Source organism: Staurois parvus, unplaced genomic scaffold, assembly GCF_062004578.1.
Source record: "Staurois parvus isolate SC_StPar_1 unplaced genomic scaffold, SC_StPar_1.0 ptg003403l, whole genome shotgun sequence".
In the NCBI taxonomy this organism is placed as follows: Eukaryota; Metazoa; Chordata; class Amphibia; order Anura; family Ranidae; genus Staurois; species Staurois parvus.
In genome coordinates, this window is record NW_028321199.1 from 24274 (window position 1) to 85512 (window position 61239).

The following is a 61239-nucleotide window of genomic DNA, read 5'->3' on the forward strand; positions in this document are numbered from 1 at the left end:
CCTCTCTTTCTCATTCTTGCTAACTCGATCTCACTTTCTCTCTCTCCCTCTCCCCCCCCCCCCCCCTCTCTCTCTCTCCTTTTCTTTTTTTCTTTTTTTTCTCATGGTTTCTATTTCTCTCTGTGCACTTCAGTTCAATTCAAATAAATTTTTCTTGCAGGACCAAATACATGTTAGCTTTGCCAAGGCAATTGATGGTTATTATGGGTTGGAGGGTGTAGAAATAATAACTCCTCAGACATTATTGGGGGTAAAGGATAATATAAAGGGGATAAGAGAGGAGTCTAGGAATGTCATCACAGTAAGGGGTGGTATAGACTGACTCACTCTTTCCCTCTCCCCCCCCCTCTCTTTTTCTCTCTCTCCTCTTTCTCTCGCTTTTCTTTCTCCCCCCTCTCCTCTCTTTCTCCTCTCTTTCTCCTCACTTGCTCCATCTCTTTCCCTCCCCTACCCCCCCCCCCCTCTCTCCACTATCCCCCCCCTCTCTCCCTCTCCTTCCCCTCTCTCTTTGTGTCACTTTCCCCTCTTTTCTCTCTCTCTCTCTTCTCTATCTCTCTGTTCCTCTTTTTTGTCCCTCTCCCTGCCTTTCTCTACCCTGTCTCCTGCTCTCTCTTGTTCTCTCTCTCGTTCTCTCTCTCTCTCTCTCTCTCTCTCTCTCTCTCTCTCTCTCTCTGCCTCTCTCTCTCTCTGCCTCTCTCTACCCCGCCTCCTGCTCTCTCTTGTTCTCTCTCTCGTTCTCTCTCTCTCGTTCTCTCTCTCTCTGCCTCTCTCTACCCCGTCTCCTGCTCTCTCTCTCTCTGCCTCTCTCTCTACCCTGTCTCCTACTCTCTCTTGTTCTCTCTCTCGTTCTCTCTCTCGTTCTCTCTCTCTCTCTCTCTACCCTGTCTCCCTCTCTCTCCCTCTCTCTCCCTCTCTCTCTCTCTCTCTCTCTCTCTCTGCCTCTCTCTACCCTGTCTCCTGCTCTCTCTCTGCCTCTCTCTACCCCGTCTCCTGCTCTCTCTTGTTCTCTCTCTCGTTCTCTCTCTCTCTCTCTCTGCCTCTCTCTACCCCGTCTCCCACTCTCTCTTGTTCTCTCTCTTGTTCTCTCTCTCTCGTTCTCTCTCTCTCTGCCTCTCTCTACCCCGTCTCCTGCTCTCTCTCTCTCTGCCTCTCTCTACCCCGTCTCCTGCTGTCTCTCTCTGCCTCTCCCCCCGTCTCCTGCTGTCTCTCTCTCCCCGTCTCCTGCTGTCTCTCTCTCCCCCCTGTCTCCTGCTGTCTCTCCCCCCCCTCTCCTGCTGCCCACCCCCTGTCTCCTGCTGCCCCCCCCCTGTCTCCTGCTGTCTCTCTCTCCCCGTCTCCTGCTATCTTTCTCTCCCCCCTGTCTCCTGCTATCTTTCTCTCCCTGTCTCCTGCTGTCTCTCTCTCTCCCCTGTCTCCTGCTATCTCTCTCTCCCCCGTCTCCTGCTGTCTCTCTCCCCCTGCCCCCTGCTGTCCCCCCCTGTCTCCTGCTGTCTCTCTCTCTCTCCCGTCTCCTGCTGTCTCTCTCTCTCCCGTCTCCTGCTGTCTCTCTCTCCCCCCGTCTCCTGCTGTCTCTCTCTCCCCCCTGTCTCCTGCTGTCTCTCTCTCCCCCCTGTCTCCTGCTGTCTCTCTCTCCCCCGTCTCCTGCTGTCTCTCTCTCCACCCTGTCTCCTGCTGTCTCTCTCTCCCCCCTGTCTCCTGCTGTCTCTCTCTCCCCCTGCCCCCTGCTGTCCCCCCCTGTCTCCTGCTGTCTCTCTCTCTCTCCCATCTCCTGCTGTCTCTCTCTCCCCCGTCTCCTGCTGTCTCTCTCTCCCCCCTGTCTCCTGCTGTCTCTCTCTCCCCCCTGTCTCCTGCTGTCTCTCTCCTCCCTGTCTCCTGCTGTCTCTCTCTCCCCCCTGTCTCCTGCTGTCTCTCTCTCCCCCGTCTCCTGCTGTCTCTCTCTCCCCCCTGTCTCCTGCTGTCTCTCTCTCCCCCCTGTCTCCTGCTGTCTCTCTCTCCCCCGTCTCCTGCTGTCTCTCTCTCCCCCCTGTCTCCTGCTGTCTCTCTCTCCCCCCTGTCTCCTGCTGTCTCTCTCCTCCCTGTCTCCTGCTGTCTCTCTCTCCCCCCTGTCTCCTGCTGTCTCTCTCTCCCCCCTGTCTCCTGCTGTCTCTCTCTCCCCCTGTCTCCTGCTGTCTCTCTCCCCCCCGTCTCCTGCTGTCTCTCTCTCCCCCCTGTCTCCTGCTGTCTCTCTCTCCCCCTGTCTCCTGCTCTGTCTTGCCTTATTAGGCTCTGGTTGTACCTCTGCCTTTGTTTATCTCTCCCTTTACATATCTGTCCTTCCCTTGGTGTCTCCTGAATTCTTTTCCTCCTGCAGGATGCGGATTTTGCGCTGAGCCCCTCTCTCTCCCCCTGAGCTGAGTAGTAGCATGCCTGGGTCACATGCTGTGCAGCACACACTGGATCTGGCCTGAGAACAATGACAGATTATATCCTCTAACACCAAAAAATGAAACCGAGAAATATCCGACCGTGAAGGAGAAGGAAATAATTCCAGTCTGTTCCATCAGACCATCAGGAGGCCTGCAGACATGAAATGGTGTTGGCCAGACCTGGGATAGATTTGCACATGGTTGATCTTACCAATTTGATTGGAAAGATAATCTGTTTGTAAGATCTATGGTGCATGTACAAGGAGCAGAGGAAAAAATACCTCGAAAATTCCAACTGTGCGGATTAGAGTCTCTGCTGATTTCCTCTAAAACGATCTGCTGTATGAGCAATTGGCTCACAAAGAGGTCTTAAAATGACCATTCATGATGCAATTTGTTACAATGTGATTGTACAATCTGTGCGCAGTGTCCTGTAGATTTACCCGCAACTTGGTATGATGAGGGCCTCACTATTACCGATTGTGGATTTTAGTACATTGTAGTCTGTGCTGTGAGATGATCCTTCCCTGTCCTCCATGGGAAAGGAAATGATGAACACGAAGGCTGGGAAACCGTTCTTCCGATTTTATGTCTTGCGTTGCTTTTAATGATCTAAAGGGTGACAATCGGCTTTTCGGGCAATTTTCCAGCCTGCTGCTAAATTTTCCTGTAAGAAGAAAGGGTCCTCCCATCACATTAGTGGTTTCCTCGTGACAGGAGTTTTCCCGTGACCTCAGAGGTTCCCCAACATGTCAAAGGTCTCCCCCCATCACATCAGTGGTTTCCTCGTGACATCAGGGGTTACCCCATGATCTCAGAGGCTCCCCAACATGTCAAAGGTTCCCCCATCATATCAGTGGTTTCCTCGTGACAGGGGTTACCCCATGATCTCAGAGGCTCCCCAACATGTCAAAGGTCCCCCCCCATCACATCAGTGGTTTCCTCGTGACATCAGGGGTTACCCCATGATCTCAGAGGCTCCCCAACATGTCAAAGGTTCCCCCATCATATCAGTGGTTTCCTCGTGACAGGGGTTACCCCATGATCTCAGAGGCTCCCCAACATGTCAAAGGTTCCCCCATCATATCAGTGGTTTCCTCGTGACATCAGGGGTTCCTCCATGATCTTGGAGGCTCCCCAACATGTCAAAGATCCCCCCCTATCACACCAGTGGTTTCCTCATGACATCAGGGTTTCCCCCATGACCTTGGAGGTTCCCCAACATGTCAAAGGTCTCCCCCCCCATCACATCAGTGGTTTCCTCATGACATCAGGGGTTACCCCATGATCTCAGAGGCTCTCCAACATGTCAAAGGTCCCCCCATCACATCAGTGGTTTCCTCGTGACATCAGGGGTTCCCCCATGACATCAGAAGTCCCCTAATATGTCAAAGGCCCCTCCATCACATCAGAGGTTTCCTTGTGACAGGGGTTCCCCCATGACCTCAGAGGTTCCCCAACATGTCAAAGGTTCCCCCCATCACATCAGTGGTTTCCTCGTGACATCAGGAGTTCCCCCGTGACCTTGGAGGTTCCCCATGTCAAAGGTCCCCCCATCACATCAATGGTTTTCTCGTGACGGGTTCCCCCATGACCTCAGAGGTTCCCCAACATGTCAAAGGTCCCCCCATCACATCAGTGGTTTCCTCGTGACATCAGAGGTTACCCCATGATCTCGGAGGCTCCCCAACATGTCAAAGGTCCCCCCATCACATCAATGGTTTCCTCGTAACGGGTTACCCCATGATCTCACAGGTTCCCCAACATGTCAAAGGTCCCCCCATCACATCAGTGGTTTCCTCGTGACATCAGGGGTTACCCCATGATCTCGGAGTCTCCCTAACATGTCAAAGGTCCCCCCCATCACATCAGTGGTTTCCTCGTGACATCAGGGGTTCCCTCATGATCTCAGAGGCTCCCCAACATGTCAAAGGTCCCCCCTCATCACAGTGGTTTCCTCGTGACACCATAGGTCCCTCAATAAGTCAAAGGTCCCCCCCCTCATCACATCAGTGGTTTCCTCATGACATCAGGGGTTCCCCCATGACCTCAGAGGTCCCCCAATATGTCAAAGGCCCCCCATCACATCAGGGGTTCCCCCATGACCCCAGAGGTCCCCTTATATGTCAAAGGCCCCTCCATCACATCAGATGTTTCCTTGTGACAGGGTTTCCCCCATGACCTCAGAGGTTCCCCAACATTTCAAAGGTCCCCCCCATCACATCTGTGGTTTCCTCGTGACATCAGGGGTTACTCCATGATCTTGGAGGCTCCCCAACATGTCAAAGGTCCCCACATCACATCGTTTTCTTCGTGACGTCAGGGGTTCCCCCATGATCTCAGAGGCTCCCCAACATGTTAAAGGTCCCCCCCATCACATCAGTGGTTTCCTCGTGACATCAGGGGTTACCCCATGACCTCAGAGGTCCCCCAATATGTCAAAGGCCCCTCCATCACATCAGAGGTTTCCTTGTGACAGGGGTTCCCCCATGACCTCAGAGGTTCCCCAACATGTCAAAGGTCCCCCCCTCATCACATCAGTGGTTTCCTCGTGACATCAGGGGTTCCCCCATGACAGAGGTCCCCCAATATGTCAAAGGTCCCCTCCATCACATCGGTGGTTTCCTCGTGACATCAGCGGTTCCCCTATGACATCAGAGGTCTTACAACCAGGTCCCCCCTCATCACACCAGTCACCCCTTCATGTCAATCATTCATGTCTGACGTCCCCCATCACATCAGAGGCTCCCCTATACATGAGAGCTCTCTATCCCAGAGTCACCTCCTATACATCAGTTGGCCCCCCTCACATCAGAGTACACCATCACACCGTCCTCCCTATCATCACTGAGCACCCCGAAATTGCACAGCCCCCTCCATCACTGAGCCTCCACTTGAACAGTCCCCTCTTCACATAAGAGCCCCACCTTTTGGCTCCAGCAGTATGGCAGAGGGCAGAAGGTAGACCTCCATCTTCTCCTGAATGCTGAAGGCACTGCGTGGATCAGAGTCATACTGCGCCATGAAGTAGGCCAAATGCTGATTTAGAGGGTGTATTTTTTTGCGGGGTGGGGGCAGTTAAGAGTAGTTTTACTTTATTTCACACGGTGTTTTTTGTATTTGTACTTATTTTTGATCTAAGGTTTTTTGTTAATTTTTGTCTGTAGAAAAAACAAAATTCATAAAATAATGCACAAGAACAAGGCCAAAATAGCTGATCTTAATAAATGTCACTTTCCCCATCAACTCCAATGCGTTTTGTCAAAGGGCATACTATACTGAATAATAATTTTTTTAATTGAAACAGTTTAGATTTTTTAAAAATTATAATTATATTTTCATTATAACTTATATAAAAAAAAATATAGAATATTATATATCTAATTATAGCAATTAAGTCCAAGGTAGTTGACCACATTCATTTTGCCTTCCCCATCCACTCCAATGCGTTTTGCCAAAAGGCATAATATTCTCAAATATTAGTTTTTAAAGGCATAATCATTTTAAACATTTTAAAAATTATAATTCTTTATGAATTCATTATAAATTATATTTAATTTTTTTTTTTTTTATTTAACTAAAGCAATTATATAAGTCCAAGGTAGTTGATCATCTTGCCTTTCCCATCAACTTCAGTGCATTTTGCCAAAGGCATAATTTTACCAAATAATTCTTAAGGACTTACGCATCCTAAATATTTTAAATTATATTTATATCATATAATTATAAACTTTGATATATTATTATATATTTTTTGTTGCAAACCTTTTTGTGATGGTGCCACAAGGTGGAATTATTTGTTCGGTCCTGATCACGCTCTCCTGATGTGATAAAGTAATCACTTTTAAAGGGATAATCTTTTTGAACATTTTAAGTTATATTAAAATATAATTATTACAAATAAATTATTAAAAATATAGAGTTTAATATATTAAATTATAGTAACTTATATTAGTTTTAAAGGCATAATCATTTTAAACATGTTAAAATATTTCAAAAATATAATTTATTCATTATGAATTATTATTAAAAATATAGAATTTTATAAATTTAATTACAGCAACTATGTAAGTCAGTTTTTAGTTGACCATATTCGTTTCTCCTTTCCCATCAACTCCAAAGTATTTTGCCGAAAGGTATAATTTTATTAGATTATTCTGATTTATTTTGTTATAATCATAATCCTTTCCATTTAAATTATTTTTAAATTAGAATAATTTAATTATACATTTTTGTTAAAAATATAGAATTTATAGAATTTTATATATTAAATTATAGTAACTATGTAAGTCCAATTTATATTGCGGCAACAGTTTGCGCAGCGCTTTACAAAAGGAAGGCAGACATTACAGTGACAATACAATTTGGTACAAGAGGAAACAGAGGGCCTTGCTTGTTAGAGCTTACAATCTAGGTGGCATAATTTTACTGAATAATATTTTTTGGCAACTTATTTATCCTAAATATTTTAAATGATATTTATATCATATTAAATAATTATAAACTTTTATATATTATTATTATTATTATTGACTCATTTTGAATTATTATTAAAAATATAGAATTTTATATAGTTAATCATAGCAATGATATAAGTCCCATTTAGTTGACAATATTTGTTTCCCCTTTCCCATCAACTCCAATGAATTTTGCAGAAAGGGCATAATTTTACCGAATAATAATTTTTGCCGACTTTTTCTTCTTGAATATTTTATAGCATATTATAACCCCAACGCTCTTATATTGAACTGTATTGTTGCTGTATTATCTCCCATTATATTGTAAAGCGCTGAGCAAACTGTTGGCGCCATAAATCCTGTATAATAATATTAAATAATTATAAACTTTGATATATTATTATAATTAAGTTTTAATCATAATCATTTCAATCTGTTTAATTTTTTTTAAATTAGAATTAATTATACATTTTTATTAAATCAATAGGGTTTAATACATTCAATTATAGTAACTAATAATACTTTTTAAAGGCATACGCATTTTTAAACCTTTTTAAGTTATTTAAAAAATATAATTATTGACTCATTATGAATTATTATTAAAAATATAGAATTTGATATAGTTAATCATAGCAATGATGTAAGTCCCATTTAGTTGGCCATATTTGTTTCCCCTTTCCCATCAACTCCAATGAGTTTTGCAAAAAGGGCATCATTTTACCAAATAATCTTTGCCGACTTATTTTTCTTAAATATTTTAGATATATATTTATATCATATTATAACCCCAACCCTCTTGTATTGAACTGTATTGTTGCTGTATTGTCTCCCTTTATATTGTAAAGTGCTGAGCAAACCGTTGGCGCCATAAATCCTGTATAATAATAATAATAATAATATATAAATCCTGTATAATAATAATAATATATAAATCCTGTATAATAATAATAATAATAATAATATATAAATCCTGTATAATAATAATAATAAATAATTATAAACATTGATATATTATTATAATTAAGTTTTTATCATTTCAATCTGTTTAATTTTTTTTTTTAATTATAATTATTTAATTACAAATTTGTATTAAATCATTAGGGTTTAATACATTAAATTATAGTAACTAATAATACTTTTTAAAGGCATACTCATTTTTAAACCTTTTTAAATTATTTAAAATATATAATTATTGACTCATCATGAATTATTATTAGAAATATAGAATTTTATATAGTTCATCATAGCAATGATGTAAGCCCCATTTAGTTGACCACATTCGTTTCCCCTTTCCCATCAACTCCAATGAGTTTTGCAGAAAGGGCATCATTTTACCGAATTATAATTTTTGCCGACTTATTCTTCTTAAATATAATATATTTATATCCTATTAAATAATTATAAACTTTGAAATGATTATGATGAAAACTTAATTACAATAATATATCAATCAGTTTTAATTTTTTTTTTTTTAATTATAATTATTTAATTATATGTTTTTTATTAAATCTATTGGGTTTAATACATTAAATTATAGTAACTAATAATACTTTTAAAAGGCATACTCCTTTTTTAAACCTTTTTAAATGATTTAAAAATTATAATTATTGACTCATTATGAATTATTAAAAATATATGTTATTAAATCATTATAAATTTTTTTATTGTATATTAATTTTGTAATTTTAAGTTCTATTTTAAAAATTATTTTGAAAGGCATCATTTTCCTGGGGGGGGGGGGGGGGGGGGGTAATGAAAACTCTAACTTTCGCTCAACCCTAACTATACAGAGCGTCTTGGCATGGCGTTTTCTAGTATTTATATGGCCTTCTACACTCAGAAATTCCACCATCCCCGGCCAGCAAGTGTTAACACCACTCCCTCCCGCGCCGCGGACGAACACATAAGTGATTGTGAGTGATTCTCAGCTGCAGAAGGCAGATTAAACACAATGGATTTCTGGCACTCGGATGAAGTCTTAATGTGTTTTGCAGCCGCTGCCGAGAGATTCCTAAATGATCCGTTTGTTCCCGGAGAATTCGATTTTTTTTCCCCTCTCACCCAGTAATCGCCCCAATGATTCCCAGTCGGAGAAACTTTTGTGTTGATGTGTTTTTCGGGAGGTCGCCACTAGGTATAATTGCAGAATTATTTCTTTACTATGGATACTAAAGGTCCTAGTCTGGGGAAGGGGGTTCTTCATGTGCTTAGATTTTGTGTCTGGGGTACCCCCTCTCTCCAGCCTCCTCGGGATGTCGTAACTGGATGGAGGTCAGTCATGGAAAGCTGGCAAAGCTCATCTCCCATGGGGCGGTGGAACGTTCTCCTTTGTGGGGGTCACCTGAGGTCTCACAGTTATTACTGTTTCAGTTGAGTTCTCCTGCTGTCTCCCAGCTCCTGAGATCGCACAACAAGGTCAATGAACAGTCCTGTAGTTGTTCATGTTCCTGTGGGTGTGTCTGCTCCTGGATGTGTCCGGGGTTATTGATGATGCCACATGCCGATTTTACAATGTTACACGTTTTCAGAAAACAGTGTATGATGGGGCGACCAGGCTCAGGTGTTATGTCAGGACTGGGATTTGAACCCACGACCTCTGTTGCGCCCAGCAGTGGTTCTTCAGCTGAGCCACCTGAGATGCTGGACAGCTTGGATTCCTTGGATAATCTTTCCTTGTGCCTTGTTTCCACTGAACCTTGATCTCCTTGCTCCTCCCATTAACTTCCTATTTAGTCCATGGCTTTGCACTTCCTGTTTGCCAGATTAATGGATATCTCCAGCTGATACCCGGCCTGGGCGGGTGCAGGGTAACCCATTGTAGGACGTTTTTCTGTGATGAGCCACCTGAGATGCTGGACAGCTTGGATTCTTTGGATAATCTTGCCTTGCACCTTGTTTCTGGTAAACCTTGATCTCCTTGCTCCTCCCATGAACTTCCATGTCTTTGCACTTCCTGATAAAGTTTCCTTGTTTCTGGTGAACCTTGATCTCCTTGCTCCTCCCATAAACTTCCTATTTAGGCCATGGCTTTGCACTTCCTGATAAAGTTGCCTTGTTTCCGGTGAACCTTGATCTCCTTGCTCCTCCCATGAACTTCCTATTTAGGCCATGGCTTTGCACTTCCAGTTTGCCAGATTAATGGATATCTTCAGCCGATACTCGGCCTGGGAGAGTGCAAGGTAACACATTTTAGGACATTTTATGATGTTTACACATTCTCAGGAAATGGTGTATGATAGGGTGACCACATGCCCCCCATGTCCCTGATTTTCAGGGGTTCCCCCCCAATGTTTTCCCTGGTTCAAAGAATGTGTCTGATTTTCTCTTCAGCTTTAAAAATGGCGTCCCTGGCCTGGGCGGGTGCAAGGTAACCCATTTTAGGACATTTTTCTGTGATGAGACACCTGAGATGCTGGACAGCTTGGATTCCTTGCATAATGTTGCCTTGTGCCTTGTTTCTGCTGAACCTTGATCTCCTTGCTCCTCCCATGAACTTCCTATTTAGGCCATGGCTTTGTACTTTCTGTTCGCCAGATTAATGGATATCTCCAGCCGATACCCGGTCTGGGCGGGTGCAGGGTAACCCATTTTAGGACATTTTTCTGTGATTGGCCAAGAGCAGGAGGAGGGAGGGGATGGGTGTGTCTGCTCCCGGATGTGTCCGGAGTTATTGATGATGTCACATGCCGATTTTATGATGTTACACATTTTCAGGAAACAGTGTATGATGGGGTGACCAGATACCCCAGGTTTCAGGGGCAGTCCCTGATTTTAGGGGGCTATCCCCATAATAAAGAGTCCCCAATTTTATCCCCGGTTAAAAGAATGTGTGCCCCGATTTCCTTCCTTCAAGACTTCCTTCTCAGGAAACCAGATGCTCAGTTTCAGGGGACAGTCCCTGATTTTAGGGGGCTGTCCCCATGAAAATAAAGACCTCAGTTTATAGGTTACAAGAATGTGTCCCCCGATTTTCCTTCCAGATAGCATACATAGATCCATAGCCTACGACCTCTGCTGCGTCCGGCAGTGGTTCTTCAGGCTGAGCCACCTGAGATGCTGGACAGCTCCTCTGATTCCTTGGACAATCTTGCGCAACGCCTTGTTTCCAGTGAACCTTGACCTCCTTGCTCCTCCCATGAACTTCCTATTTAGGCCATGGCTTTGCACTTCCTGTTTGCCAGATTATTGTGCTCTCTCCAGCCGTTATCATGCTCAGCTACGCTTCTCCTTGATCCCGACCAGAAACCACTTGTTCCTGATCTTTGGCTTCATTACTGACTACACTTCTGCTTGATCCCTACCTGCTATATCTACTACTGGACCCTGGCTTGCCCACCTCCTGGTGGGGCGATCTTGAGGACCATGACCTGGTAAGAACACAGCAAAACCCATCCCCACCATCAGGAGCTTGTGTTAGTGCTTAGACTCTAAACCTCAGGTGAGCCCACGTCATCCGGCAGGGTGACCTTCCTGTGTACTTCTCCAGTTGGCTGGTGGGAGCCTCTCTACTGCTATAGCTACCGGTCTCCGAGCCTGACCACTGATCGTGACACTATCCCTTTAAGCCCCTCCCACTGTTAGCATAATTTGGCCAGGCCTAATATTTGGTGTAGTGCACTTTGCATTCTGCTATTATCCCCATCCCCTGTCACCAAACGATTAGATTTTTTTTTTCTGGGTGGGAGGCTTCAGCCGTGGGCACCTAGAGGAAAATCATTAGTCTGCATGCTGCTCCACATTGTGGGTGTGGTGGAACTGTGGGAGGGCCTTAAAATCTGAACCCGCTGACTATGTACACAGTAATATATGGAACAGTCCTTGTGCCCAAGTAGTCCAACAGGGGTCAGGAGTCTGTAATGTGCAGGGGTCAGGAGTCTGTAATGTGCAGGGGTCAGGAGTCTGTAATGTGCAGGGGTCAGGAGTCTGTAATGTGCAGGGGTCAGGAGTCTGTAATGTGCAGAGTTTAGCGGTCAGGAGTCTGTAATGTGCAGGGGTCAGGAGTCTGTAATGTGCAGAGTTTAGCGGTCAGGAGTCTGTAATGTGCAGGGGTCAGGAGTCTGTAATGTGCAGAGTTTAGCGGTCAGGAGTCTGTAATGTGCAGGGGTCAGTCAGGAGTCTGTAATGTGCAGGGGTCAGGAGTCTGTAATGTGCAGGGGTCAGGAGTCTGTAATGTGCAGGGGTCAGGAGTCTGTAATGTGCAGGGGTCAGGAGTCTGTAATGTGCAGGGGTCAGGAGTCTGTAATGCGCAGAGTTTAGCGGTCAGGAGTTTGTAATGTGCAGAGTGCAGGGGTCAGGAGTCTGTAATGCGCAGGGGCCAGGAGTCTGTAACGTGCAGGGGTCAGGAGTCTGTAACGTGCAGAGTGCAGGAGTCTGTAACACGCAGGGGCCAGGAGTCTGTAACACGCAGGGGCCAGGAGTCTGTAACACGCAGGGGCCAGGAGTCTGTAACGCCCAGGGGCCAGGAGTCTGTAACGCCCAGGGGCCAGGAGTCTGTAACGCCCAGGGGCCAGGAGTCTGTAACGCCCAGGGGCCAGGAGTCTGTAACGCACAGGGGTCAGGAGTCTGTTACAGAGTGCAGGGGGCAGGAGTCTGTAATGCACAGAGGAGGCATAATGCATAGGTTAGTATACATAATACAGTAAAGTAAAAAAAAAAATACCTTGCTCTCAAATCCAAAATCCCCCCCCCCCCATGGAAACCCATGCAAACTCCATGCAGACGGTGTCCTGGTTGGGATTTGAACAGAGGACCCCAATGCTAACCACTAAGCCACTTATCCTACAAGAGACAAAGAAGGGTCAATGTAAACAGCAGTCATTTATTGTATCAGCACATCTTTGGAGTGTAGAAGGAAACTCAAGCTCCTGAAGGAAACCCATCCAAACTCCATGCAGATGGTGTCCTGATTGGGATTTGAATTGAGGGCCCCAGAGCTGCAAAGTGGCAGTGCTAACCACTAAGCCACTTATCCTACAACATGGCAGTCTGTCTAAGAAGTGCTCCTTGCAGGGTCCCCATTTCATTTATTCAGCTGTTCTGACGACACCGAAATCCGATGACGACAAAATTCGACCCAAAAAACGAATCGGATTTTCGCGTTTTGCGATACGTTGCGCGCCGCTGAAACCTCCGTTTACAAAAACACGTTTTTTGTAAACTTCACAGCCGACTTGTTAACAGTAAAAGCAGTAGATAGAAATCCTCTGGGCGCTGCTCGCGGCGGTCGGCTGCGTTCTGATGTCGCTGTGAAGAATGCGGCGCGGCGCTGAGGTGACACGGAGTCGTGTGAGGTCTCGCTGCATCTGCCTCGCTGCAGGATGGAGGCCTGGTGACACCTCCGTCTTCTGTCAAACACGGCCAATATTTGCTGGAGGGCGACCTTGGACTCTCCTGCTGACCCGACGCTTTAGTTCAGCTGCTGAATGTTGGCTCCGTGCCACCCCCACCCCCCCTCCAAGCTACCAGACCCGGCACCGCCATTTAACTCCATCATGGGCAGGCTGGGGCCTGGGCAAGTGTCTAGGGGGGGGGGGGTTCTTTTATTGTTGTAAAATGAATAGGGGGGGCGGGGACAGTTCATTATGTTGCTTTAACATTGAATTACCCACATGGCCCCCAGGGGCCCCAAGAATGTGGAGGAGATCGGTCCTGGCTAGCACCATGCTGCACTGTTGGCAGGAGAGCCCCGTGTTCTTTGGCTCTCTCCCGGTAGTGAAGGTCAATCAGGTGTCAGCATGGGAAGAGTCCATGGGAACACCGGAAAAGATGACATGTGGCCTGTATGTCGGGGGAGGGGGGGGGGCTGGACTGAAGGACTCACCTTGTTACATTCTCTGCGGCTGGTGATGTCCTATCAACCAATGCTGGGGGTGGGGGGGACCAAAACGGCTCACAGAGGTCAGGAAGAGTTCTAAGATAGATACGAGAGATGGATGGATGGAGAGATGGATACATTGGCAGAACTACCAGGGTCGCAAAGGCCGCACTTGCAACTGGGCCCTGGTTTTCCTCCACCTTTGGGGGGTGGGGAGGTTTAAGATGGCAGGAAGGGGGCCTGATGCAGAATGTGAAAAGGCCCCGCGACAGGAATAAAGGGCCCCAGGATCAGTGGGAAGGACCTCAGGCATGGTGGGAAGGGCCCCAAGACCAGGGGAAAGGGCCCTATGAACGATTGAAAGGGCCTTAGGCATGATGGAAAGGGGGTTCTTCATGGTTTTTTGCCATGAAGGTTCTAGTTACGCAGATAGATAGATAGATAGATAGATAGATAGATAGATAGATAATAGATAGATAGATAGATAATAGATAGATAATAGATAGATAGATAGATAGATAGATAGATAGATAGATAGATAGATAGATAGATAGATAGATAGATAGATAATAGATAGATAGATAGATAGATAGATAGATAGATAGATAGATAGATAATAGATAGATAGATAGATAGATAGATAGATAGATAGATAGATAGATAGATAGATAGATAATAGATAGATAATAGATAGATAGATAGATAGATAGATAGATAGATAGATAGATAGATAGATAGATAGATGATAGATAGATAGATAGATAGATAATAGATAGATAATAGATAGATAGATAGATAATAGATAGATAGATAGATAGATAGATAGATAGATAGATAGATAGATAATAGATAGATAATAGATAATAGATAGATAGATAATAGATAGATAGATAATAGATAGATAATAGATAGATAGATAGATAGATAATAGATAGATAGATAATAGATAGATAATAGATAATAGATAGATAGATAATAGATAGATAATAGATAGATAGATAATAGATAGATAGATAGATAATAGATAGATAATAGATAGATAGATAGATAGATAGATAGATAGATAGATAGATAGATAGATAGATAATAGATAGATAATAGATAGATAGATAGATAGATAGATAGATAGATAGATAGATAATAGATAATAGATAGATAGATAGATAGATAGATAGATAATAGATAGATAGATAATAGATAGATAATAGATAATAGATAGATAGATAATAGATAGATAATAGATAGATAGATAATAGATAGATAGATAGATAATAGATAGATAATAGATAGATAGATAGATAGATAGATAGATAGATAGATAGATAATAGATAGATAGATAATAGATAGATAGATAGATAGATAATAGATAGATAATAGATAGATAGATAGATAGATAGATAATAGATAGATAAATAGATAGATAATAGATAGATAGATAGATAGATAATAGATAGATAAATAGATAGATAATAGATAGATAGATAGATAGATAGATAGATAGATAATAGATAGATAATAGATAGATAGATAGATAGATAATAGATAGATAGATAGATAATAGATAATAGATAGATAATAGATAGATAGATAGATAGATAGATAGATAGATAGATAGATAATAGATAGATAATAGATAGATAATAGATAGATAGATAGATAATAGATAGATAATAGATAGATAATAGATAGATAGATAGATAATAGATAGATAGATAATAGATAGATAATAGATAGATAGATAGATAGATAGATAGATAGATAATAGATAGATAATAGATAGATAGATAGATAATAGATAGATAGATAATAGATAGATAATAGATAGATAGATAGATAGATAGATAGATAGATAATAGATAGATAGATAGATAGATAATAGATAGATAATAGATAGATAGATAGATAATAGATAGATAGATAGATAGATAGATAATAGATAGATAGATAGATAGATAATAGATAATAGATAGATAGATAGATAGATAGATAGATAATAGATAGATAGATAGATAATAGATAGATAGATAGATAGATAATAGATAATAGATAGATAGATAGATAATAGATAGATAGATAGATAATAGATAGATAGATAATAGATAGATAGATAGATAGATAATAGATAATAGATAATAGATAATAGATAGATAGATAGGCAGAACTACAAGGGTTGAAAAGGTCGCACTTGCGACTGGCCCTGGTGTTCCTCTACTGGGGGGAGCAAGATGGCAGGAAAGGGGCCTGTTGAAGAACATGGGAAAGGATCCAGCAACTGGAGTGAAGGGCCCCGGGCTCAATGGGAAGGGCCTCAGGCATGATGGAAAGGGCCCTGGGGCTGATGGAGAGGGGGTTCCTCATGGTTTCTTGCCATGAAGGTTCTAGATAGGTGTATAGAGGTGGAGTAGAGAGATGAATCCGGTGGATATCCAGAGAACACAGACAGAGGGACGGAGATTTCTGGTATTTCCTCCTTTGGCCGGAGTCCTCCCCGCCCCCCATGTAGAAGTTCAGCGATGTCTCTGACTCTATATATAGATGACGGGCCGTGTCAGGTGTCGGCGCTCTCTGCCCCGGATAGACGGACAATACGGTGTCACCCTCCATGCTCCGCGTCACCCTCCATGCTCCGCGTCACCCTCCATGCTCCGCGTCCCCCTCCATGTTCCCCGTCACCCTCCATGCTCCGCGTCACCCTCCATGCTCCGCGTCCCCCTCCATGCTCCGCGTCCCCCTCCATGTTCCGCGTCCCCCTCCATGTTCCCCGTCACCCTCCATGCTCCGCGTCACCCTCCATGCTCCGCGTCACCCTCCATGCTCCGCGTCACCCTCCATGCTCCGCGTCCCCCTCCATGCTCCGCGTCCCCCTCCATGCTCCGCGTCCCCCTCCATGTTCCCCGTCACCCTCCATGCTCCGCGTCCCCCTCCATGTTCCCCGTCACCCTCCATGCTCCGCGTCCCCCTCCATGTTCCCCGTCACCCTCCATGCTCCGCGTCACCCTCCATGCTCCCCGTCACCCTCCATGTTCCCCGTCACCCTCCATGCTCCGCGTCACCCTCCATGCTCCTCGTCACCCTCCATGCTCCGCGTCCCCCTCCATGTTCCCCGTCACCCTCCATGCTCCGCGTCACCCTCCATGCTCCGCGTCACCCTCCATGCTCCGCGTCACCCTCCATGCTCCGCGTCACCCTCCATGTTCCGCGTCGCCCTCCATGCTCCGCGTCGCCCTCCATGCTCCGCGTCGCCCTCCATACTCCGCGTCACCCTCCATGCTCCCCGTCACCCTCCATGCTCCGCGTCACCCTCCAGGCTCCATCCTGAAGGAAAGCAAAGGAGGATATTCTCTCATTTCTGTTGCTGGTGATTGTTTCATAAATTCTCTCATTTCTCCTGATGTCGCCTGGTTTCCTCCCGGAGGAGTCCGGTTTTCTACTACAGAGAGGTGACCCCTCTGCCGGGTGTGCAGGGAGTGAGTCCCGGCCTGTCCTCTGTATGTTCTCATGTTCTGTACATACGTGCCAAGTCATGTGTCCGTGTAATCTTCCAGATATTTATTCCCTCGCACAGATCACAGGACCCCCCCACCCCCGACAATGCCTTCATCTGCTTTTCTCTCCAGAAGGACGGCTCCATCTTTATTCCTGGACTGAGATGCCGGCCCAGAGATGACACAAATGTGTATTTACTGGTGCCTGTGCAGTTCTTGGCTGTGTACACAAATGTCTGACACAGATCCGCCACTGCTTCAGCCTCTCCCTTTGCTACAAAGTTACAATGTACAGTCTGATCACTGGGGGGAGGGGAGACTGCGGAAAGGAGACAAAATTACAATGTACAGTCAATGTAAAGCCGGAATTGAGGGGCATTGTCTTCCTTTTGAGGGGTCCTGTCTTCCACCGAGGGGCCCTGTCTTCCACCGAGGGGCCCTGTCTTCCACCGAGGGGCCCTGTCTTCCACCGAGGGGCCCTGTCTTCCACCGAGGGGCCCTGTCTTCCACCGAGGGGCGCTGTCTTCCACCGAGGGGCGCTGTCTTCCTTTAAGGGGCGCAGTCTTCTTTTGAGGGGCGCAGTCTTCCTTTGAGGGGCGCAGTCTTCTTTTGAGGGGCGCTGTCTTCCTTTAAGGGGCACTGTCTTCTTTTGAGGGGCGCAGTCTTCCTTTTGAGGGCTGCAGTCTTCCTTTGAGGGGCACAGTTTTCCTTTGAGGGGCGCTGTCTTCCTTTGAGGGGCGCTGTCTTCCTTTGAGGGGCGCTGTCTTCTTTTGAGGGGTGCAGTCTTCCTTTCAGGGGCGCTGTCTTCCTTTGAGGGGCGCAGTCTTCCTTTGAGGGGCGCAGTCTTCCTTTGAGGGGTGCTGTCTTCCTTTGAGGGCTGCAGTCTTCCTTTCAGGGGCGCTGTCTTCCTTTGAGGGGCGCAGTCTTCCTTTTCAGGGGTGCAGTCTTCCACCGAGGGGCACTGTCTTCCTTTTCAGGGCTGCAGTCTTCCTTTGAGGGGCGCTGACTTCCACCGAGGGGCACTGTCTTCCTTTTCAGGGGCGCAGTCTTCCTTTTCAGGGCTGCAGTCTTTGAGGGGCGCTGTCTTCCTTTGAGGGGCGCAGTCTTCCTTTTGAGGGGCGCAGTCTTCCTTTTGAGGGGAGCTGTCTTCCTTTTGAGGGGCTGCAGTCTTCCTTTAAGGGGCGCTGTCTTCCTTTTCAGGGGCGCAGTCTTCCACCGAGGGGCACAGTTTTTCTTTGAGGGGCACGGTCTTCCTTTGAGGGGCACGGTCTTCCTTTGAGGGGTGCAGTCTTCCACCGAGGGGCGCAGATTTCCACCGAGGGGTGCAGTCTTCCACTGAGGGGCGCTGTCCTCCATGACCGTTTATGGAAGGGGTGCAAGCAACCAGCTGCGCAGACTGCGACAATAGTGAGAACGGGTTCGATCCACGGCGCAGCCACGCGCCCTCCACCCATCGCGGGACCAAGTCCTCGCCGCGGCAGCCAGCTACAGGTGATTGGCTGGTCGGGCCGCAGACGTGCGGCTGACGGTGGAGCGCACGGAACGCGTAGACTACATCTCCCCGACGTGCCGCACCGACCGCGTCTGTTACATTGTGCCAAACGTACATCAAGGTCTATCGGAGGACTTTTTTTTTTTTTTTTGAATAATACTCGCTGTTGCCGTGGAAACTGTATCACAGGGGAGCCGTCAGATGGGATTTTTGACAGAACGCCGACCGCGGGAAAAGAGGAAAAAAAATCTGAATCTCTGGGCAGGTTTCATGTTCTGGTTCAGGTCAGGTGACGGGGAAAGTTTTAAGAGAGACAAAAAATGTCATTTATTTCTGTCTTATTCAAGTGGACCTGTCAGTCATTTGTGCGTGAATCCCGGACCATGCCCCAAGACTCAGGGGGAGGAGCCTCGGCCAGAAATTGTCACAAAGTCGTCCTTGATCTCTGATCAGCGACTTTTCCTAGGCCAGGGTGATGTCATCAGTCTGCTGCAGGCAGGAGGAAGAATTTCCTCAGTCTCCCCCCAGTGATCAAACTGTGCATTGTAACTTTGTAGCAAAGGGAGAGGTTGCAGCAGGGGCTGGTCTGTGTCAGACATTTGTGAACACAGCCAAGAACTGCACAGGCACCACATAATGGGCATAAAATGTGTACAGACCCGGGAACTCAGCACAGGGATGGTGGGTACCCCTCATAATGGGCACAGCGGGGGTACAGATCCGGGAACGCAGCACAGGGATGGTGGGAACCCCTCATAATGGGCACAGCGGGTGTACAGACCCGGGAACTCAGCACAGGGATGGTGGGTACCCCTCATAATGGGCACAGCGGGGTACAGACCCGGGAACGCAGCACAGGGATGGTGGGAACCCCTCATAATGGGCACAGCGAGTGTACAGACCCGGGAACTCAGCACAGGGATGGTGGGAACCCCTCATAATGGGCACAGCGGGTGTACAGACCCGGGAACTCAGCACAGGGATGGTGGGAACCCCTCATAATGGGCACAGCGGGTGTACAGACCCAGGAACTCAGCACAGGGATGGTGGGAACCCCTCATAATGGGCACAGCAGGGATACAGACTAGGAACTCAGCACAGGGATGGTGGGAACCCCTCATAATGAGCACAGCAGGGATACAGACCCGGGAACTCAGCACAGGGATGGTGGGAACCCCTCATAATGGGCACAGCAGGGATACAGACCCGGGAACTCAGCACAGGGATGGTGGGAACCCCTCATAATGGGCACTAGCAGGGATACAGACCCGGAAACTCAGCACAGGGATGGTGGGAACCCCTCATAATGGGCACAGCAGGGATACAGACCCGGCAACTCAGCACAGGGATGGTGGGAACCCCTCATAAGGGGCACTAGCAGGGATACAGATCCGGGAACTCAGCACAGGGATGGTGGGAACCCCTCATAATGGGCACAGTGGGTGGACTGACAACTCATGGGGCTCCAGGGCAATAGGGGATAATGGGGCCCCTATGTCCTCGTCCACACCCAAAAAAGCCTATGAAAAAGCCATTGAAAGGTACCAGGGGCATCTCATGGGGCCCCCTACTGACCCCAGGCCCTCGGGCAGTGCCCAAGTGCTCGAATGGTCAGTCTGCCCCTGGTGGGAACCCCTAATAATGGGCACAGCGGGTGTACAGACCCAGGAACTCAGCACAGGGATGGTGGGAACCCCTTATAATGGGCACAGTGGGTGTACAGACCCAGGAACTCAGCACAGGGATGGTGGGAACCCCTTATAATGGGCACAGCTGTATTGTGTGGATCCTCCTTGATAAAAACCTTCTTGTTGGACCCCCCAGAGGCTGCAATTCTCCAGTTTGTTCCATGCACTGATCGGAGTGCCCTCTTCTGGCGGTTGGCGGTATGGCGGGACATCCTTGGCCACTCTCCGGGAATCATTTCGGCTTTCAAACATTAAAATGAATTCCTGGAAATGATCACCCAATCGGCGTTCTCTGCGTCACATTCAGCGCAGGTGGGAGGACAATGTGTCCACAAGAGCCGTCCAGTTATTGGTCAGCAGCAATTTCTCCAACAATTTCCACCGAATATCTGCTGCTGGGACAGGTGCAGTCAGTGGAGTGCGTGTCCGGAGCCAATCAGCGCAAAGTAATGGGACTAGAACACAGGGCCTGCGGGCCGAATCTGGCCCCACAGGCCATGTCATGTGGCCCTCACACATCTACTGCAGATGCGACACCCCCAGGGGCTGACTGACCATTCGAGCACTCGGGCACTGCCCAAGGGCCCGGGGTCAGTAGGGGGCCCCATGAAATGCCCCGGTACCTTTTTTATAGGCTTATTGGGTGTGCTTTGAGTGTGGGCAAGGAGACAGGGGCCCCATGATCCCCTATTGCCCGGGGGCCCCATGAGTTGTCAGTCCGCCCCTGGACACCCCCCTCATCTCTGCCCTCACCTTATCTCAGCAGTCAGCAGCAGAGAAGAGGACAGAGCTTCTCCTCCAAATCCTGCGCTTCTCTGTACTGCCATGGAGAGGCTCATCTCTTCCCCTCCTCATCTCAGTAGTCAGCAGCAGAGAGGAGGACAGAACTCCTCCTACAGATCCTGCACCTCTCCTCACAGTCATGGAGAGGCTCATCTCTTTCCCTTTCCTCATCTCAGCAGTCAGCAGCAGAGAGGACAGAACTCCTCCTACAGATTCTGCACCTCTCTATGCAGCTGCAGCACCCCTCATCTCCACCCCCACCTTGTCTCAGTAGTAGCAAAGAGGAGGACAGAACTCATCCTACAGATCCTGCACCTCTCTATGCATCTGCAGCATCCCTCATCTCTGCCATCACCTTGTCTCAGCAGTCAGCAGCAGAGAAGAGGGCAGAGCTCCTCCTTCAGATCCTGCACTTCTCTGTACAGTCATGGAAAGGCTCATCTCTGCCCCTCCCCCCTCTAAGCAGTCGGCAGTAGAGAGGAGGACAGGACTCCTCCTACAGATCCTGCACCTCTCTTTGCAGCTACAGCACCCCTCATCTCCGCCTTCCCTGGTCTCAGCATTCAGCTGGCTCCTGCTCTCCTCAGATCCTCCTCCAGACCCTGCACTTTCTTCTTCCCAGCTCTGCCCTCCAGCTTAGTCCAAGGTAAGGATGAGGGGGGGTGCACTGTGATGTAAGGGAGGGTGGGGGACTCGTTGTTTCTGATGGTGGGGGGCTCTTTATTTCTGATGGTGGGGGGCTCTTGGCACCTGATGGGGGGGGGGGTTCTCGGGACATCTAGTCTTACAGATACAACCGGGCTTTTGAAAGCAACAACAATGCTGATGTGACCTGCGATGGAATGTGACTGACACCCCGCGGGCTCAATCATCTTCAGTGGGACAACCCCCTGAAGGGTGAGCAGGACAGCGAGCGTGAAAGCCGAACTTCTCCCTCTGTCAGCGAGGACCATTGTTAGTCCTGGAGCTGCCACCATTACTACCTACATAGGAAAGTCTATTATATCTGCTTGTGTTACACCTCATTCATGGGAGGAGCCTTCATGGGAGGAGCCTTCATGGGAGGAGGGGCTTTATAATTACTATTATTATATAGGATTTATGAGAATTATTATACAAGACTTCTTTCTTTCTCTTCTTTTCTTTCTCTTCTTTCTTTCTTTTCCTTTTTCTTTCTTTCTTTCTCTTCTTTCTTTCTTTTCCTTTTTCTTTCTTTCTTTCTCTTCTTTCTTTCTTTCTTTCTTTCTTTCTTTTCCTTTTTCTTTCTTTCTTTCTTTCTCTTCTTTCTTTCTTTCTTTCTTTCTTTCTTTCTTTCTTTTTCTTCTTTCTTTCTTCTTCAATAATACTTATTCAGTTGCTGCATTGGCAATTTTTTTTTTTAATACTAATTGAAAGTGCTCCCCCTAGTGATCATCTGTGGATCAGGGAATAAAATTGACGTCCCTCTTAACACAAACCTGAGGAGCGTTTCAGAAGTCATAAGCATTTCCTACCCCGAGCTTACTGGTTCCCAGGAGAGCATCAAGGGCCCAGCTGTTTCTTCTTTTGGCCCTTAAAATCTGACCTCGCCTTCAGTCTCGCACAGGTGTAGCGGCTCCTCCCCTCCAGTCTTGCACAGGTGTAGCGGCTCCTCCCCTCCAGTCTTGCACAGGTGTAGCGGCTCCTCCCCTTCAGTCTTGCACAGGTGTAGCGGCTCCTCCCCTTCAGTCTTACACAGGTGTACCGGCTCCTCCCCTTCAGTCTTGCACAGGTGTAGCGGCTCCTCCCCTTCAGTCTTGCACAGGTGTAGCGGCTCCTCCCCTCCAGTCTTGCACAGGTGCAGCGGCTCTTCCCTTCCAGTCTTGCACAGGTGTAGCGGCTCCTCCCCTTCTGTCTTGCACAGGTGTAGTGGCTCCTCCCCTTCAGTCTTGCACAGGTGTATCGGCTCCTCCCCTGCAATCTAGCACAGGTGTAGCGGCTCCTCCCCTTCAGTCTTGCACAGGTGTAGCGGCTCCTCCCCTTCAGTCTTGCACAGGTGTAGCAGCTCCTCCCCTTCAGTCTTGCACAGGTGTACCGGCTCCTCCCCTTCAGTCTTGCACAGGTGTAGCGGCTCCTCCCTTCCAGTCTTGCACAGGTGTAGGGGCTCCTCCCCTTCTGTCTTGCACAGGTGTAGCGGCTCCTCCTCTTCAGTCTTGCACAGGTGTAGCAGCTCCTCCCCTTCAGTCTTGCACAGGTGTAGCGGCTCCTCTCCTCCAGTCTTGCACAGGTGTACCAGCTCCTCCCCTTCAGTCTTGCACAGGTGTAGCGGCTCCTCCCCTTCAGTCTTGCACAGGTGTAGCGGCTCCTCCCCTTCAGTCTTGCACAGGTGTAGCGGCTCCTCCCCTCCTGTCTTGCACAGGTGTAGCGGCTCCTCTCTTCCAGTCTTGCACAGGTGTAGCGGCTCCTCCCCTTCTGTCTTGCACAGGTGTAGCGGCTCCTCCCCTTCAGTCTTGCACAGGTGTAGCGGCTCCTCCCCTGCAATCTAGCACAGGTGTAGCGGCTCCTCCCCTTCAGTCTTGCACAGGTGTAGCGGCTCCTCCCCTTCAGTCTTGCACAGGTGTAGCGGCTCCTCCCCTCCAGTCTTGCACAGGTGTACCGGCTCCTCCCCTTCAGTCTTGCACAGGTGTACCGGCTCCTCCCCTTCAGTCTTGCACAGGTGTACCGGCTCCTCCCCTGGACTGAAACGGCTTCCTCTGATGTCACCGCACACTGTGAGCTTCTCACAATGTACATTAGAAGCTGCAGCAAGTCAGAGCTCCGCCTCTTTTCCTGGCTGGAGGACATCAACATCATCCAGCCCTTTCCTCCCCAACCTGATTGTCCCTGGCCCCGCCCCTTTCATTGGATTTCATTTCTTTCAGTCATGGAGGTTCAGCATCACATGTGGGCGTTGCATACAAATCCAGCCTGCCTAGGAACACCCACTCCTCCAGACCGACACCCACCCATCAATCTTTTCTGATATTTGCCTGACTCCACCCACTGCTCTTGAAAGGTGTATTGAGTCAGGAAGCACCCTCCCACCAGCCGTGATTTCCCTGCGTCGCAGAGAGAAGCACAGAGACCCAGCCATTTTGTGGACCGGCTGGTGTCAGCCCTGCCATGCTGTCTTTTATTAAACTACCTGCTCTCCTCAGCTCTGCAGCCCAGACACCCAAGTATTCTGTAACCCCCCAGAGAGGGACTCGGGGGGGATAATTAGACACCTTTGTGCTGAGGACGGCTCTGAATTCTGACGAGATCAGCAAGTTATGTAATAAGTCCTACCGTAGCCCCTCCCCCTCCCGCAGCGCAAGGCTGCGACCATCAGATAAAACGCCAATTTCCTCTCCAATAAACGTCCCTCGCCCATTCACAGCCACAAAGGCCTGGCGATATCAAGCAGCCACCCTCATGCGCCCCCCCACCGGGGCACAGCATCAGCCCCTCCCCTCGAGATGCCCTATTGACCCGTTGAACCCTTTCCCCGCCACAACCCGCAGCACACAGAGAGCCGTGTATTATTTATTTTTCCGCTGACAAGTTGTTTTGGAGGCCGTGAGATTGCGCGCCCTTTGGCCGCGGGCCAGTCATGACCCTATCGCAGCAAAGATGGGCCGGAGACAAAGGGGCGCTTTATGCCGAGGGAAGAATGGCGAACGAGGAAGGGGGGGAGGGGCCTAACGAGCGCAGATTTAACTGGGCAGAACTTTTATTTTTCCCCCTCGAAGTGTGGGATGGATCCACGGAGTCGTTTTGCATCTTGGCGTTGGACCGCGCAAATATTTGTCGGGTGATTCCACTGCCCCTCAAAGATGAGAAAGTGATACAAATGGGACTTGAAAGTAACAAAGTAACTGAAAGCTGAACGGCGGGGAAATAGAAAAAGCGCGATCGCGAGGGCCTGCACATTTGTCGCAAACGGGGGCCCGCTTCCCGCGCTTGAGAGTGTCATTATCAGGTAAAGGTAACGCAAGCCCGATGCGTGTTTGCAGCATGTTTCCGAAACGCGCGGCGCAGTGTACGTTTTCTGTGCGGTCCATGCGGCGCCATGTTCATGCGTGGGAAGCGGATGCCGTTTGCGTCAAACGCGCTGCAAATGCACCAAAAAGCGCGGTAACAAAAAATGCATAAAAAATCCACGTGCGTTTAGCACCCAGAAAAAACAAACGTGTGCTGACTCGAGGCATGCTGATAGGAGGAGAGAGCGAAGTGACGGAGTTAAAGCGGTTGTAAACCTCAGACATGAAATATGAACAAAGCACATCCCTCTATAGAGTGTCATTGTCTCAATCCAGAGCACTAAGTGTCTCTTCTGTCTGTCGCCTCCTTCCTCTGCTATCAGCGCGAGTCACTTCTGACACGTTTTCCTGACACCAAGAGGAAAAAAGGTGACGGGGAGGGAGCTCCAGCACACAGCCTGTGATTGATAGCCTCAGGTCTCTTCCTGTGAGCTATGTGGAGGGGGGCTATCTCTTCTCTCCAGTCAGCTCTGAGTTCTCCTCACCTGAGCTCTGCAGTGTGTAATTTCAGCTCTCTGCCCCGTTTTCTGAAAGCTCAGACAAGCGTTATAAAGCAATTCAGACAGGTGCAGCTTGTTTAGGAATGTTTTGTTTTATATCTGTGTCAGGGGCGGACTGACAACTCATGGGGCCCCCGGGCAATAGGGAATCATGGGGCCCCTGTGTCCTTGTCCAAACTCAAAAAAGCCTATGAAAAAGGTACCAGGGGCATCTCATGGGGCCCCCTATTGACCCCGGGCCCTCGGGCAGTGCCCGAGTTTCCAAATGGTCAGTCCGCCCCTGATCTGTGTATTGCCTGAGGCTAGCAGCTTCCCTGGGTACATGTAAGGGTTCGCAATCACTGTGCTGCTTTTCGTTTCACTGTCCATTCACAGGCCAAGGACGGGGTCAGGATGACCCGGGCTCAGAGGAAGTGAGCTGAATGATGCTGGCCGTCAGAATGAGGACGTCTAGTGGCAGAAAAAAGTAAATTTCTGGAGTGCGGGTGATTATTGCAGCAAAAGCTCTTTCTTTTTTTTAAAACCTTTTTAATGGGCTGTCCATTTTTAATCTCGCTTTTTTGGGCTTTAGGAGCCAACACAGCTGAAATTTGAGGTGGCAATTGTTTTACTTAGCGGGGGGGTTCTGGTTATGTTTGGGGGTCCACAGAATCCCCTAATGCGCTGCGTAGCCAGGTAGGTGACCCCACTTATTACAGAATACAGGGTCACACCAGCGGCGGACTGACCATTCGAGCACCCGGGCACTGTCCAAGGGCCCGGGGTCAGTAGGGGGCACCATGAAATGCCCCTGGTACCTTTTATAGGCTTTTTTGGGTGTGCTTTGAGTGTGGGCAAGGACACAGGGGCCCCATGATTCCCTATTACCCGGGGGACCCATGAGTTGTCAACCCGCCCCTGGGTCACACCCCCCCCCATGCCCACCAACCTACTGATTGGACACCAAAGGAGTCAGGTAAGGTCATCCCTTTGTTACCCCCATATAGTCGAATTCCCATTACTTTTGCACATAGAGATCTTCTGTTGAGTATTCTTCATCCCGTATTTCATTGCATGCGGTAGATCTCCTTCACCAACATCTGCCGAGATAAAACTTCAGCCCCGCACAGGGGCCGACTGACAACTCATGGGGCCCCCGGGCAATAGGGGATCATGGGGCCCCTGTGTCCTTGCCCAAACTCAAGAAAACCTATGAAAAAGGTACCAGGGGTATCTCATGAGGTTCCCTACTGACCCCGGGCCCTCGGGCAGTGCCCGAGTTTCCAAATGGTCAGTCCGCCCCTGGCCCCGCAGTATATTGTTTTCAGCCAGTCAGGCCCGACTGGTAGACTTTCACTGAGAGAAGGCAACCATGATGCACAATCCCCGGTCTGTAAAAGATCGATGCGATGAACCGACCGCCTTTCCACAAGTCAATAGTTTTGCACGTTTTTTGACCCACCTTGTTTCCTACATCTTTCCTGAAATGTTGGCTTTCGGTTGAACCTCCTTGTGGTGGGTCCTGCCCGTCCTCTCCTTGGAATGGCGATATTTCTCCACCCCTCATTGACCTGTTTTCTTGTAGGATCTGATCTCTTTCCTCCTCATCACCCTCTGTGGTCCCCTCCGTCTCCACCCAACATCCAGATGTTCCTGGAAGCTCCTCCACCGCACTGGATGTTCCTCGTGTGTCGCCAGCAAACAATTGGCAAGCGGCGGGCCTCCCCCGGCGTGATTGCGAGACGACTCCTTTCCTGATCTGTTTACTATGTAGGTGTCCATTTCTTCCATTTCTACACCTGCCGGGAAGCAAGAGGACCTGTCATGAGTCGGACCCTTGCAGAGTTGGCCTTAAAGTGGACCTGTCAGTGACAAGTAGTAGGGTAAGAAGTGGCAACAGTAATAAATTGCAACAATATACACAGAAATAGTATCATTTTTCAGAAAGGCTTCACCTTTAATATTTGAAAAACCATCCTTGAACCCCATTCCAGTGACTTTGCCTAGGCTGGGATGATGTCATCAGTCTACTGCTGGCTGGAGGAAGCCTTTCCTCAGTCCCTTCTCTACCGGTGATCAGACTGAACTCTGTAGAAAGTCTCAAGGTGAGATCACCCATGATCTTTGATGGCTTGTTTACAAACAGAAGCAAAGCGGGGATCTGTCATTTGGAGGCAGTAGTGCTACTGGAACTAAATGACAGATCCCTGACCACTGTTTGCAAATCGGCATCAGTCACGTCTAGTGATGCAGATCCACGTCAATCATGATGACTCACCAACACATCAACCAGTATATGGTAACAACCGTTCTTGGTCAGTGACATCATGCAGGATCCTCATCGGCTTGTTTACAAACAGAAGCAAAGCAGGGATCTCTCATTTGGAGGCAGTAGTGCTGCTGGAACTAAATGACAGATCCCTGACCGCTGTTTGCAAACCGACATCAGTCACGTCCAGTGATGCAGATCCAAGTCAATCACGACTCGCTGACACGTCAACCAGTATATGGTAACAATCAATCTTGGTCAATGTCATCATATAGGATCCTCATTGGCTTGTTTACAAACTGAAGCAAAACAGGGATCTGTCATTTGGAGGAAGTGGTGCTACTTTGCACCAAATGACAGATCCCTGACCACTGTTTTAAACCAACATCAGTCATGTCTAGTGATGCAGATCCACGTCAGTCATGATGACTCACCAACACATCAACCAGCCCCTACTCCCATTGCAATGGACAGATCCCCAGTACTGCTAGAATGTACACATTGTGGAGAGATCCTAGGTGATGTCATTAACCACATATGGTAACAATTGTTCTTGGTCTATGACATCACTCAGGATCCAAACCGGCTTGTTTACAAACAGAGGCAAACAGGGATCTGTCATTTGGAGGCAGTGGTGCTGCTGGAACTAAATGACAGATCCCTGACCGCTGTTTGCAAACCGACATCAGTCACGTCCAGTGATGTAGATCCACATCAATCACGATAGCTCACTGACACGTCAACCAGTATATGGTAATGATCGTTCTTGGTCAATGACATCAGCCAGGATCCTCACCGGCTTGTTTACAAACAGAAGCAAAACAGGGATCTGTCATTTGGAGGAAGTGGTGCTACTTGGCACCAAATGACAGATCCCTGACCGCTGTTTGCAAACCAACCTCAGTCACGTCCAGTGATGCAGATCCATGTCAATCAGGATAACCAACTGACACGTCAACCAGCCCCTACTCCCAACACAAAGGACAGATCCCCAGTACTGCTGGAATGTACACATTGTGGAGAGATCCTGGGTGATGTCATTAACCACATATGGTAACAATCGTTCTTGGTCAATGACATTATCCAGGATCCAGTCCGTCTTGTTTACAAACAGAGGCAAACAGGGATCTGTCATTTGGAGGCAGTGGTGCTGCTGGAACTAAATGACAGATCCCTGACCGCTGTTTGCAAACCAACATCAGTCACGTCCAGTGATGCAGATCCACATCAATCACGATAGCTCACTGACACGTCAACCAGTATATGGTAATGATCGTTCTCGGTCAATGACATCACCCAGGATCCTCACTGGCTTGTTTACAAACAGAAGCAAAACAGGGATCTGTCATTTGGAGGAAGTGGTGCTACTTGGCACCAAATGACAGATCCCTGACCGCTGTTTGCAACCCACCGTTCAAACAATGTGTCCGGTGATGCCGATCTACAGCTTTACTGTAAAGTATCCTGCACCGCATTGCATGCACTCATCATAGGACAGGAAGTCAGGGGTAAAGTTGTGTTCAAGTTGCCATGTCCCCCCCCCCCCCCCCGGTCCAAAACTAGCGACATTTTTTTTGTCTCGCCATGCACTTTATTTAATGATTTTATTAACGCTTTATGATTTTAGACACTTTATGGGCGTTCGCTCACCATGGCGAAGTTCTCCTTTAAATTAATTCCACACCGCGGGTCCCCGAGCCAAAGATGACAACAGCTCTTTATTGAGGAGAGAGAACAACACGGAGACCACAAGCCTGGACAAACAGCCAAACAAATTAGGACAAGCCTGTTCCAAACAGGCCCACATCCTCCTCCTCATCATCATCATCATCATGGTCATCCCGATCCAGCCCTTCCTCCCTCCGAGCCGTCCCAAAGATTCCATCAAACAACACATTGTGTGAAAGGCTGCCAGCCACCAACACGACCTACAGGACGGGGAGAGGAGCGCCGCGAAAAAGAGGGACACAGAGAGCCAAGCGAAGGAGGAGAGGAGACCAGAAGAACCAAAAGAAGAGGAAGAAAAAGAAGGGCGAGCGAAGACAAATCCATCGAGAAGATACAGAGAAGAATGTAGGAATCTGACGATGACACAACTATTGTGGTGAGTACAAGACGTGACTCGAGTGTGCTTTCTACAGGCTGATTTGTCTTTCTTTTTTTTTTGTTTTTTTTTTAACTATTTTTATGCTTTTTTTCCTCTTTCATGTTTACTCTGTTCTATTCTTTTTTTTTCTCTCTCTTTTTACATTTGTTTTCTTCTTTATTATTTGTTCTATTACTTTGTGTCAATATATATTTTGATCTTTCCTAAACTTTCTTCTTTTACTTTGTATTACTTTTTTCTTTTACTTTTTCTTTGCTATTCTTTTGTCTTTTTACTTTGTATTTTTCTTTTCTTTTCTATTCTTTTTTTTTTCTTTTACTTTATTTCAGGTACTTATATACTACCGTTAATTTACGCAGCCCTTTACGTATATATATTGTACATTCACATCTTATTTTTTCACTTTTTCTTTCTTTTCTTTCTTTTTTTCTTTCTTTTTTTCTTTTTTTTCTTTCTTTTCTTTCTTTTTTTCTTTCTTTTTTTCTTTTTTTTCTTTCTTTTCTTTCTTTTTTTCTTTCTTTTTTTCTTTTTTTTCTTTCTTTTCTTTCTTTTTTTCTTTCTTTTTTTCTTTTTTTTTCTTTCTTTTCTTTCTTTTTTTTTAACTATGTTTATGCTTTTTTATTCTTCTATATGCTTGTTCTATTCTTTTTTTTTTCTCTCTCTTTTTACATTTGTTTTCTTCTTTACTATTTCTTCTATTACTTTGTGTCAATGTATATTTTGATCTTTCCTAAACTTTTTTCTTTTACTTTGTATTATTTTTTTCTTTTACTTTTTCTTTGCTATTCTTTTGTCTTTTTACTTTGTATTTTTCTTTTCTATTCTTTTTTTTTTTCTTTTACTTTATTTCAGGTACTTATATACGGCCATTAATTTACGCAGCACTTTACATATATATATTGTACATTCACATCTTATTTTGCACTTTCTTTTTTTTTCCTTTCTTTTTTTTTTAACTATGTTTATGCTTTTTGTCCTCTTTCATGTTTACTCTGTTCTATTCTTTTTTTTGTTTCTCTCTTTTTACATTTGTTTTCTTCTTTATTATTTGTTCTATTACTTTGTGTCAATGTATATTTTGATCTTTCCTAAACTTTCTTCTTTTACTTTGTATTACTTTTTTCTTTTACTTTTTCTTTGCTATTCTTTTGTCTTTTTACTTTGTATTTTTCTTTTCTTTTCTATTCTTTTTTTTTTCTTTTACTTTATTTCAGGTACTTATATACTGCCGTTAATTTACGCAGCCCTTTCCGTATATATATTGTACATTCACATCTTATTTTTTCACTTTTTCTTTCTTTTCTTTCTTTTTTTCTTTCTTTTTTTCTTTTTTTCTTTCTTTTCTTTCTTTTTTTCTTTCTTTCTTTTTTTCTTTTTTTTCTTTCTTTTCTTTCTTTTTTTCTTTCTTTTTTTCTTTTTTTTTCTTTCTTTTCTTTCTTTTTTTTATGCTTTTTTATTCTTCTATATGCTTCTTCTATTCTTGTTTTTTTTCTCTCTTTTTACATTTGTTTTCTTCTTTATTATTTGTTCTATTACTTTGTGTCAATATATATTTTGATCTTCCCTAAACTTTTTTCTTTTACTTTGTATTATTTTTTTCTTTTACTTTTTCTTTGCTATTCTTTTGTCTTTTTACTTTGTATTTTTCTTTTCTTTTCTATTCATTTTTTTTCTTTTACTTTATTACAGGTACTAATATAGCGCTGTCAATTTACGCAGCGCTTTACATATATATTGTACATTCACATCTTATTTTGTACTTTTTCTTTGCTATTCTTTTGACTTTTACTTTGTATTTTTCTTTTACTTTATTTATTTCAGGTACTTGTATAGCGACGTCAATTTACGCAGCGCTTTACATATATATTGTACATTCACATCTTATTTTATACTTTTTCTTTGCTATTTTTTTGTCTTTTACTTTAGATTTTTCTTTTCTTTTATATTCTTTTTTTTCTTTTACTTTATTTCAGGTACTAATATGGCGCCGTCAATTTACACAGCGCTTTACATTTATATCGTACTTTAACATCTTATTTTGTACTTTTTCTTTGCTATTCTTTTGTCTTTTTACTTTAGATTTTTCTTTTCTTTTATATTCCTTTTTTTCTTTTCTTTTATATTCTTTTTTTTCTTTTACTTTATTTCAAGTACTAATATAGCGCCGTCAATTTACACAGCGCTTTACTTATATATTGTACATTCACATCTTATTTTGTACTTTTTCTTTGCTATTCTTTTGTTTTTTACTTTGTATTTTTGTTTTATTTTCTATTCTTTTTTTTTTTTCTTTTGTTTTGTTTATTTCAGGTACTAATATAGCGCTGTCAATTTACGCAACGCTTTACATATACAGTATTTTATACATTTACATCAGTCCCTAACCCGCTAAGGTCCCTAACTCCCATTCATACATACACATACTAGGGCCAATTTAGACAGGAGCCAATTCACCTCCCAGCATATCTTTGGAGTGTGGCAGGAAACCGGAGTACCCGGAGGAAACCCACACAGGCACAGGAAGAACATGCAAACTCCAGGCAGGTGGTGTTGTGGTTGGCATTCTAACCAATGACCCGAGTACTGCCAGGCAGAGGTGCTAACCTTGTATCAATGTATATTTTGATCTTTCCTAATCTTTTTTCTTTTACTTTGTATTACTTTTTTTCTTTTCATTTTCTCTGGTTTTTTTTTCTCTTTTTTTATTCTTTCTTTTATTACTTTGTACTTTTTCTTTGCTTGCCATTTTTTTTTTTAAATATTTTTTTCTATTATTTTTTTCTTTTCTTTCTTCTTTTAACTTTGTACTTTTTTCCTTTCCATTCTTTTTTTATTCATTTACTTTGTATTTGTTCTCATTTTATGTTCTTTCTTCTTTTATTGTATCTTACTTTTTGTCATTTTTTTTCTTTTCCGTTCTTTTTTCATTTACTTTGTATTTTTTTTTCCTTTTTTTGTTCTTCTTTTATTTAATCTTTGTCATTTTTTCTTTTCCATTCTTTTTTCATTTACTTTGTATTTTTTTCTGTTCTGTTCTTTCTTTTACTTTCTCTTTTTTTTTTCTTTTCCATTCTTTTTTCATTTACTTTGTATTTTTTTTCTGTTCTGCTCTTTCTTCTTTTACTTTCTCTTTTTTTCTATTCTTTTTTTCTTTTACTTTGTATTTTTGTTTCTTTTTACCTCTTTTTTTTCTTTTACTTTGTATTTTTTCCTATGCTTTTCTATTCTTTTCTATTCTTGTTACCCGTTTCTCTTATTTTCTTCATTCCATATGGCTTTCTTTTAAAGCAAAAGAAAACATTAATTTTATTACAGCTTCTCAATTCTCAGATGCATTCGTTTTCTTATTTTCCTTTTTAGGTTATATTTTCTTTATTTTCGCCTGATGATCCAGCTAGTAAGTCTGTTTTTCAAAAGAAGCTAGCTGTCCTGCAGATGTATCATTTACAGTAATGAGACAACTCCTTTACCACTGACGGGGGTGCTTACAATGATCAGCTTTTATTTATGTAAAACATTTATCCCAAAAGGGGAAAAAAAAACTGTTTACTGTAACTCATAATAAAATGTGAGCTGAAATGTGGCATCAAGTTGTTAGTGTATCTAAATCTGCTAGTTCATCTAATACTCTGCTCCCTGCCAGACTGACAATGCTGCTGTCCAAGTGTTCCTCCTGTGCTCCTTCCTCCAGAGTGGGCGCTCTAATATAGGAGGTGTGTTACTGGCCAGATCACCAGGTGAAAACAGGGGAAAAAATAGAAAATGAATGCAGCCACCACATCTAATGGTTGGTAAGCTGCAAAAAAAAAATAGTCAGAGTCCCGGCCTGTCTGCATAGTAAACTAACAGGCCGGGAATGTGTGGCTCCTGCGCAGTGGGGGACTGACAACTCATGGGGCCCCCGGGCAATAGGGGATCATGGGGCCCCTGTGTCCTTGCCCACACTCAAACCACACCCAGAAAAGCCTATGAAAGGTACCAGGGGCATTTCATGGGGCCCCCTTCTTACCCCGGGCCCTCGGGCAGTGCCCGAGTTCCCAAATAGGCAGTCCGCCCCTGCTCCTGCGGCTGAAAGGCTTCACTAGCCTAGCCGCTGCACCTTTTGTCATTGACATGTGCCCCCCTGACCCACACCTTACCTACGCCCCTGTTTTTGGCAGTAGTGACAAATGTAACATTTGGGATGCATGTCCTAGTTTAAATGGACCGTCGGGTTGGGCAGTAAAGCCGCGGCTCAACTGCCTGCTGTTGCCCCCGCTGCCCTTGTGAATGAGCCCTAAGATCTAACTGAAATCCGGAGCGATCCAACTAATTAAACTTTTGAATCCCTCCGAATCGAGTCCAGTCCACGCTTTGTTGAACAGTATTGAATCCTGACGCAGGGGGACCCCCCAAACCCCCGAAACATGTTGGCTTTTTATGACAAAGTAGACAAAATTAAATCAAATCTGTCATTTCTATGTCCTTTTTATACTTTAACCCAATGGTCTCCAAACCGCAGCCTGGGGGCCAGTGGGAGCAAAAAAATGCCCCGGCATCCGTGCCCCATCATTGATTTTAATGGGGGGGAATAGTGCCCCATTGTTGATATCAATGAGAAGAATAGGTGACCATCATAGGTTGTTCTAGACCAGTGGTTTTCAAACTGCGGCCCGGGGGCCAGATGCGGCCCCTTGCTTGCTTTTACCCGGCCCTTGGGGCTCTATTTCATCCACGGATACCAACAATAGGGGCATAATAACTGACACCAATGAAGGGGCACAATTCCTCCAAGTGACACAAACAATTAAGCTCAATGACACCAAGGATGGGGCACAATTCCTCCCACTGATACCAATGATGGGGCACTATTCCACTGACACCAATGATGGGGCACTATTCCTCCCACTGACACCAATGATGGGGCACTATTCCTCCCACTGACACCAATGATGGGGCACTATTCCTCCCACTGATACCAATGATGGGGCACTATTCCTCCCACTGACACCAATGATGGGGCACTATTCCTCCCACTGACACCAATGATGGGGCACTATTCCTCCCACTGACACCAATGATGGGGCACTATTCTTCCCACTGATACCAATGATGGAGCACTATTCCTCCCACTGACACCAATGATGGGGCACTATTCCTCCCACTGACACCAATGATGGGGCACTATTCCTCCCACTGACACCAATGATGGGGCACTATTCCTCCCACTGACACCAATGATGGGGCACTATTCCTCCCACTGACACCAATGATGGGGCACTATTCCTCCCACTGACACCAATGGTGGGGCACTATTACTCCCACTGACACCAATGATGGGGCACTATTCCTCCCACTGACACCAACAATGGGGCACAATTCCTCCCACTGACACCAACGAGGAGGCATTGCTTTTTCTCACTGACATTGGGACTTTTACTACTCGCAATGGCCAGAGTCTGTCCCTTCCCCCCCTCCTAAAGTCTAAACTGGCCCTTTGTTTAGAAGGGTTGGAGACCTTCGCTTTAACCCATCATCCCCTCTATGCGTGCCCAGAATGCATGCTTTTTTTAAATGTAGAGAAACGCACGGCACTCTAGCAAATGCACAGGAGTGCCATTTATTGTTCATGGAACCCCTCTATAAACACGAATGTCCACCTGCATGGTGCTGCAGCAATAGCATTATGTGGTTCGTTTTTTGGAAAAGGAGTCAGAGACTTCTTTTCTGCAGTTTGCGCTCGTAGAGTAGCCCATTGAATAAATAATCTGCCCTACACACGACGCATGGGAATGAGCCACCTCCACTGCCACCACCTCCACTACCACCTCCACTACAACCACCACCACCTCCACTACCACCAGCACCACCTCCATTACCAACACCACCTCCTCTACCACCACCTCCTCTACCACCACCTCCTCTACCACCACCTCCTCCACTACCACCTCTACCACTACCACCTCTACCACCACCTCCACTACCACCACCACCTCCACTACCACCACCTCCACTACCACCACCTCATCCACCTCCACCACCACCTCCATTACCACCTCCACTACTACCACCACCTCCACTACCACCACCTCTTCCACTACCACCTCTACCACCACCTCCACTACCATCACCACCTCCACTACCACCTCTACCACCACCTCCACTACCACCACCTCATCCACCTCCACCACCACCTCCATTACCACCTCCACTACTACCACCACCTCCACCACCACCACCTCTCCACTGCCACCTCCACTACCACCTTCTCCACCACCACCAAATGCACAGAAGTGTCCATCATTGTTCATGGAACCCCTGCTCATCTGTACACGCACACGGACCCGCAAACTGCATAGGGCTAAAGCCCCATGTGGTTCGGCGAGTTACGTTTATGGAAAAGAGTCGGGGATTTCTTGTCCATGTTTCTGACATGTAGGGCAGCCCACTGGAATGAATAGGCTGCCCTACACTATGCAAAGGAACGCTCGTAAAATGCACCCACGCACCCAAGCCTAAAGAATGTCCGAGGGACCCACAACAGAGACCCCTTTGTCGCTCTTCTTCCAGTTGTAGCAATTTGTAGTTTGTTGCTTTCCTCCGAGCGGTCACGGGTCCGGGTTAAACTTAGAAACATAATTGCCGTCCTTATTCACGGTCATCTGCAGCTGCGGTCACTTTTTGCTCGGCAGTGATTTGTGAACTGTAGTTGCGAGTAATTGCGCCGCTCACAGCTTTTATAAAGCTCCCTTCGCTGCGGCCTCCGGGCGGTGAATAAACAGTACAGAAAAGAGAGAATCATTGAGCTGCTGATCCTTTAATAGCACCGCCTCGAGCTGTCACCTCCATGATCGGAGAACAAATGGACCGCTGATTTTCTTTTTTTATAACACGATTAATAAACGGTCCAAACGTTCAGCAAGCACATGTAAATCCAATCACTAAAATTTCATTGAAGGTTTTAAAAACAAATTTTCACTATTTTTGTCGCTAGAATCACTAAGAAATGTTGACAGTAGAGATGGTCTAGATGTTCAAGTCGAACATAAGTCTCTTGGGCCGCCAACCCTTTTGCCAGTCGATGCATTACAGACTGTCAGGTTTTATGCACACTGTGTAAGCTCTGTATTTGAGCTATGAACCATTGTTTTGTAATTCACTAGATCTAATCTTTTGATTCGTTTTATTGCGCTCATTAACATTTTATATCTTTGTATACTGATTGTGGTTTTTGCCATATAAAGTCCTAGGGGAATATTTCCATTTTTTCATTTTTGCTATTGACTCGAACGCGGGCTGCTCGTGTGTTCAGCGAACACACGAATGGTAAGGTTGTTCCGGGGGCTGTTCACCCGCTGCGCCCCACAATGCAATGTGCCCTGACAGTGCATTGTGATTGGCCAAAGTGATGCACCTGACCGCAGGATCAGGTGCAATGCTTTGGCCCATCACAGCGCATGATGGCATGAGGATGTCCCAAGGGGGCGGGGGTGACCAGCCACTTTGTGAGATCATCACAGAACTGTCATCCCAGTGCAGTTGTCAGACGTTGGGAGCCGGCACCGAGAGTGGAGCGGTTTTTGTTTTTTTTTGGGGGGGTCGGCGGTGGCGGCAGGCATCGTGATTGACGTTGGATTTACTTCGGGGGGGATATTTTTTTTATTTTTGTTTTTAAAAAAGGACTTGTCAAGGACTGCCTACTGTTATTTTTCTACTACATTTTTTTTTTATGTGAATGAGTAGCAGTACCATGCACCCCATACTCATTCACAGTGGGGGGGAGCTGAGATCTGGGAGTTCCCTTGTTAAAGGGGGCTTCCAGATTCTGATAAGCCCCCACCCACAGACCCCCACAACCATCAACCACGGTTGTGGGAAAGCAGCCCTTGTCCCTATCAACATGGGGGCAAGGTGATTTTGGGGGGGAGCACTTGTTAAAGGGGGCTTCCAGATTCCGATGAGCCCCCCCCCACCCACGGACCCCCACAACCACCGGCCAAGATTGTGGGAAAGAAGCCTTTGTCCCTATCAACATGGGGACAAGGTGCTTTTCGAGGGGGAGCACTTTTTAAAGGGGGCTTCCAGATTCCGATAAGACCCCCACGACCACCGGCCCTTGACTCTATCAACATAGGGACAAGGTGCTTTTGGGGAGGGGGATTGCCTCTCTGCCCCAAAGCACCCCCCCATGTTGAGGGCATGTGGCCTAGTATGGTTCAGGGGGGACGCTTGCTCATCCCCCCTCTTTCCTGACCTGCTGGGCTGCATACTCGGATAAGGGTTTGGTATGGATTTTGGAGGGGACCCGACGCCATTTTGAAAAATATTTTTGGGTTGAGGGTTCCCCTCAAAATCCATACTAGACCCAAAGGGCTTGGTGTGGATGGGGGGGACCCCATGTTTTTTTTTTTTTTTAATTTGTAATTGCCAGCAATTCTTTTGACATTCAGCTGTCAGTGGGGAACCCCGCTGACATCTGAAACACGCCGGATTTTAGTAGCTGTAGGGTATCTTACCACATACTCGGATGCAGTAAGATACTGCATAGGGAATTGTCCCGGTTCAAAGTTCACGGTCGAACTTTCAGAAGGTTCAAATGTTCGACTGCAAACCGAACAGGGGGATTGTTCAGCCCATCACTAGTTGACAGTCAGGGATGCCAGCAACAGTGTTCCTGATCACCATCACACCAGTACAGGTGTTGCCAGCAACAGTGTTCCTAATCGCTGCCAGACCAGTACAGCCTGCAACAGTGGTCTTGAATGACACCACACCAGTCTCGGTGTCACCGGTGCACCTGATCACTAGTGACACCAGTCACACTGTCACCAGACCCGTGTAGCCATCCAGTGTCCCTGATTGCATCCATACCTGTGACAGTCAGGGACACTTCAGCATGTCCAGGTCGAAGTTCCTGCCATGTTTTTGGTTGGCATTGTCCTTCACACAGGTGACAGGTGTCATGTTTATCGTCTTTTAGACACGATTGGCCCGCCTACTTTTTAGGAATATTTATTATCCTGTCATCTGATGACCCCACTGACCCCATTAGAAATTCCATGACACTTTTATGATGATGGGGTTAAAAGTGTACATGCCAAACATACCGAAAAAAATATAACCTAAATGGCGGTCTGGGGTGTGGTCATGTGTCAAGTGGACCTGTCATTAACTAAATTCCCTACAGAGCGACAATATACAGCAACAGCTCCACCTATCATGAAAGAGCCGTCCTTCAAATCCAGTTGGTGGCTTTGCCTGGGCTGAGATAATGTTGTCAGTCTGCTGCAGGCACGAGGAAGCATTTCCTCAGTCTCCCCTCCCCCAGTGATCTGTCTGTACATTTGTAGCAAGTCTCAAGGTGAGAATGACTTCTTGACATGTCTCGGTAGGCACAGACCTCCGTCCAATGGAAACGTGCATTGGACGCTCCAGTTGGCTCCTTTCCTTGGGACGAGCACAATGGCCAGAGGTGTAACTCCACTCTGCAGGGGCAGACTGACCATTTGGAAACTCGGGCACTGCCCAAGGGCCCGGGGTCAGTAGGGGGCCCCATGAGATGCCCCTGGTACCTTTTTCATAGGCTTTTTTGAGTTTGGGCAAGGACACAGGGGCCCCATGAGCCCCTATTGCCCGGGGGTCCCATGAGTTATCAGTCCGCCCCTGCCACACCATATATGATTTTCTGCTGGTGGTATCTGGAGAAGTTTTAGGGCTTCACCCCAGTTACTAATGGCATCCCCATGCATCTAGCAAACATGGGTGCGTTCATGGTGACCAAAATGCATGATCCTGCAGTGCCATGCGATTTGGTGCTCCGTAATTTTAAAATTGTGCCTGTGTACTGTTTGTGTTCTCCTATGTGCTCGGTAGCCCCTTGAAATAATGGGTTGCCTATAACACATCGTGCAGGAATGTGTGCGCACACTCGGACGCACCATAAGGAGCCCCTAGTGTCACCATAGGCACAGTCATCATTACATAATTGAACCATAATGAGGCAAACAGGGTGGTCACAGAGCTCTGAAGACCAGCAAGACTGATCCAACTTAGACCCATTTTAGGCGGTCCAACTGAAAGCCCAGCCACCCCTTGGCTTCCTGGTGCATTGCGTTAATGTTTGTGCGTTAAAGTACATTGTGTTATGGAAAGGCCGTCAAGGCACGTGAAATACAAAAAATGGCCACGTGGCTATAGTAAGTCAGTGACGTCCCCAACATCCCCGCTGTGCAGCAGCATGCAACAAAGGGGGAAGGGATGTTGGGGACGTCATTGACTTACTATGGCCGCTTGGCCATTGGATGTTGGGGATGTCATTAACTTACTGTAGCTGTTTAGCCATTGGATGCTGGGGACATCATTGACTGACTTACTATAGCCACATGGCCATTGGATTTTGGGGACATCATTAACTTACTGTAGCTGTTTGGCCATTGGATGTTGGGGACATTATTGACTTACTACAGCTGCATGTACATTGGATGTTGGAGATGTCATTAACTTACTATAGCTGTTTGGCCATTGGATGTTGGGGACATCATTGACTTACTATAGCCACATGGCCGTTGGATGTTGGGGACATCATTGACTTACTATAGCCACATGGCCATTGGATGTTGGGGACATCATTGACTTACTATAGCCACATGGCCATTGGATGTTGGGGACATCATTGACTTACTATAGCCACATGTCCATTGGATGCTGGGGACATCATTGACTTACTATAGCCACATGGCCGTTGGATGTTGGGGACATCATTGACTTACTATAGCCACATGGCCGTTGGATGTTGGGGACATCATTGACTTACTATAGCCACATGGCCATTGGATGTTGGGGATGTCATTAACTTACTACAGCTGTTTGGCCATTGGATGTTGGGTAAATCATTGACTTACTATAGCCACTTTGCCATTGGATGTTAGGGACGTCATTGACTTACTATAGTCACATGGCCATTGGACGCTGGGGACATCATTGACTTACTATAGCCACATGGCCATTGGATGCTGGGGACATCATTGACTTACTATAGCCACATGGCCGTTGGATGTTGGGGACATCATTGACTTACTATAGCCACATGTCCATTGGATGCTGGGGACATCATTGACTTACTATAGCCACATGGCCGTTGGATGTTGGGGACATCATTGACTTACTATAGCCACATGGCCATTGGATGCTGGGGACGTCATTGACTTACTATAGCCACATGGCCGTTGGATGTTGGGGACATCATTGACTTACTATAGCCACATGGCCATTGGATGTTGGGGATGTCATTAACTTACTACAGCTGTTTGGCCATTGGATGTTGGGTAAATCATTGACTTACTATAGCCACTTTGCCATTGGATGTTAGGGACGTCATTGACTTACTATAGTCACATGGCCATTGGATGCTGGGGACATCATTGACTTACTATAGCCACATGGCCATTGGATGCTGGGGACATCATTGACTTACTATAGCCACATGGCCGTTGGATGCTGGGGACGTCATTGACTTACTATAGCCACATGGCCATTGGTGCTGTTCAAAAGGAATGGCAACCCAACGGGCTAATTCTTCACATTAATCTTTATTTATTTATTTATTTTTTAGAATGGAAAATAATTTTTGCCAAAAACTCAGACCTGAGGAATCGCGAAGGAGGAGTAATATGGATGTGTAGGTGGCCAATACTGGAGGAATCGACCAGATCAGGGATGTGACTGGAATCAAGGGGGACGGGGAGAGGACCACAATGGCCGACCACACCGGACTTTAGGAAAGGAGGATGCGTCGGTTAATATGACGCCTTGAGCGCAGCAGAGGTCGTAAATCATTTCCCAAACTTTCTCAATGGTCTCGATGGGGTCGCCCCTCCGCCTGTCAGTTTGGACCGTCGTATTCTTCTGTCTCCTTCCATCGAGCTGGACCAGACCACCGCGACGTCCGCCAAGATGGAGGTGCCCGGCGTCCTGCAACTGCACCACCGACAACGTCCTGTGCGACGGAACCCACGACATACCGAGCACGTACTCGGCGGACATCATCTCAACGTAAGAGAAAGTTCAGCTGTTATCGTTGTTAATATCAATATTAAGGATCTCAGTATCTGGTTGCTTCTCGTTGACAAGAGTGGTAGTAAAAATAGGTGGCTGATCTGCAGTCTTATGATCCCCGACAACCGAGCCGAAGGTTACCATGGCCAGCTGTCATGTTAATACACGCTAAGGAGGTTGCAGCAAAGCAAAACCCATACAACAGGATGCATTTGGCAGGCAGTATGGCTACCGAGGTGACTCAGTCAAGTCCAGGGGCGGACTGACCATTTGGAAACTCGGGCACTGCCCGAGGGCCCGGGGTCAATAGGGGGCCCCATGAGATGCCCCTGGTACCTTTTTCATAGGCTTTTTTGAGTTTGGGCAAGGACATAGGGGCCCCATGATCCCCTATTGCCCGGGGGCCCCATGAGTTGTCAGTCCGCCCCTGGTCAAGTGACTGGGGCCTTGCTGCAACTGCGCAAATGCTTGGCTTGTGGCTGGGCCACAGTATTTCAGCCTTCGGCTGACAAAAGGGGGCAGTATCTCCTTGATGGCTGGTGGCCGCAACTCTACCCCTCTCTGAAAATGCGATCCACCATAGATCGCTTTCCAGGTGGATGGTGGCAAGTGCTGCGCCCAGGGGTGGACTGACCATTTGGAAGCTCAGGCACTGCCCGAGGGCCCGGGGTCAGTAGGGGGCCCCATGAGATGCCCCTGGTACCTTTTTCATAGGCTTTTTTGAGTTTGGGCAAGGACACAGGGGCCCCATGATCCCCTATTGCCCGGAGTGCCCGAGTTTCCAAATGTCAGTCCGCCACTGACCACACCCAAAACAGCCTATGAAAAGTACCAGGGGCATCTCATGGGGCCCCCTACTGACCCCGGGCCCTCCAAATGGTCAGTCCGCCCCTGCGGTGTGGAGTTACACCTCTGGCCATTATGATCCCCCCAAGGAGAGGAGCCAACTGGAGAGTCCAATGGACGTTTCCATTAAACGGGGTCTGTGCCTACCGAGACATGTCAAGAAGTCATTCTCACCTTGAGACTTGCTACAAATGTACAGTTTGATCACTAGGGGGGGAGACTGAGGAAATGCTTGCCTGAGTTTCCAAATGGTCAGTCCACCCCTGGATACAAGTCAGATTGTGGGCATCCCCTGCAACAAAAATGTGATTTTTTTTTTTTTTTGCTGAGATGCTCCCAAAGGGTAATCATGTCTGAAGGGATGCAGACCCCGCCGCTTTCCTCATTAGAGTCCTGCAGGTGCAGCAGCTGATTACAAAGCCCCTCCCATTCACATTGCACATGGACACAGAGAAACAAACAGCGATTTCTACAAATAGCAAAAGGTAGGAATCTGCTACAAAGTTTGCTGTAATCCCTGCGATGTGCGTCGATCACCCGGAGGGGGGGGAGGGGTTTTTTTCCTCAACCAAAGCGGAGTTACCCTTTAAGGTTTTATTCAAAGGAATACAATGTAGCAATGTGACTGTTTCAAGCATTCTATGCCAACCTTTTGGATAAAGCATTTATGTGTGTCGGGAGCGCGCGCAAAACTGCGTATTTTCTCAACGCGCAGAAAAACGCGCTGCTCATTCCTTCTTAATGGCACCGGCGACCGCATGCGTTTTTCATGGCGGTGTGGCAGTGTGATGCAATGTTACAAAAAGGGTCGGGGACTTCTCCCCCCCCCCCCTGTTTCTAGTGGGTAGGGTGGTCCGTTGAAATGAATGAACAGCCCAACATGCGTAAAACACACCTGCGCATGCATAGATGTCAGCCGGGGCTTCAGGTGCTGCAACCAGGGCCGGGACAAAGGGTGGGCCGGTGGGGCGGCTGCCCTGGGCTCAGTGGGCTCAGTGGAGGTTTGGGGGATTGTGCTAAAAGGGGTGATTTGTAGGGGGATTTTTGTTGGGAAGGGGGATTTGAGTGGTGATGGGGGTTGTGCTACTACGGGGGGTTTGAGGAGGGAAAGGATTGGAGCTGGGAGGGGGGATCTGTACTGGAAGAGGGGGATGTTTTGTTTGCGGAGAATTTTGGCTTGAAAGGAATTTATGCTTAGGGGTAAGTGTGAAAATTAGTGCACTTCTTTTTGTAAGGGGGGGGGGGATTAGTGCTAGGAGAGAGGATTGGGGGAGGAAATTTTGGCGGGTAGGGGGGCATTCGAGGGGGGAGAGGATTAATGCTCACAGTGGAAATTTGAGGTAAAGGATTTGTTCTAGGAGGGGGGATTTGGGGAGGGAGTGGATTTGAGCTGGGAGAGCTTGGGGGTGTGAACATTAGAGCTCTTTTTTTTGGGGGGGAGGGGATTAGTGTTAGGAGAGGGAATTTGGGGGGGGGAGTCTGCTGGGAGAGGGGGATTTGGAGGGGAGAGAAGATTAATTCTCAGATGGGAAATTTCAGGGGTAGAGTATTTGGGCTAGGAAGGGGGATTTAGGGAAGGAGCGCATTTGAGCCGGGTGGGGGGATTTGGGGAGGGGGTCATTTGAGCCGGGAGGGGGGATTTGGGAAGGAAGAGGATTTAAGCTGGGAGGGGGGATTTGGGGAAGGAGCGGATTTGAGCCAGGAGGGAGGATTTGGGGAGGTAGCGGATTTGAGCCGGGAGGGGGGATTTGGGGGAGGGAGCGCATTTGAGCCTGGAGGGGGAGGATTCTAGCTGGGAGAGGGGATTTGGGGAGGTAGTGGATTTGAGCCAGGAGGGGGGATTTGGGGAGGTAGTGGATTTGAGCCGGGAGGGGGGATGTGGGGAGGGAGCGCATTTGAGCCTGGAGGGGGGATTTGGGGAGGGAGCGGATTTGAGCCTGGAGGGGGGATTTGGGGAGGGGGTCATTTGAGCCGGGAGGGGGGATTTGGGAAGGAAGAGGATTTAAGCTGGGAGGGGGGATTTGGGGAGGGAGCGGATTTGAGCCAGGAGGGAGGATTTGGGGAGGTAGCGGATTTGAGCCGGGAGGGGGGATTTGGGGAGGGAGCGCATTTGAGCCTGGAGGGGGAGGATTCTAGCTGGGAGAGGGGATTTGGGGAGGTAGTGGATTTGAGCCAGGAGGGGGGATTTGGGGAGGTAGTGGATTTGAGCCGGGAGGGGGGATGTGGGGAGGGAGCGCATTTGAGCCTGGAGGGGGGATTTGGGGAGGGAGCGGATTTGAGCCTGGAGGGGGGATTTGGGGAGGGACCGAATTTCACCTGGGAGGGGGGATTTGGGGAGGGAGCGCATTTGAGCCTGGAGGGGGAGGATTTGAGCTGGGAGGGGGATTTGGGGAGGTAGCGGATTTGAGCCGGGAGGAGGGATGTGGGGAGGGAGCACATTTGAGGTTGGAGGGGGGATTTGGAGAGGGAGCGGATTTGAGCCGGGAGGGGGGATTTGGAGAGGGAGTGCATTTGAGCTGGGAGGGGGGATATGGGGAGGGAGCGGATTTGAACCGGGAGGGGGGATTATTGTTTGATGAGAATTTTGGCTTGAAAGGGAATTTGTGCCTTGGGGGTTAAGTGTGAAGATTAGTGCTCACATTTTATTGGGGGGGGGGAGGGAGGGGATCTTCGTCAACACATAATACTCATACGTTTTGGGGGGGGGGGGTGCGGTTTGGCACCTTCGCCCTGGGCTGGGTAGAAGCATTGCACCACATCTGCAGCAGCGCAGTACAATCTGTATCCTCTGCGTTCGTTCTGCCGCGATGCGCGCTCCGCAGACAAGTGGGTGAATCGCCTTTTTTTCCCATAGACAATGGAATTAGACAAACGCCATCACTTCAAAGAGACGGAACCCGATCCCCGCACTCCGGTTACCATGGCAACGCTAAGAACAAAACCGAAGACAATTCCAAAAAAAAAAGGGAAGAATCTACATTTTTTTTATAGAAAGGCGGGAGGTAAATATCATCGTTGTAAGATATCGCGTCGGATCATCAGACGCTCGGCTCGGAAAAACAGATCATTTCTTTTCTGAAAACTGCAGAATGATCCGGAATTTGCTCATTACGTATATATTATACTTCAAGGTCACATGACCAAAGCCCCCCCCCCCCCCAGAACAAATCGCGCCTTTGTTACATGGAGATGAAGAAAAGTCCACTTACTGATTGCTATGAGCATTTCCTGCAAAGAAACTGTTGAATCGACTCGCATTGTCACTTTGCTGTTCCATATTTTTTTGTTGATTGAAAAGAATGGGATGGGCAGCTAGGATTCAAAGGGAACTGCGGGGAAACAGCCGAATACACGGATCAATACATAGCAGGGAATGGTTGTATCTGCCAAAGGATTTGTATTTCTATCCATCCAGCCCTGAGATTTGCACAGCTCTGTCACACACAGCGCAGCCCTACCTGGCAGGACAGGGGACCGGATATTGCTCTGCTGCAGTTCAGTACTGCTTACAGGTCTTATCCCTCCTCCAGCCTGTGATTGGACAGCGAAAGCAGAAGCAGCAGACTGATGAGCTCCTCTCTCTGCTCTCTTCTCCTATCCGCATGATCATTGCACTCCTTGTGCTGGTTCTCCCTTCCCAAGTCTGAGCTCTGCTGTAGAGGGACTCAAACAGGCCTGTGATTGGACAGCAAAAGGAGAAGGAGCAGACCGATGAGCTCCTCTCTCTGCTCTCTTCTCCTCTCAGCATGATCATTGCACTCCTTGTGCTGGTTCTCCCCTCCCAAGTCTGAGCTCTGCTGTAGAGAGACTAAAACAGGCCTGTGATTGGACAGCGAAAGGAAAAGGAGCAGACTGATGGGCTCCTCTCTCTGCTCTCTTCTCCTATCAGCATGATCATTGCACTCCTTGTGCTGGTTCTCCCTTCCCAAGTCTGAGCTCTGCTGTAGAGGCCTGTGATTGGACAGCGAAAGGAGAAGGAGCAGACTGATGAGCTCCTCTCTCTGCTCTCTTCTATCAGCATGATCATTGCACTCCTTGTGCTGGTTCTCCCTTCCCAAGTCTAAGCTCTGTTGTAGAGGGACTAAAACAGGCCTGTGATTGGGCAGCGAAAGGAGAAGGAGCAGACTGATGGGCTCCTCTCTCTGCTCTCTTCTCCTATCAGCATGATCATTGCACTCCTTGTGCTGGTTCTCCCTTCCCAAGTCTGAGCTCTGCTGTAGAGGCCTGTGATTGGCCAGCGAAAGGAGAAGGAGCAGACTGATGGGCTCCTCTCTCTGCTCTCTTCTCCTATCCGCATGATCATTGCACTCCTTGTGCTGGTTCTCCCTTCCCAAGTCTGAGCTCTGCTGTAGAGGGACTAAAACAGGCCTGTGATTGGGCAGCGAAAGGAGAAGGAGCAGACTGATGGGCTCCTCTCTCTGCTCTCTTCTCCTATCAGCATGATCATTGCACTCCTTGTGCTGGTTCTCCCTTCCCAAGTCTGAGCTCTGCTGTAGAGGCCTGTGATTGGCCAGCGAAAGGAGAAGGAGCAGACTGATGGGCTCCTCTCTCTGCTCTCTTCTCCTATCCGCATGATCATTGCACTCCTTGTGCTGGTTCTCCCTTCCCAAGTCTGAGCTCTGCTGTAGAGGGACTAAAACAGGCCTGTGATTGGGCAGCGAAAGGAGAAGGAGCAGACTGATGGGCTCCTCTCTCTGCTCTCTTCTCCTATCAGCATGATCATTGCACTCCTTGTGCTGGTTCTCCCTTCCCAAGTTTGAGCTCTGCTGTAGAGGGACTAAAACAGGTCAATACCAAGCAGAATTCTGGTACTTACACTGAAAATACATTTGATGAATTAATGATCACAGAGCTGCATTCATTTGTTTGTTTTATACCCGCCTGGAGTTCAGCTGAAAGACGGAGATATTCTTTGTACAGTAAATCGGAAATTTAATCGGAAATCACATTATTTTCAGTCAAGATATACAATTTTCCTGCCATACTGTATAAATCTTAGATTGTAAGCTCCCAGGATCAGGGCGCGCCTAACCCTCTTGTATTGAACTGTATTGTCTCCCGTTATATTGTAAAGCGCTGAGCAAACTGTATAAATCCTCTAAAATAATATTAAAAAAATATATATATATATATTTTTTTTATTATTATTATTAATATTTTTTTGATTATACGAGTAGTGCTTTTACTCCCCTATTGGCAGCTATATATATATATATGTGTGTGTATATACACTATATTGCCCAAAGTATTGTCCCTGCCCTCCATATCATGTGATTCAGGTGTTCCAATCCCCTCCCAATCATGTGGTTTAGGTGCTCCAATCCCCTCCATATCATGTGATTCAGGTGTTCCAATCCCCTCCATATCATGTGATTCAGGTGTTCCAATCCCCTCCCAATCATGTGATTCAGGTGTTCCAATCCCCTCCCAATCATGTGATTCAGGTGCTCCAATCCCCTCCATATCATGTGATTCAGCTGCTCCAATCCCCTCCATGGACAAAGGTGTATACAATCCATCCCCTAGGCATGCAGACGGCTTCTACAAACATTGGTGAAAGAATGGGTCGCTCTCAGGAGCTCAGTGACTCCAAGCGTGGTCCCGTGATAGGTGGCCACCTGGGCAATAAGTCCATCCGTGACATTTCCCGGCTACTAAATATTCCACTCAGCTGTTAGTGGGATTATAACAAAGTGGAAGCCACTGGGAACAACAGCCACTCAGCCACCAAGTGGTAGGCCACGTCACATGACAGGGCGGGGTCAGCGCATGCTGAAGCACACAGTGCGCAGAAGTCGCCAACTGTCTGCAGAGTCAATAGCTAAAGACCTCCAAACTTGGTGTGGCCTTCAGATGAGCCCAACAACAGTGTGTAGAGAGCTTCATGGAATGGGTTTCCATGGCCGAGCAGCTGCATCCAAGCCTTCCATCACCAAGTGCAATGCAAAGCGTCGGATGCCGTGGTGTAAAGCACGCCGCCACTGGACTCTAGAGCAGTGGGGGGAGGGGTGTTCTCTGGATTGACCAATCACACTTCTCTGTCTGGCCATCTGATGGACATGCCTGGGTTTGGCGGTGGTTAGGAGAATGGTACTTGCCTGACTGCATTGTGCCCAGTGTAAAGTTTGGTGGAGGGGGATTATGTTTTGGGGTTGTTTTTCAGGGGTTGGGCTTGGCCCCCTAGTTCCAGTGAAGGGAACTCTGAAGGCAAAATTTTGGACAATTTCATGCTCCCAACTTTGTGGGAGGAGTTTGGGGATGGCTCCTTCCTGTTCCAACATGACTGCCCCCCAGTGCACAAAGCAAGGTCCATAAAGACATGGAGGAGCCAGTTTGGGGTGGAGGAACTTGACTGTCCTGCACAGAGTCCTAACCTCAACCCAATAGAACACCTTTGGGATGAATTAGAGCGGAGACTGCGAGCCAGGCCTCCTCCCCCGACATCAGTGCCTGACCTGACAAATGTGCTTCTGGAAGAATGGTCCAACCTTCCCATAGACACCCTCCTAAACCTTGTGGACGGCCTTCCCAGAAGAGTTGAAGCTGTTATAGCTGCAAAGGGCGGAGCCAACTCAATATTGAACCCTACGGACTAAGACTGGGGGCCATTAAAGGTCATGTGCGTGGAAAGGGCGGGGCCAACTCAATATTGAACCCTACGGACTTAGACTGGGAGGCCATTAAAGGTCATGTACGTGGAAAGGGCGGGCCAACTCAATATTGAACCCTACGGACTAAGACTGGGGGGCCATTAAAGGTCATGTACGTGGAAAGGGCGGGCCAACTCAATATTGAACCCTACGGACTAAGACTGGGGGGGCCATTAAAGGTCATGTGTGTGGAAAGGGCGGGGCCAACTCAATATTGAACCCTACGAACTAAGACTAGAGGGCCATTAAAGGTCATGTGCGTGGAAAGGGCAGGGCCAACTCAATATTGAACCCTACGGACTAAGACTGGGGGGCCATTAAAGGTCATGTGTGAAGAAAGGGCGGGGCCAACTCAATATTGAACCCTACGGACTAAGACTGGGGGGGCCATTAAAGGTCATGTGCGTGGAAAGGGCGGGGCCAACTCAATATTGAACCCTACGGACTAAGACTGGGGGGCCATTAAAGGTCATGTGCGTGGAAAGGTAGGGACCAACCAATACTTGGGGCAATATAGTGTGTATGTATATATATTTGTATATTATAAATAGTACCGTGTCTGGGATCTGGATATTAAAGAATGTTCATGATTTATAATATATATATATATATATATATATTATAAATGGTAAACATTCTTTTAATATCCAGATCCCATACACGGTACTATTATTTCTCTTTCATATCTGCGGTTGATGTTTTGTTCGTTAACCACATTACAATGTCTGTGTGCGGAGTCCTCCCAGGTCGGTGGCCCCGATCCATTCATCATCGGCTCTCATTCTGTTTTATTTCAGCTCGTTCCTCAGATGCGGCTTCACCAGCATCCCCTCTGACAGCTTTGCCCCTTCGCAGACGATGCAGATCCTGTAAGTATTATTACTACCATCAGGACTAATTAGTAAGCGTCTAATTCCTCGTTCGTCACAACGTCTTCCAATCTTCTCTCCCGTATTGCGGTGTTCGTTTTCCTGTTACATATAAATGGGTTTTTAATGATTTTTGTAATAAGCCAAAGTACGAAATGTGCTTTTAATTTGTGTGATAGTTTGGAGGATATTAATTTTTTAAATGCATTTATTATTCAGTAGAAGAGACATTGCTTTCATAACTTTTTTGTACTTTTTGACATATTTTATCCAAACTTTGTTGGGTTTACGAAGAATGGAAAATAAAAAGAAGCACTCCGCTCCTTCCTCTGTAACTCTCCTCTCCTGAAATACTCTGCGCTGCTGGAGGACTCCGCTCCTTCCTCTATAACTCTCCTCTCCTGAAATACTCTGCGCTGCTGGAGGACTCCGCTCCTTCCTCTATAACTCTCCTCTCCTGAAATACTCTGCACTGCTGGAGGACTCCGCTCCTTCCTCTATAACTCTCCTCTCCTGAAATACTCTGCACTGCTGGAGGACTCCGCTCCTTCCTCTATAACTCTCCTCTCCTGAAATACTCTGCACTGCTGGAGGACTCCACTCCTTCCTCTATAACTCCTCTCCTGAAATACTCTGCACTGCTGGAGGACTCCGCTCCTTCCTCTGTAACTCTCCTCTCCTGAAATACTCTGCGCTGCTGGAGGACTCCGCTCCTTCCTCTGTAACTCCTCTCCTGAAATACTCTGCGCTGCTGGAGGACTCCGCTCCTTCCTCTGTAACTCCTCTCCTGAAATACTCTGCGCTGCTGGAGGACTCCGCTCCTTCCTCTATAACTCCTCTCCTGAAATACTCTGCTCTGCCGGAGGACTCCGCTCCTTCCTCTATAACTCCTCTCCTGAAATACTCTGCTCTGCTGGAGGACTCCGCTCCTTCCTCTGTAACTCTCCTCTCCTGAAATACTCTGCGCTGCTGGAGGACTCCGCTCCTTCCTCTGTAACTCCTCTCCTGAAATACTCTGCGCTGCTGGAGGACTCCGCTCCTTCCTCTGTAACTCTCCTCTCCTGAAATACTCTGCGCTGCTGGAGGACTCCTCTCCTTCCTCTATAACTCTCCTCTCCTGAAATACTCTGCGCTGCTGGAGGACTCCGCTCCTTCCTCTATTACTCCTCTCCTGAAATACTCTGCACTGCTGGAGGACTCCTCTCCTTCCTCTATAACTCCTCTCCTGAAATACTCTGCGCTGCTGGAGGACTCCGCTCCTTCCTCTGTAACTCTCCTCTCCTGAAATACTCTGCGCTGCCGGAGGACTCCGCTCCTTCCTCTATAACTCTCCTCTCCTGAAATACTCTGCGCTGCTGGAGGACTCCGCTCCTTCCTCTATAACTCCTCTCCTGAAATACTCTGCACTGCTGGAGGACTCCGCTCCTTCCTCTATAACTCTCCTCTCCTGAAATACTCTGCACTGCTGGAGGACTCCGCTCCTTCCTCTATAACTCTCCTCTCCTGAAATTCTCTGCTCCTTCCTCTGTCCAGTGTACTATCTGTCTGGTATAGGGGTGTGTCCCCGTCCATAGACCTCCATGCACACCAATCACCTGCTCATTGTACTGCATTATACACAACAAAATTCCTCCCATTTTTATGGGTCTTCAAAATCACAAATGTTCTTTATTATAATTATATCTTACAAATTGTAACACATTGTAAATTTCAATGTATCCATGCAGTGTTGTTACATAACATATTTACAATATAAAGGAATTTCACATGTTTACAGAGACTCAGCGTGTACCCGACGCGTTTCGGAGGCTGTAGCTCCTTCTTCAGGGGTAACTGCGTGTATCTGTCTGGTATAAGGTCCTGTTCCCCGTCCATAGATGTCCATTCACACCAATCACCTGCTCATTGTATTGCAGCACAAAATGAACCAATTCTATGTCAGTGGTTCATATAGTGAACTTGGTGTAGAGGACATCACAGAGGACAAGGGGGCGCTCTTTACGTCTGGAGGAAAAGAAATGTAATCTCCAAACACAGAAAGGGTTCTTCATGGTCAGAGCTGTGAGAATGTGGAATAGACTTCCTCCAGAGTTGGTTGTGGCCAGCTCAGTGGATTGCTGTAGGAAAGTCCTGGATTCTTTCTTGGATACACAGAATATAACTGGATATAACATTTATAGGGAAAGTAGATCCAGGGAATATCCGATTGCCTCTCGGGGGGTCAGGAAGGAATTTTTTCCCAGCAGGAGCAAATTGGATCGTGCTTTGCTGGGATTTTTTTTTTTGCCTTCCTCTGGATCAACTGTGGGTGTAGGATTATATCTTTTTAATGGTTGAACTGGATGGACTTTTGTCTTTTTTCAGCCAGACTAACTATGTAACTATGTATATGTCATTTTTCACCTGTAGAGTTGCATCGAACATCTCTTTTTGGTACACTCAGCTGTTGATATTCTATGGGGGCTTTTTTTGCCTTCCTCTGGATCACCTGTGGGTGTAGGATTATAACTTTTTTTTTTTTTTTTAACTGGATGGACTTTTGTCTTTTTTTGAGCCAGGCTAACTACAGGTGAAAAATGACATATACATAGTTACATAGTTAGTCTGGCTAAAAAAAAGACAAAAGTCCATCCAGTTCAATCATTAAAGATAAAAGTTATAATCCTACACCCACAGTTGATCCAGAGGAAGGTAAAAAAAAAACCCACATAGAATATCATCAGCAGAGTGTACCAAGAAGAGATGTTCGATGTAACTCTACAGGTGAAAAATGACATATACAGAGTTACATCGAACATCTCTTGATGGTACACTCAGCTGATGATATTCTATGGGGGGGGGGGGGGGGGGTTTGCCTTCCTCTGGATCAACTGTGGGTGTAGGATTATAATTTTTTTTTTTTTTTGTCAATGGTTGAACTGGATGGACTTTTATCTTTTTTCAGCCAGACTAACTATGTAACCAGGGGCGGACTGACAACTCATTGGGCCCCCGGGCACTAGGGGATCATGGGGCCCCTGTGTCCTTGCCCAAACTCAAAAAAGCCTGTGAAAAAGGTACCAGGGACATCTCATGGGGCCCCCTACGGACCCCGGGCCCTTGGGCAGTGCCTGAGTTTCCAAATGGTCAGTCCGCCCCTGGATGGAACTATGTATATGTCATTTTTCACCTGTAGAGTTACATCGAACATCTCGTATTGGTACGTTCTGCTGATGATATTCTCTAGTCCATACTCTCTGGGTACTTTCATAATCTCATGTCTCAGATCTCCCTCTTTGCAGGTTGTTCACCTCCTGCTCCTTCGATGTGATCGCAGATGACGCCTTTTCAAAACTGAAGCATTTGGAATATTTGTAAGTGGAGCCGACAGTAGACGACGCGTTGTACAAAATCAGAGCGGAGGTAGGAGTGGGGAAGGCTATGTGGACCAGGTTACAGTCTGAGCTCATGACTACGAAGCCGTCTGGCTCTTCTAGGGGAGCAGAAGGGGCAGGACATGGTCTCTGCATGGCCACCAGGGTGACATTTAAAGCCCATTGCACCATAAAGCCACCCTAATTTCCCTTTCTCACTGATACATTTAAAGTTTTCTTTTTTTTTTTTTGCAAAATTGCCCAATTTTTGTCACAATTTTGAGAAAATTAAAACTCTGTTTTGCTCATCCGTAAAATCCCCTCAGGCTGACCTAGACTATTTCCTACATGAAGCCGTTAGCTAGAATACTAACAAGGTTCCGAAGAATGTGCAATCAATTTTTTAGATTTCAGTGAAATGTTTTTATTTACTTTTTTTTTAGGTTTATCGAAAACAACAGTATCAAATCAATCTCTAGAAATGCGTTTCATGGACTGCGGTCTCTGGTCCACTTGTAAGTACATTAGTAAATATATACAGTGCGTGGTCAATGGTTTGTGGGCACTTGGCCATCACAACTATATGAGAGTTTGGACATCCTATTCCAACAACATAGTCATTAATATGGAGTTCCAGCTCTTCTGGGAAGACTTTCCACATGATCTTAGGGGGTGTCTATGGCATTTTGTGTCCATTTGTGAGGTCAGGTATGGATGTTGTGAAGACCTGGCCCACAATTGGCATCTCAATTCATCCCAAAGGTGTTCAGTAGGGTTAAGGTCAGGGCTCTGTGCAGGACCCTCAAGACCACAAGTTGCTCCACATAATCTGGACAAACTATGCCTTTATGGAGCTCACTCCTGGGAAGACTTTCCACAAGATTTTGGAGGGTGTCTGTAGGAATTTGAGTCCATTTTTTAGGTCAAGTACTGATGTTGGATGAGAACACCTGGCCCGCCTTAAGCATTCCAATGTGTTCCAAAAGTGTTTAGAAGAGTTGAGGTCACAGCAGGATGCTTGAGATCAAGAGTTGTTCCATCTTTTAGAAACTATGTCCTTTTGGAGCTAACTCCTGGGAAACTTTTTCTCAAGATTTTAGAGTGTGTGTGGGAATTGTGCCCATTTGTGAGGTTAGATACTGATGTTGGTTGAGAAGACCTGGATCACCATCAGTCTTCCAATTCATCCCAAAGGTGTTCAGTACGGTTGATGCCAGGACACTTGACTTCCTCCACACCCAACTGGTCAAACCATTTCTTTATAGACTTAACCACCTTTGCACTTTTAACATCCTCCAGCCTCCTGGGAAGACTGTTCATAAGATTTAGGAGAGTGTCTGTGAAAATTGTGTCCATTTGTGAGGTCAGGTTCTGACATTGGATGAGAAGACCTGGCTCACAATTGCCATTCCACTTAATCCCAAATGTGTTCAGTACAGTTGATGCCAGGACACTTGAGTTCCTATACATCCAACTGGTCAAACCATGTCTTTATAGACTTAGACCACCTTTGTGGCTATAACATCCTCCACTCTCCTAAGTCTATAAAGACATGGTTTGACCAGTTGGATATATAGGAACTCAAGTGTCCTGGCATCAACCGTACTGAACACCTTTGGGATGAATTGGAAGACCGATGGTGATCCAGGTCTTCTCATCCAACATCAGTACCTGACCTCACAAATGGGCACACATTCCCAAAGACACCGTACAAAATCTTATGGACAGTCTTCCCAGAAGACTGGAAGATGTTATAGCCACAAAGGTGGTCTAAGTCTATAAAGACATGGTTTGACCAGTTGGGTGTGGAGGAAGTCAAGTGTTCTGGCATCAACCATACTGAACCGTTGCACCTGACTGACCCCTGTGTACAAAGCAAGCTTCATACCGACATGGTGTGACTAGCTTGATGTGGAGGAACTGGAGTGTCCTTTACAGAGCCCTGACCTCAACCCTATTGAACACCTTTGGGATGAATTGGAATGCCAGATGTGAGCCAGGTCTTCTCATTCAACTTCAGTACCTGACCTCACAAATGGGCACAAATTCCCACAGACACCATACCAAATCTTATGGACAGTCTTCTCAGAAGAGTGGAGGATGTTATAGCCACAAAGGTGGTCTGAGAAGACTGTCCATAAGATTTGGTATGGTGTCTGTGGGAATTTGTGTCCATTTGTGAGGTCAGGTACTGATGTTGAATGAGAAGACCTGGCTCACAATTGGCATTCCAATTCATCCCAAAGGTGTTCAGTAGAGTTGAGGTCAGGGCTCTGTAAAGGACACTCCGGTTCCTCCACATCAAGCTGGTCATACCATGTCGTTATGGAGCTGGCTTTGTACACAGAGGTCAGTCAGGTGGAACAGTTCAGTACGGTTGATGCCAGGACACTTGACTTCCTCCACACCCAACTGGTCAAACCATGTCTTTATAGACTTAGACCACCTTTGTGGCTATAACATCTTCCACTCTTCTGGGAAGACTGTCCATAAGATTCTGTACGATGTCTTTGGGAATTTGTGCCCATTTGTGAGGTCAGGTACTGATGTTGGATGAGAAGACCTGGATCACCATCGGTCTTCCAATTCATCCCAAAGGTGTTCAGTACGGTTGATGCCAGGACACTTGAATTCCTCCACACCCAACTGGTCAAACTATGTCTTTATAGACTTAAGCCACCTTTGCTGTTATAACATCCTCCACTCTCCTGGGAAGACAGTCTCTAAGATTTTGGAGAGTGTCTGTGAAAATTGTGCCCATTTGTGAGGTCAGGTTCTGATGTTAGATGAGAAGACCTGGCTCACAATTGGCATTCCAATTCATCCCAAAGGTGTTCAGTAGGGTTGAGGTCAGGGCTCTGTAAAGGACACTCCAGTTCCTCCACATCAAGCTGGTCATACCATGTCGTTATGGAGCTAGCTTTGTACACAGGGGTCAGTCAGGTGGAACAGAAAAGGGTCTACACAAAAACTATTACCACAAGGTTGGAAGCCAACAATTGTCGATAATATTACAACCTACAAAAGATATTAACCGTACCCTTCCCTGGGGAAACCTGTCATCATTTGGAGGGGGTCCGCTTAGGCTAGGCCATAAAGTGTATTTGAAACTTCCAATAGACAGACTTATTCTTCTCATAGCTCCAAGCACTATGGTCTGGAATTTGTCAATAAATGACATTTTCTGTCCTGAACTAGCTTAGTCAAGTTTTATGTTGCCCGGATGAGGCAAATTTTATGTTTTCTTTTTGCTTTTCCTAAATTTTTCCCAATAGGAGCTTGGCTAATAATCATCTGGAGTCTCTTCCTAGTGGGTTGTTTCGGCCCCTGACAGCCATAAAACACATGTAAGTATGAAGCAGTGATTTATTTCCTGTAGAGAACTTGCACAAGTATAAAATATCCAGGGATGATCAGACGTTAGGCCTCGTACATACAATGGGAATATCGGACGAACGATTGACCATCTTTTTTTGCATGTTAGCCACATATCAAAATTGAGGAGGTTACTAAAGTTATGAAAATTCTCATATGACAGTATACAATTTCAGAAAAGATGTCAGGTTTTGTATTGTATTCTTTTGTTTCTGAGCATAATTTATTTATTTCAGGTACTTCTATAGCGCCATCAATGTACGCCGCGCTTTACATATATATTGTATATTCACATCAGTCCCTAACCCTCAAGGGGCGGACTGACAACTCATGGGGCCCCTGTGTCCTTGCCCAAACTCAAAAAGGCCTATGAAAAAGGTACAAGGGGCATCTCATGGGGCCTCCTACTGACCCTGGGCCCTCAGGCAATGCCCGAGTTTCCAAATGGTCAGTCCGCCCCTGGTCCCTAACTCACATTCATACATACACATACTAGGCACAATTTAGATAGGATCCAATTTACCTACCAGCATGTCTTTGGAGCATGGGAGGAAACCGGAGTACCCGGAGGAAACCCAAGCAGGCACAGGGAGAACATGCAAACTCCAGGCAGGTGACGCCATGGTTGGGATTCAAACCAGTGACCCTGGTACTGCCAGGTGGAAGTGCTAAGCATTTAGCCACTGAGCATGTGTGGTTTTGGTCTTCATATACATACATACATACCTATTTATTTAATATATAAATAAATATATTTAAAAAATAATATATATTTATTAAAATATTTATAAATATATTTGTTTTTGTTTTTTTGAACCCTCTCCTCTACTGCAGTGATCTGCGTGGAAACCCCTTACACTGCGACTGTCGAATCAAGTGGCTGGTGCACTGGGTACACGGACCCGGGAAAAACATTGCTCTTTGGCTGCCAATGCCATGCGAGGAAGCCGGCAAAATAAAGGGGCGGACCTTGACTGAATTGTCGGAAAAAGACTTTGACTGTGTCACTGGCAGTAAGTACCTGCTATAGTACGTGGGTATATGGAGACCCTCACCTTGTAATACAACCTATTCAGTGAAAAATGGAAATGAAAGGCAAAAGGTTTGTGTGTAGATATACATCATATAGCCAAAAGTATTGGACCGCCGGCCTTCCCACGTACATGACCTTTAATGGCCTCCCAGTCTAAGTCCGTAGGGTTCAATATTGAGTTGGCCCCGCCCTTTCCACGCACATGACCTTTAATGGCCCCCCAGTCTTAGTCCGTAGGGTTCAATATTGAGTTGGCCCCGCCCTTTGCGGCTATAACAGCTTCAACTCTTCTGGGAAGGCCATCCACAAGGTTTAGGAGGGTGTCTATGGGAAGGTTGGACCATTCTTCCAGAAGCACATTTGTCAGGTCAGGCACTGATGTCGGGGGAGGAGGCCTGGCTCGCAGTCTCCGCCCTAATTCATCCCAAAGGTGTTCTATGGGGTTGAGGTCAGGACTCTGTGCAGGACAGTCAAGTTCCTCCACCCCAAACTGGCTCCTCCATGTCTTTATGGACCTTGCTTTGTGCACTGGGGGGCAGTCATGTTGGAACAGGAAGGGGCCATCCCCAAACTCCTCCCACAAAGTTGGGAGCATGAAATTGTCCAAAATTTTGCCTTCAGAGTTCCCTTTACTGGAACTAGGGGGCCAAGCCCAGCCCCTGAAAAATGCCCCCACCCCATAATCCCCCCTCCACCAAACTTTACACTTAGCACAATGCAGTCAGGCATGTACTATTCTCCTGGCAACCGCCAAACCAAGACACACCCATCAGATTGCCAGACAGAGAAGCGTGATTGGTCACTCCAGAGAACACATCTCCTCGGCTCTAAAGTCCAGTGGCGGCGTGCTTTACACCACGGCATCCGACACTTTGCATTGCACTTGGTGATGGAAGGCTTGGATGCAGCTGCTCGGCCATGGAAACCCATTCCATGAAGCTCTCTATGCACTGTTGTTGGGCTCATCTGAAGGCCACACCAAGTTTGGAGGTCTTTAGCTATTGACTCTGCAGACAGTTGGTAACTTCTGCGCACTGTGCGCTTCAGCATGCGCTGACCCCGCCCTGTCATGTGACGTGGCCTACCACTTGGTGGCTGAGTGGCTGTTGTTCCCAGTTGCTTCCACTTTGTTATAATCCCACTAACAGTTGAGCGTGGAATATTTAGTAGCCAGGAAATGTCACGGATGGACTTATTGCCCAGGTGGCCACCTATCACGGGACCACGCTTGGAGTCACTGAGCTCCTGAGAGCGACCCATTCTTTCACCAATGTTTGTAGAAGCCGTCTGCATGCCTAGGGGCTTGATTGTATACACCTGTGTCCATGGAGGGGATTGGAACACCTGAATCACATGATATGGAGGGGATTGGAACACCTGAATCACATGATTGGGAAGGGATTGGAACACCTGAATCACATGATTGGGAGGGGATTGGAACACCTGAATCACATGATTGGGAGGGGATTGGAACACCTAAATCACAGGATTGGGAGGGCGGGGCCAATACTTTTTTTTTTTTATAAGAGATCACATGAACTTTGTTTTCAGCTGCATACGGGGTCTAGAGAGGTGGGGGAGGAGACTGCAGGGGACGTGCCAGCAAAGGGTGAGAAAGAGCTGTTTGGGGGCATTGGCAGAAGCCTCAGCCATTGGAGGACAGGCAGGCTGTTGTTTGAAATTCAGAATTCGGACTTTCAAAACTCAAATTCTGAGTTTCTAAATGCAGTACGCTTTGTTAGGAGGGTTGGGATGACTTTGAAACTCAGAACTGTGTTTACAAAACTTTTAGGATGGCCCTGGGGTTTTCATACCACTGACTAGAGAAGCCAAACTATTAAAAAAAAAAAAAAAAAGTGAAAAAGAAAAAAAAAAGTGAAGACACAACTTAGAACATCAAAAACAAAACTAAATAAACCTCCGAGACCATTGCAGCCTTAAAACCACCTTCTCCACTTTGGCTCCAGTAAAGGTCACAGCAATTTCCTCGAAGTGAAATCTTGTCAGTTTTGCTCATCCTGAGAAATCCACCAGAGACTGTCCAACCCAACCGTGTCAGCACAGAGAATGAAATATCTCTTTATAAAAGCAGGAAAGAGTGACAGCAGAAAAATAACAAAAATAACAAAAATAACAAGGGGTCTGCAGAGGGCCCATTTTATTTGAACCTTTGTCTGCGTATAGATCTATTGTTGTCCCAAGCAGCACATTTAAATTCATTGCCAGTTGGCTGATTCGCTACCTCTGCCTGAAGTCCATTCCACGCATCTACTATTCTCAGTAAAAGAATACATTCTCAGGTTAGATTTGAACTTTCCCACATGGAAGAAAAATATATTTCATTTATATTTTAAAAGTATTCTTCCGAAATATATTGACATATATTTGAAATACCATAATTCTGGCCGTGTTCAAAATATATATATATATTGAATACGGCTAAAATTATAGTGTGTGTGTATGTGTATATATATATATACCAGGGGTGGACTGACAACTCATGGGGCCCCCGGGCAATAGGGGATCATGGGGCCCCTGTGTCCTTGCCCAAACTCAAAAAAGCCTATGAAAAAGGTACCAGGGGCATCTCATGGGGCCCCCTACTGACCCCGGGCAGTGCCCGAGTTTCCAAATGGTCATTCCGCCCCTGATATACACACACATTGGCGGCCGGCGGGAATAATTCCCCTTACACTGGCGGCCGGCGGGAAGAATGCCTCTTACACTGGGGGCCGGCGGGAAGAATGCCCTTTACTTTGGCGGCCGGTGGGAAGAATGCCCTTTACTTTGGCGGCCGGCGGGAAGAATGCCCCTTACACTGGGGGCCGGCGGGAAGAATGCCCTTTACTTTGGCGGCCGGCGGGAAGAATGCCTCTTACACTGGGGGCCGGCGGGAAGAATGCCTCTTACACTGGGGGCCGGCGGGAAGAATGCCTCTTACACTGGGGGCCGGCGGGAAGAATGCCCTTTACTTTGGCGGCCGGCGGGAAGAATGCCCCTTACACTGGGGGCCGGCGGGAAGAATGCCCCTTACACTGGGGGCCGGCGGGAAGAATGCCCCTTACACTGGGGGCCGGCGGG

At 46.8% G+C, this 61239-nt stretch overlaps 1 protein-coding gene across 1 annotated transcript; it reads left to right on the forward strand.

The window, feature by feature from the left end:
* The first annotated feature begins 29608 nt into the window (after nt 1-29608).
* On the forward strand, nt 29609-58170 carry LOC149428211 (leucine-rich glioma-inactivated protein 1-like). The gene is made up of 7 exons (XM_089667595.1): nt 29609-29996; nt 41590-42029; nt 50326-50397; nt 53679-53750; nt 54194-54265; nt 57026-57097; nt 57960-58170. Exons 2-7 carry the CDS (start codon nt 41830-41832, stop codon nt 58153-58155), a joined length of 684 nt encoding a protein of 227 aa, XP_089523721.1. The 5' UTR covers nt 29609-29996; nt 41590-41829; the 3' UTR covers nt 58156-58170.
* Nucleotides 58171-61239: the final 3069 nt, after the last annotated feature.

What these genes read in the sequence shown, in the direction of transcription:
- LOC149428211 (XM_089667595.1), top strand. Translation starts at nt 41,830, where the DNA reads ATGGTCTCGATGGGGTCGCCCCTCCGCCTGTCAGTTTGGACCGTCGTA. An exon ending in TCGGCGGACATCATCTCAAC is followed by an intron (nt 42,030 to 50,325) that starts GTAAGAGAAAGT and finishes GTTTTATTTCAG; the next exon opens with CTCGTTCCTCAGATGCGGCT. An exon ending in CTGCGGTCTCTGGTCCACTT is followed by an intron (nt 54,266 to 57,025) that starts GTAAGTACATTA and finishes TTTTCCCAATAG; the next exon opens with GAGCTTGGCTAATAATCATC.